The 69,484-nt window shown below is 34.2% G+C and overlaps 3 protein-coding genes across 4 annotated transcripts in view; 1 reads left to right on the top strand and 2 right to left on the bottom strand.

Annotated features, from left to right (window-relative positions):
• Window positions 1-23,409, bottom strand: part of LOC126892043 (lipase member N-like) — a 24,503-nt gene extending 1,094 nt beyond the window's left edge. Inside the window, exons 1-6 of one of the 2 annotated variants that reach the window (XM_050661470.1) lie at window positions 23,143-23,409; window positions 9,833-10,025; window positions 7,714-7,828; window positions 6,128-6,374; window positions 2,998-3,153; window positions 115-345 (exon numbers count right to left, since the gene is read on the bottom strand). In XM_050661470.1, the coding sequence (XP_050517427.1) occupies window positions 115-345; window positions 2,998-3,153; window positions 6,128-6,374; window positions 7,714-7,828; window positions 9,833-10,025; window positions 23,143-23,145 (945 nt within the window). In that variant the 5' untranslated portion in view covers window positions 23,146-23,409. Of the gene's footprint in view, window positions 1-114; window positions 346-2,997; window positions 3,154-6,127; window positions 6,375-7,713; window positions 7,829-9,832; window positions 10,026-17,057; window positions 17,336-23,142 lie in introns of those variants that run through there. The other variant, XM_050661469.1, reaches the window with a different exon arrangement.
• A 5,341-nt stretch (window positions 23,410-28,750) lies between these two features.
• On the bottom strand, window positions 28,751-40,413 carry LOC126892041 (presenilins-associated rhomboid-like protein, mitochondrial). Its single transcript, XM_050661465.1, has 8 exons — window positions 40,230-40,413; window positions 38,474-38,675; window positions 37,981-38,109; window positions 35,859-36,117; window positions 34,742-34,866; window positions 32,756-32,857; window positions 31,012-31,109; window positions 28,751-28,916 (listed from the first exon to the last, which is right to left on the bottom strand). The coding sequence occupies exons 1-8, from the start codon at window positions 40,265-40,267 to the stop codon at window positions 28,826-28,828; spliced, it is 1,044 nt and encodes a 347-aa protein (XP_050517422.1). The 5' UTR covers window positions 40,268-40,413; the 3' UTR covers window positions 28,751-28,825.
• Window positions 40,414-40,635: 222 nt separating this feature from the next.
• LOC126892040 (eukaryotic translation initiation factor 2A) lies at window positions 40,636-64,910 on the top strand. The gene is made up of 9 exons (XM_050661464.1): window positions 40,636-40,895; window positions 44,299-44,443; window positions 45,105-45,323; window positions 47,712-47,915; window positions 53,054-53,265; window positions 55,839-56,269; window positions 57,005-57,176; window positions 59,901-60,082; window positions 64,698-64,910. Exons 1-9 carry the CDS (start codon window positions 40,877-40,879, stop codon window positions 64,821-64,823), a joined length of 1,710 nt encoding a protein of 569 aa, XP_050517421.1. The 5' UTR covers window positions 40,636-40,876; the 3' UTR covers window positions 64,824-64,910.
• Window positions 64,911-69,484: the final 4,574 nt, after the last annotated feature.

Genomic DNA, 69,484 nt, shown 5'->3' with positions numbered 1-69,484 from the left:
AACTCAGTCAAAGTGAAAAAATGTTTGTTTTGTCTGATGAAAATCGGTCCGCGTTAGCCGGACTTCCGAGTTATCGGGGTTCCACTGTATTAAGAAAATAAAGAAAAGATTAACCTGAATTTCAGACAATATATCATGACTTCCTGCAAAAATTGTGATAGGAATCTTCATTTTGTCTATATCATATTTTGGAGGCATTGTTGAATTGTACTTTTTCATGTTAAGCTGATCACCATAGTCGAACTGTTGAAAAGTTCCATTGTTAAGAGCAATTTGTGCAAAATGCACTAAAGATTTGACGGATATTGCTACAGGGAAGAGTTTTACGATAAGTGGAACAACTTCCTGAAAAATATAAATTAAATAAACAAAAAATCTTAAAATAGCCAAACACTTATTTCTTTACTACATTCATTCATTAATTAAGCATTGCAATCCTTAGGGATTATATAGGGTGTCCCAAAAGTAGCGGAACGGTCGAATATTTCGCGAACTAAACATCAGATCGAAAAACTGAAAAATACGTGTTCAATCATTTTCAAAAATCTATCCAATGACACCAAACACCAATCCCCACTACACCCCCTGGAGGTGGGGTGGGGGGTAACTTTAAAATCTAAAATAGAAACCCCCAGTTTTTCTTGCAGATTTTAATTCGTTACGTAAAAGTAAGCAACTTTTATTCAAGATATTAGAAACGGTCTAATATCTCACGAAATACACTTCCAAATGAGAAACCAAAAAACAGATTTTTAATCTTTTTCGAAAACCTATCGAATAACACCAAACATGACCCTCCAACCCAACCCCTGGAGGTGGGGTGGGGGGTAACTTTAAAATCTTAAATCCCCCACTTTTTATCACAGATTCGGATTCGTCATAAAAAATTAAGCAACATTTATTCGAAACATTTTTTAAAATTCTGATGGCTGGCGCTAATAAATTGTATTTTTCCAATTAAAGCGCCTCTATTAACAATTCTAAAAAATATTTCAAATAAATGTTGCTTAATTTTTCACGACGGATCCGAATCTGTAATAAAAAGTGGGGGTTGCTATTTAAGATTTTAAAGTTACCCCCCACCCCACCTCCAGGAGGTGGGTTGGAGGGTCACGTTTGGTGTTATTCGAAAAGTTTTCGAAAGAGATTAAAAATTTGTTTTTTAGTTTCTCATTTGGAAGTGTATTTCGTGAGATATTAGACCGTTTCTATAATTTACCTATGGTATCAGGATAAATCGTTTTTCCCAGTTATAGCGCCATCTATCCACAGTTCGAAAAAATGTCTTGAATAAAAGTTGCATACTTTTACGTAACGAATTAAAATCTGCAAGAAAAACTAGGGGTTTCCATTTGAGATTTTAAAGTTACCCCCCACCCCACCTCCAGGGTGTGTAGTGGGGGTTGGTGTTTGGTGTCATTGGATTATTGATCACATATTTTTTAGTTTTTCGATCCGATGTTTAGTTCGCGAAATATTCAACCGTTCCACTACTTTTGGGACACCTTGTATATGTATATAACGCCATAGTGTTCAAAATCCTATTTTTGCGTGAGGTGGATACTCCTCTATGTCATTTTTATATCTTGCTGTGAGTCTTTGCTGCTATCGTGACTCTTTTCCATTTCTTCCTGTCCTTTCACTGAACTTTCCAGTCTTTAACACTCATTGCTCATATGTCTTCTTCCACATCAACAAGCCATATTCTTCTAGGTCTTCCTCTACATCAGTGGTGTCGTTAGTTATCCTTCTCAACATATCTGAGTATGGACATCTCTGTATATATGTCTTACTGTCTGTTGTTTACTACAGAGACAGCAAAGAATCGGCCAACGTGATATACACAAACAAGTAAGTAAATACAGTTATGGATTATCCATTTATTCTTGTTCAGAAAGTTCTTTCCCTTATTGCATGTTGGATAACATCCTAACACTGTAACTTTGCAAGCAACAAAACGACAAATAAACTTCATTTTAAAGAAAGTTATGACTTATTAAAAAAAAAAAGAATGTGTGTGTACTTTGTACGCACGTAAGAAGTTATACTTCTATTATATGATTATATGATTATAAACGAAATTAATATACTTTTTATTTATATTTTATTTAAATATTAAACTAATTCTCAAACATTTTTATTAAAACAGTGCCAAAAATTAAAATATTAAAAGAATAAAAGACACACAAGCACATTAAAAATGCCACAAATGATTTCTGAACATTAATTGTCGGAAATTTTTTTAACTAAATACGTATTTTCTGAAAATAAAATTATATAATAAATATACTTACAATCATAAAATGTATAAAAAAAATAAAAAAATAAAAGTTTCTATTGGGATTCTAACCAACTTATCAGCGCGGTTGGTATTGGCGTTGTATTGGGGTTCATTCGCATTAAACGCTTCGCCACGGAGACAATGTGTCATTATGTGCGAAGATCGACTAACTAAACGGATTAAACTTTTGACATTTTTGAATTATGTAAATCAAATTATTTTGATTTTGAATTGAAATGATTTAGAATTGAAAAAATACAACAAAACATAGAGTAAGAAAACAATATATTAGGTGAATATTGATAGAAATTTTGATGGTAATCAAATTATGTAAATAAAAGTATTACATACTATGTATTTTGGTAGGTTCAAATAGATGGTACCTATGATACATTTACAATTATTACGTACCTGTTGCTTTAAAAACTATTTAAAAGTCACTACAATTATAAACTTTTTTGTTTCTGTCCTCACAACAATAAAACTAATATATTATACATTTGTTTACCTTCATATTGAACAATTATTTATTATTGACAGATCATTTCAACACTCAATCAGAGCCCGTATAACGACTAATACCATACTGTCGGTGTGCGCATGCGCGCAGATCAATATAAATTCACCCTCAATCTCAATCGCGCCTAAAGAAGTATAACTTCAAAAAGTAAATTCCAATTATGTAAAAAATATAAGGTAAACTATAAGCTACTTACGGGCCTCACTTGTTCCATTACTATTCCACTAACCAAAGACATGGCAATTTGACAACCCACGATTAGGGGATAGTTCCTACAGAACGCTGTGGTGAATAGTCTTTGCACTTCTGACAGATTTCCTATAGCATATACTTTGAGTGAATCAAAGATTTCCTAAAATCATTTGTATGGTAATATATTTTTTATTGTTTTAATGGAATGGTCATCATATCGAAGAAACACCTAATGCAATAGCAGATCGAACTTATTGGAATCTATTCAATCCAAACTAAAAACCACCTACCATTGAACAAGCTGCATAAGCCATTAAAAAGCTTATGAATAATAAATCACCAGGAACTGATCAAAGGGCCTAGCCGGGTAAGATGGTGAAAAGTGCCCCCAACTCGATTTAAATTTCATATAGGCCACTTTTTAGCACATATAGAGGAACTCACTTTCAGAAATTTTTAGCCCCCTATGTGATCACGTGACCCCCCTAGAGCCTAATTAGGCTTTTTATGTTTTTATTTTTTATCTCAGCCGCATCAAGAGCTAGCTAAAAACTTTATTTAAAAAAGTTGTAGGTTTCAAAAAGATCTATAAAAATTTTTTTTATAATTTTTGGCGGGAAATTCGAATTTTTAGAACAATTTTAAACATTTAAAAACTCTGAAAAAAAAAACTAAGACATTCGTTTGTACGAAAATCAATTATAATGTGTATTCTTGCACAATCTTTCACCCTGAATTTTTTTAGATTTTTAAAATTGGTGAAACGTACTTTTAAAAATAAAAAAACGCATTTTTTCGGTTTTTTATTTTCGTTTTTTGATACAATTTTATACATATTTTTTAAAAAAGGCAACACCGTCACTAGAATAGGTAAAAAACTGAAAAATAATTGGGTTTGCTTAATAAAAATTTTTTGTAACGCCATCCATTTTCAAGATACAGGGCGTTGAAGAAAACAAAATTTTACACATTTTTTACGATTTTGCCGAAACTACTGGCACCATTGTGATAAAACTTGGCAGGTTTTAAGAGGTAGTTATTGTGCATGTTTTGACATACAATTAAGGATTTGATATTCATCATTGGCGCGCATAAGGGTAATGGTCTCAACTTTTTAAAGAATAAAGATAGTACGCCACTGACATATTTCAAATTAACAATCGTTTTTGAATTCCTCGTTCAATTTGTGACAAAGAATCTATCTTCTTATTTTTTCATACGACTCGCCATTTTTATTCAAAAAATAAAAAATCTTAACTCTTACAAAGTATTCGAACTTCTAGTAGTTTCTACATCTACATACATAAACTCGTACATCCATTATAAAAATTAATTCGAATACTTTGGAAGCGTTAAGATATTTTATTTTTTGCAGCAAAACGGCGCGTCCTATGAAAAAATGAGAAGATAGTTTTTTTATTGCAAATGGAACGAGGAATTCAAAAATGATTGTTAATTTGAAATATGTCAGTGGCGTACTATCTTTTTTTTTCTTTGAAAATTCGGACCATTACCCCTATGCGCGCCAATGATGAATATCAAATCCTTAATTGTATGTCAAAACATGCACAATAACTACCTCTTAAAACCCGCCAAGTTTTATTACAATGGTGCCAGCAGTTTCGGCAAAATCGTAAAAGATGTGTAAAATTTTGTTGTCTTCAACGCCCTGTATCTTGAAAATGGATGGCGTTACAAAAATTTTTTATTAAGCAAACCCCAATTATTTTTCAGTTTTTTACCTATTCTAGTGACGGTGTTGCCTTTTTTGAAAAACATGTATAAAATTGTATCAAAAAACGAAAAAAATGCGGTTTTTTATTTTTAAAGGTACGTTTCACCAATTTTAAAAATCTGAAAAATTCAGGGTGAAAGACTATGCAAAAATACACATTATAATTGATTTTCGTAAAAACGAGTGTCTTAGTTTTTTTTTCAGAGTTATTTAAAAGTTTAAAAATGTTCTAAAAATTCGAATTTTCCGCCAAAAATTATAAAAAAAAAATGTTTCATATAGATCTTTTTTAAACTTACAACTTTTTTAAATAAAGTTTTTGGCTAGCTCTTGATGCGGCTGAGATAAAAATAAAAACATAAAAAGACTAATTAGGCTCTAGGGGGGTCACGTGACCACCTATGGGGCTAAAAATTTCAGAAAGTGAGTTCCTCTATATGTGCTAAAAAGTGGCCTATATGGAATTTATATCGAGTTGGGGGCACTTTTCACCATCTTACCCGGCTAGGCCCTTTGCAGTGAGCACTAAAGGAATGGTGGTACGACCTGCTACAGGCACTGCATAAACTTTTACTTCTTGTCTGGCAAAATAAGACCATATCTTGTGAATGGTCGGAATCCGTGATATGCTCGTTACATAAAAAAGACGACCAGCTTTAGTGTGATAACTACAGAGGAGTCCTAAGTGGAGGTATAACCCTGTTAACAACAGTTTATAAAATACTTACTAGCAAATATTCTCTATATAAGGCTATAAGTTTACACAGTTGGCATCCAGGCCGGATTCACCCCAGAAAAATCAACAATTGACCACATTCATTCACTCAAACAGATCCTCGAGAAAACATTGAAACCCATAACCTACAGTGAGTCCGCGAATCTTTACCCGTGCGTCATCATTTAAAGCATAAGTCGAAAATTGAATATAAGTCGATAGTCTAAATAAGTCGATGATAAGTCGGAAATTGAAATTTACTAAACGCAAGGATGAAATATTTTGGGATCATTCGAGCGGGAAATATTCCGCAAAATACTTTAGGACATCGACGGCTAAGGGCAGTGGCGCAAAAGATATAGCTTCGAATTATAGGTACTAGCTCTTTAATGGATCAGACGTCGTAGGGTTCACTAAAACACAGCGACTTAGATGGGCTGGACACATATTACGAATACCTGACAACTCGATTGCTGAAAAGAGCTATATAAACACCTGTGGGAAGAAGAAGAAGAGGTTGCTCGCGAATTAGGTGATTAGATGGAGTTGAGACCGACTTAGGGATAAATTTCAGAAGATGGCAACAGGTCATCAGAAACCGAACAGAATGGCGACGAATCTAAGAGCAGGACAGCAGTACTACAAAGAACTGTCGAGCTAAAGAAGATGATGATGCTTACTTACTTTAATTACATAAGTATACGGTAACACTATTTTTAAAGCTACTGGAGGATGACTCAAGTTGATTACTGGTGCCAAAAATATTATTTGTTTTATATACTTCCTGGAATGTTCTGGCTTCTCTGTAGCATAAACTGTAAAAGCTGTGGTGCCCATAGAATGGCCAATGTAAGCGATGTCCTTTCTTTCAGTAAAGTTAGCGACGTATTCCACAATTGCTGTCACGTCATAGGTACCGATTTCGTGAACACTAAAAAATTATTAAATGAAAAATACATAAAAAACCGGTCAGTTTGCTGTTCAGTGGAAAACTGCACAAATAATTCTTATACTGGTAAAGGGGAATATACTGGCTGTATACCATAAATCACAAAAAATACTGGATCCTTTGTAAAAGGTATATTTAAAAGACCCTAATAAGGGTTACATCAAATTATCAAAACGTTTTCGGATTAACAAATAATCCATCATCAGTGTTAAAAGCCAATAGCATGCATGCGTGAGCCACCAAAACGTTATGGGTAAAAACCCTTTAAATGTTACAAAATCTTAAATGGTACTACATATTGTTAATAATAATAATGGATGTTGCAAATATTCCTGGATATTACCCAGGTCAACAAAGGACTCTAACCCACGTGGATGTAATGTGAAAGGGATGAACCTCACATATTGAGAGTTGAATGTAACTCTCAATATGAGAAGTCCACTAACATCGAAATGATGTTATGATGAAAGCTACAAACAATGAAGTACCAGCTAGTTCAAAAAACTATTGTAAGAAACTATGTGGACGGAACAAGAAATGGGAAAGCACAGAATAAGGACATAGTGAATAATAAAGATGATAACAGAAACAAAAATAAACTACAATTTAGGGGCAATATAAAGACAAACAAGGAAAAAGACACGGCGGAAGACCTACTCGAAGTGATGATAGATCAACAAAAAATAAAGCACACAAACATACAAATCCTAGGAAAGTAATAAATGACAGAGGCAGCATCAAGGACAATATCAAAAACAGACCAGAGAAAAACTGTTCCGGTTACTAAATAGAGGTTTCCTCAACAACAAAAAAATATCAACAAATACAAAAATGGCAACACACAAAATAATATGTAGGCCAACGTTAACATACGGAGCAGAAAAGTGGATTTGAAGCAGAAGACACCAGAGTAGAATACAAGCAGTCAGCAGAACGATAGGGGCAAGCACAGACAGACTCGGAAATAAAGAAATAAGAAACAGACTTAACATTAAACCCTTGGTTCACTTGGTTGACACAATAACAAGGAGCAAAATTAGCACGGTTCGGTCACTTAACACGGATGGACAGACAGGCAAGTGAAAAGAGTGTGAGAAGCTAAACCAATAGGGAAAAACAAAAGGAGCAAACCAATAAAAGAGTGGAACAGCAACATAGCAGATCCATTACAAAATAGGGGCTAATCTTGGCAAGAAGCAACGCTAAAGGCTAAGAACAGAACAGAATGGAGAACATTCATAAAAAGCTAGACGCATCTCCCTTTGAAACCTAATGTAGAAGAGGAACAATTATGTATGTACTTATATTTTCGTTTACTTACCTATAATTAAAGTATTCTTTTTGACTAATATTTTTATTTGAATGTTTTTTTGAGTAAGTAGTGCCTCTGAAATTTGGCATCCACAGATCATAACCATCGTTGACCAATTTGAAAGCTGTAAAATATTTCGAATATCTATCATTAGTGTTGAGAAAAAAAATAAATGGAAATGAGAAGCGGTCAACCATGATCTAATATTAAGGGGAGCCCAAGCGGGGATTTTGCAGCTACTCGAGTCCGTCAGATTATTACATGGGGAGAAACCTTGTTTCCTGAAAATGTACCTCTACCATATATTGGCTCCTAATGCAGGGAAGTTCGTTAAGGGGGGACCGGAAAAAAATCTATCCTTAGAAAAACTCGAAATCGTGAGATTAAGATAACGTAAGCTAAGTACATGTAAAACAGTGTATATTTAAAAAATCTGACGATTTGAGCGGGGCGTAAGGAAATGGGTGAGTCCCAAAGTTTCACAAAAAAAAAGCGAATATTTCGCTAAATGGATGTCAGATCGAAAAACTAAAAAATACTTACAAAAAATTTTTCAAAGATCTATCGAATGATACCAAACACGACTTCCACGGAGAGGAGTGGGGGGTAAATTTAATATTTTAAATACGAATCCCGCGATATTTCGCGAAATGAACATCGGATCGAAAAACTGAAAAATACACTTATTTAATATTTTTGAAAATTCTATCGAATGGCACCAAACACGATCCCCCGGAGGGGGTTGGGGGGTTACTTTAAAATCTTAAATGGGAGCCCCCATTTTTTATTGCAGATTTGGATTCATCATCATCATCATCATCAGCCTCTCTCAATCCACTGCTGGACATAGGCCTCACCTGTTTGTCTCCAAAGTGTTCTATCTTGTGCTTTTTGTATCCAGTTTTTTGTAGTCTTTCGTAAGTTGTCTTGCCATCGTATTGGTGGTCTTCCTCTGCTACGTTTATCGGCTCTTGGTCTCCATTCAACTAGTTTGCGAGTCCATCTTCCGTCCTTCATTCTGGCAACGTGTCCAGCCCATTTCCATTTTAAGTTACAGCTTCTTTCAATGACGTCTATGACTTTGGTCTTAGCTCGTAGATCTTCGTTTCTAATCCTGTCTCGCAGAGTGGCTCCTATCATTGATCGCTCCATTCTTCTCTGCGCTACTCTTAGTTTTTGTGCGTTTTTCTTTGTGAGCGATAATGTTTCTGCACCATAGGTCATCACCGGTAGCGCGCATTGGTCGAAAACTTTTTTCTTCATGTTAGGTGGAATGTCACTCTTAAAAATGTCCCTAAGAGCCCTAAGAGCTCCGTATGCTGCCCATCCTTGTATTATATATATCTTTGAGATTTGGATTTCTTACGTAAAAATAAGTCACTTTTATTCGAGATATTTTTCGAATTATGGATAGGGTGCTATAATCTAAAAAAAACGATATTGTTGGAAATGGAAAATTAAATTGGACAAGTCCCCACTAAAATGGAAAACTTTACTTAACTTATTTTGGCTTTAGAACCTACTCTTCACAACCCAATAGGCCCCCAAAGCGCTCGAGTGACTGCACATTTAGCATACTTCCCTCTCCTACCATTAACTGATTGATCAGTGGAAAAAACGTACTTAATTTAGAAATCAGAAAATCGTATTAGCTTGGAAGTTAAAACAAACAATAGAAATGACAAATAAGGAAATAACAACTGTACAAATAAAACAAATGAAATGGGGGAATGTTAAAAACTAAAATGAAGATATATAAAATAAGCAAACTGGAGCAAAGGAAACGAAAGCTTTAATTCGATTAGATCTATCAACAATTGAACGAACGGAGCCAATAAATACCAGTGGTTACCAAAATGACAAAAGAGAGTAAGTTGCTCAAGCACAAAATATTGGAGATTAAAACAGAAACTCAAAAACTAAAATTATAAGGAATGAAAAGTATAAATGAAGTAAACAAGAAGATCTAACAAAGAATAATATTTTATTAAAAATACAAATAAATGCACAAAGCATTTTATCAAAAGAAGATGCAGAAAAACTGGTAGAAACAAGAGTAGGTACCAATGAAACGCGAGAAAAAAGGGAAAAAGGTTAAAATCCAGACGTATATTATAGTATACCATACCTAATGAACTGTTCCCAGATATAAACCATGATCTACTGTCGACGAAAATTCCATGTTGCAATATGACTGGTTCCTGGGAAGATTTAATATCTTTGATCTTGGGTTTCATTCGAAAAATTGTCAAGATGTATCCATCCTGTGTAGTAACTCGATGTTCTTCTAAATGAAATCCATGTCGAATGGCAATTTCACTCTGAAAAAAAGTAATTATGATGTGAAACGAATGATGTTGAAATCACAGATAAGGTAGGGGAAATATGGAGAGAGCGATCTCGGGTCTAGTATAACTAACGATACCCGTGTTGAGCTGCCCCCCCCCCCCACTTGCAAAAATTAAAAAACAAATAGCCCTGATTTATGAGCTATTTATGAGCTCTCATATTCCGCAAACTAAAAATTTTGAGCTCGTTCCACTGAGCAGGAATTTAATACCCTAGTGGGGGGGGGGGGCTGAGTCAGCTACTTAAAAACTCACTACTTAAAAATAGGAATATTGAATCGGTTTTTGCGGCAGAATTACGAGCTATTTATGAGCTCTTGAAATTATATAGTTTCGATTTTTGAGCTCATCCCCTTCACCCCCAAACAACCCTTTAATTGATTTAACTTAAGAGAAAGATGCTGAGAAAACTTAAAATATATCGTATTGCGGATATAATTCATATAGCTTATATACTCTAAGAATAAACTATTAAATCAAGAGCATTTCGATTATTGAGCTACAACCCCTTCGCAAGAAAACCACCCTATCTTCCCGGCTTAAGAGAAAGTTGTACTTAAAATGCATTAAACTAATTATTTGGCGACTACATATCATTTAATAATTTATAAGCTTCCAAATTACGCGCATTTAGATCAGCAGATTGCAATTTATTTTGTATAGTGCAGTCACTGAAGGTAAAAATCAACGATTACCTTCAATTTCGGTGAACCTTCATCGATTTTCATGAAAATTGGTCAGTAGTTAGAGGATACGTCAAGAAACAAAGGTGACATGGTACCACCTTGCGCCTTTACCCTGAGGGTGGATACCGCCCCTTCTCGGGGGTGAAAATTATTTTATAAAAAATAAATGCACAAATCAATAAAAGAACAAATTAAAAGCAAAATTTATTATATAAAGTTAATAAAATAAGTCAATACTTTTTAAGTTATTAAAGATCAAAGATTTTAATTATTTGTGAAAAAAATGCATGTTTTGAAAAGGTTTTTTGTAAATCACTGAAAAACTTTGTTTTTACAAAAAAGTTAATAGTAGTTTAATTCGTATAGCTTATATTCTAAGAATAAACTCTTAAATCACGCGTCTTTCGATTATAGAGCTACAACCCCTTCGCAAGAAAACGACCCCATATTCCCGGCTTAAGAGAGAGTTGTTCTTAAAATAATTTAAATTAATTATTTGGCGACTACATATCGTTTAATAATTTATGAGCTTGCAAAATATACGCATCTCAATTATTGAATTGCCATTTTCTTTCTATAGTGCAGTCACTGAAGGTAAAAATCAACTAGTACCTTCGATTTCGGTAAATCTCCATTTATTTTCACGAATTGACAATAACAACTTGGGGTTTTAGCCTGGGGTATATGTCACCCCTTCTCGGGAGTGAAAATTACTTTATTAAAAATAACCCCGCAAATCGAGAGAGGGACAAATTGTAAGCAAAATTTGTTATATAATGTGATTAAAATAAATCAATACTTTTTGAGTTATTAAAGATCAAATATTTTAATTTTTGGAAAGAAAATGCATGCTTTAGAGCGATATTTCATAAATGACTCAAAAACTGTAAGTTTTTACAAAAAAGTTTTCATCACTAAAATTGAAGCTAATAAAAAATATAATAAATTGCTTACTTGAAAAACCCTTTAATGTTAATTTAAAGTAAGTTATTGGTAATTAAATGTATATTTTTTTCCGCGACTGTTAAAATCTAAGGGTTCAAGCTTAAATAACGGGAAAGAGATGCATTTTATAACACTTAGGTACTAAATACTTGTCAAAGTACTTAGAAATACCTATGAAAAATAAGATGCAGAAAAAGTTGATAGTATCAAAATCCGCTCACCAATTTTCGTGAAAATGAATGGAGATTTACCGAAATCGAAGGTACTAGTTGATTTTTACCTTTAGTGACTGCACTATAGAAAGAAAATGGCAATTCAATAATTGAGATGCGTATATTTTGCAAGCTCATAAATTATTAAACGATATGTAGTCGCCAAATAATTAATTTAAATTATTTTAAGAACAACTCTCTCTTAACCGGGAATATGGGGTCGTTTTCTTGCGAAGGGGTTGTAGCTCTATAATCGAAAGACGCGTGATTTAAGAGTTTATTCTTAGAATATAAGCTATACGAATTAAACTACTATTAACTTTTTTGTAAAAACTTAAAGTTTTTCAGTGATTTACAAAAAACCTTTTCAAAACATGCAAATTTTTCACAAATAATTAAAATCTTTGATCTTTAATAACTTAAAAAGTATTGACTCATTTTATTAACTTTATATAATAAATTTTGCTTTTAATTTGTTCTTTTATTGATTTGTGCATTTATTTTTTATAAAATAATTTTCACCCCCGAGAAGGGGCGGTATACACCCTCAGGGTAAAGGCGCAAGTTGGTACCATGTCACCTTTGTTTCTTGACGTATCCTCTAACCACTGACCAATTTTCGTGAAAATCGATGAAGGTTCACCGAAATTGAAGGTAATCGTTGATTTTTACCTTCAGTGACTGCACTATACAAAATAAATTGCAATTTACTGATCTAAATGCGCGTAATTTGGAAGCTTATAAATTATTAAATGATATGTAGTCGCCAAATAATTAGTTTAACGCATTTTAAATACAACTTTCTCTTAAGCCGGGAAGATAGGGTGGTTTTCTGGCGAAGGGGTTGTAGGTCAATAATCGAAATGCTCTTGATTTAATAGTTTATTCTTAGAGTATATAAGCTATAGGAATTATATTCGCAATACGATATATTTTAAGTTTTCTCAGCATCTTTCTCTTAAGTTAAATCAATTAAAGGGTTGTTTGGGGGTGAAGGGGATGAGCTCAAAAATCGAAGCTATATAATTTCAAGAGCTCATAAATAGCTCGTAATTCTGCCGCAAAAACCGATTCAATATTCCTATTTTTAAGTAGTGGGGGGGATGACTCAGCCCCCCTCCCCACTAGGGTATTAAATTCCTGCTCAGTGGAACGAGCTCAAAATTTTTAGTTTGCGGAATATGAGAGCTCATAAATAGCTCATAAATCAGGGCTATTTGTTTTTTAATTTTTGCAAGTGGGGGGGCCAGCTCAACACGGGTACTAACGATGGTAATTGTAAAGCAGAAGTTCGGAGACGTATTGGTATGGCAAAAAATGCGATGAGTCGCCTAACTAAAGTTTGAAAAGACAGATCTATCTCTCAAAATATCAAGATGAGACTGGTGAATGCCCTTGTATTCTCAATATTTCTATACGGAGCAGAGACTTGGACTCTTCGCGCATGCGAGCGCCAAAAAATTGATGCCTTTGAGATGTGGTGCTAGAGAAGAATGCTACGCATACCTTGGATAGCTCATAAGACAAACGTTTCCATTCTAAACCAACTCAATATTAAAAAAAGGCTATCCACAATATGTCTGCAACGAATTCTGCAATTCGTTGGTCACGTGGTTCGCAGAGGTGACGACAGTTTAGAGAGATTAATTGTTTCTGGAAACGTTCCAGGGAGAAGATCAAGAGGACGATCACCAACTAGATGGTCTGACCAAATAAAGCATTCAGCTGGAAACTCATTCTGCGAAGCTCTTAGAGCAGCTGAAGATAGAGACCAATGGAGAAACATTGTTAGGAATATTGGAAGAAATCACGATACTCAGTAATGGGGAAACGACAAGAGAGAGAAAGATTAAAATGAAAATGAACTTAAAGAAAACAAAATTCATTATCATTACTCATTACAAAACATCGAAAAGAAAATCAGGCACTCCATATTAATAATATCCAGATATTAAGAGTAGACAATAGGTACAAATATCTAGGAACATTGGTTAGTCATAACTCAGAACAAACACAAGAGATTAAAAGTCGTATAGAAATAGCAAGGACAAAATTTGTGAAAATGAAACAACTAATATGTAGTAGCGACCTACGAATGGATCTAAGGATAAGGTTGTTGCGCTGCTATGTGCTTACAAATTTGCTCTACGGATGTAAGGACGGACTGGACATTGAAGCAATTAGAGATTAAGGCCGTCCGCACATGGAGCGACGCTCGAAGTAATCGACTCGATTTCAATCGCGTAGACCTCTCCCCGTCACTTAATTTCCTTCGTTGTGGCATTGAGCTCCGTACACGGAGCGTTTAGGATTGCAAATCTCCTCGTCTTGTACGACTCTCGTTCCATGCGATCTGAAGCGCACGAGAAAGTTCGAGTGAGATGCACGTTTACAGTCATTATTTTATTTGTTTGCTTCGTTTTTGTTGATTTGTGTCCTAAATTAAATTTTAGTCTTTTTAAAGATTGGTGAATGTTATGTTCGTTGATTGTAGTACTATTAGCTTTGTGGAAATATATTGTTTGTAATTTAAAATTCTGAAACCATTGAACTTCTGTTTCTAGGTGTTTATTATAAAATTTGTTGAGGAAGTAGAAAAATACCCTCAACTGTATAATGCAACTGTATAAAAATATAATAATACCTTACTTTTCACAGATCGAAATAGTCGTTTTGGTTACTATATAAAAATGCATTAATTTATAAAAACAGAATCGACTAGTGTGCGGAGGGCAATCGCTTGTGTCGCAGGGTTCGTACAAGACGAGCAAGACGCGCGAACTTCGAGACGTGTCTTCAATCGACCCATGTGCGGACGGCCTAAGAAATTGGAAGCTTTTGAACGTTGGTGTTATCGAAGAATGCGACGAATTGAGATACGAATTAGCATTATAGAAGTTCTTGACAGGTTTAATAAGAGGGAAGAAATTGTACAGACAATTAAGATACGCAAGCTTGAATATTTCGGTCATATAGTAAGAGGACCTCGTTACAGTCTGCTGCGTTTGATTATGGAGAGCAAAATAAAAGGTAAAAGAGATGTAGTAAGAAGACGAACCTCCTGATTACGAAATCTAAGGAAATGATTTAGTATGACCTCTAACCAAGTATTTAGAGATACTGTAAGTAAAATAAGAAAAGTTTGAGGATAAAGAGACTTGGTGGTGGTCAAACGAAGTACAAGGAAAAATAAAAGAGAAGAGAAAATTATATAAAAAGTGGGAAGAAACCAGATCTGACACAGATCTTCAAAACTATATGGTGGCGAAAAAGGAAGCGAAAGTAGCAGTAGCAAAAGCCAAAGCAGAAGCGTATTCAAACCTATACGATCAACTTGATACCAGGGAAGGCGAAACGAAGATATATAAAATAGCCAAACAGAGAGCAAAGAAAGCAAAAGATTTTAATCAGATTAGATGTATCCGAGATGAAAATAATAAAATACTAGTTCACGAAAGGGATGTCAAAAAGAGATGGAGAAAGTACTTTGACAGCTTATTAAATGATGAATTTGACAGACAACCTGTATAGTCAACGGAGACAGTAGCAGCAATCGTCACCAAAATAACCAACGAGGAAGTGGCTCAAGCGCTTCAAAAAACAAAGAAAGGAAAAGCGGTAGGACCAGATGATATTCCTGGGGAAGTATGGAGAGCATTGGGAGAGACAGGAACAAGGTGGCTAGCAGGTCTATTTAATAGAATTATGGAAGTCAGACAAATGCCAGACGAATGGAGAAGCAGTATACTGGTACCTGTTTACAAAAACAAGGGAGATATACAACTATGTACAAACTACAGGGCTATAAAACTGCTTAGCCACACCATGAAAATATGGGAAAGAGTAATTGATAGACGGATACGTGAAGAGACCGAAATATCCGAGAATCAATTTGGCTTTATGCAGAGTAGATCAACAACAGATGCAATTTTCATTATAAGGCAGTTGATGGAAAAATACAGGAGTAAAGAAACAAACGCTCATATGGTATCCATTGATCTTGAGAAAGCATATGATAGAGTTCCTCGAGAGATTCTGTGGTGGGCACTCAATAAGAAAGGAGTCCCTGGTGAATATGTAAAGATTGTGAGGGATATGTATGAGGGAGTAACGACTAGTGTTAGGACAGGTGTGGGAGAGACTGATAAATTTCATGTGAAAGTAGGATTGCACCAAGGCTCTGTGCTTAGTAAGTATTTATTCTCATTAGTTTTGGACCAGATAACAGCGAAACTACAGGGTAACATTCCATGGTGCTTAATGTATGCTGATGATGTCGTGTTAGTAGGAAATAGTGAAAGAGATTTAGAACAAAAACTGGAACAGTGGAGACAAGCTCTGGAGGAAAAAGGTTTAAAACTTAGTAGGACAAAAACAGAGTATGTATTTGGAATGTTCATTTAAAGATGGAGCTACTACAAATAAAATGGCATCTTTGGATGGTGAAATGATTGTGAAAAGCAATAGTTTTAAGTACCTAGGATCGGTATTACAGAGTAATGGAGAAATAGATGGAGATGCATGCAGTAGAATTAGGGGTGGGTGGATGAAGTGGAAAGAAGCGAGTGGTGTGTTGTGTGACAGAAAAATTCCAATGAAGCTGAAGGGAAAATTCTATAAAACAGCCATAAGACCGGCTATGATGTACGGAACTGAATGTTGGGCAGTGAAAAAGAAAGAGGAACAACTAATGCATGTGGCGGAAATGAGAATGCTTAGATGGATGAGTGGAGTGACAAAGAAGGATAATATTAGAAATGAGTATATTAGGGGAAGTCTAGGTGTGGCACCAATTGATGCCAAAATGAGAGAGCATATGTTAAGATGGTTTGGTCATGTTTAACGTCGAGACGTTAATCACCTAATACGAAGAATGGCTGAAGTGCAGATTCCTGGAAGGAGTAGGAGAGGAAGACCAAAGAAGACCTGGGTGGAGACGATTAGGCAGGACATGTTGGTAAAAGGGATTAATATTGATATGACCCAAGATAGAATTGTGTGGAGAAATGCAATTAGGGAAGCCGACCCCGCATAGAGATAAGGTAAAGAGAATGATGATGTAAGTAAAATAAGAATTGTCATGTTGATATCCAACCTTCGATAGAGACGATAGAAGAGGGAACCTTAAGAAGACTTTAAAAGGAAAAAAACTAAATACTCACCGGAGCAGAATTTAGATCAGGATTGTAAAAACATTTCTTACTCTTATTCATGCTCTGAGCATCGTAAGCTCTAAAATCAGTGCACACATTTTTTACATTCTTAGTCCTAGAAATCAATGCTTCTGTGGTACTAACATAAAATAAACACAACAAAAAAACACTTAACAACATATTAAAAGTTAATTTTTCTATAAGCTGTCGTGTTAACATTCAATATGTACGTGTAGATAAGAATTTCTTGTATGTATCACGTATTGTCGAAAATATCAGTCACATTAAAATATTTTATTATTTATCCATTTAAATAAAAAGCAATTTTTTATAGCATACCTATTATCATAAATAATTTGATGATGTTCATTTCCCGAGTCGTTTGTTAAATAAATGATTTGTTTATAAACCAAAATTCTCATATTATTATTTTTTAACTTAATTAACTTTGTTAGGTTTATTCATTGTTAAATTGTTTTTAAACGTAAAATTCCTTTGTCGAAACGAATCGAAAAAATGACATTGCAGAAGAATTGTGAACCGGAAAACAATCTACCTTGAAGTGGCCCCGGACGGACAATATTATATATTGTCAAAATACAAAGTTGCTGTTTTTATTTGTCCTTTCCATTGTAATCTATTTACTTACTTATTTCCTGTTACTCCGTGAAGGATCATAGGGCATCCACGAAGCTTCTCCATTGGACTCTGTCTCTGGCCATAGCTGCTACCTCTCCCCAGCTCTTTCTCATACCTTTGTAGTCAGCTTCAATTGTTCTTCTCCAGGTCGTTGCGGGTCGTCCTTGCTTTCTTCGTCCTGCTACTGTCCATTTTAGAGCTTTCTTTGTTATATCTGAGTTGTCCTTCCTCAGGGTGTGTCCCAGCCAATTCCATTTTTTCCTTTTAATTGCAATTTCAATTGGCTCTTGTTTGGTTTTCTTCCAGAGTTCTTGATTTGTTATAATGTTGGGCCAATATACTTTCAAAATTTTTCGGAGGCACCTGTTTACAAATACTTGGAGTTTTTTGACAGTTCCGTCTGTTATTGCCCAGGTCTCGCATCCATACAGTAATACTGTTTTAACATTACTATTAAACAGTCTTATTTTGGTGTTTTGACTAATTTGTGTTGACCTCCATATGTTTGAGAGTGTTCCAAATACTTGTTGTGCTTTTCTAAGTCGATGTTTAATGTCCGCCTCGATTCCACCATGTACGCCAAGTATACTTCCTAGGTAGCAAAATTCTTGTACCTGTTTTACTTCTTCTTTACTGATATATAATTTTTCCTGTCGGAGTTGGCCTATTCTCATCTCAAATGTCTTATTGACATTTATTCGGAGACCAATTTCTGCCGCCTCTTTCTCCAGTTTACTTAGCATGTTCTGCATATCATCTATTGTACGGGATACCAGACATATATCATCTGCATATTCCATATCAGCCAGTTTCTTACCATCTAAGTAGTTCCAAGGCATTCCGTTTTTTCTGTCTATGGTTTTTTTGTAAAATGTAGTTGAGACATATATTGAAGAGTAGACGTGAGAGTATACAGCCTTGCTTTACCCCCTTCTCTATTTCTATTTTGTCCGTCATTTGACCCTTATGTAATACCTGGAATGTTGTTCGGTTATACATCATTTGTATTATTCTAATGATCTTAGGTGGAATTTTCGCGTGGCTTAAAATGTTCCAAAGAGCTTTGTGTTTTATACTATCAAACGCTTTGGCAAAGTCTACAAACGTCATTATCAGTGCTGCATTCTTTTCTTTAATTTCTTCTATGATGATACGTGATGTAGCAATCTGGTCAATACAGGATCTTCCCCTTCTAAAACCCGCTTGTTCATTGCGAAGATTTTTATCGATTTCGACGTTAATTCTTTGATGTACAATATAGGCTAGTATTTTATTTATAGAACACAATAGTGTTACTCCTCTCCAGTTTTCGCATAGCTGCGCGTCACCTTTTTTTGGGAGATTTATTATGATTCCATTATTCCACTCTGTAGGTACGTGTTCTTCATTCCATATCTCTATCAGCAATGGTGCCAGTAACTCCACTGTTCCCTCAATGTCAGCTTTCCACAATTCGGATGGGATACCGTCAATTCCTGCTGCTTTGTTATTCCTCAGGTGACGGATTGCTTCACCTAATTCTTTCTTTGTTGGGCTCTCTGCATTTATTTTTAAACAGTTTTCAATTGGTCCTGCTGCATGGTCTTCTTGCGCAAACGGTTCGTTTTCTTGCTCTGCTATGAGTTCTTGGTAATACTCTTGCCATCTATGGGTCTGTTCTTCTGTCGTTGTGAGAACTTGCCCTCTTTTGTCTTTTAGTGGTTTGTTATTGTTTGTGTTCCTGTTTGCCAAACGCTTGGTGTTTCTATATAATTCTCTTTGGTTATTTGTTGCTGCTGCTTCTTCTGCTGCTCGAGCCATTCCCTCAGCCCATTTTCTCTTGTCTCCTCTAGCACTCTTTTTTACCTGTTTATTTGCAGCTTCATATTCTTGGGCTATTTTAATTTTGTCGTCACTTCTTTGTGCTCTATTTAATGTGGCTTTGAGGTCCTTTCTTTTTCTAATAAGTTGCCAGGTATTCTCACTTATCTACTCTTTCCGTTCTTCTTCTTGATATCCTAAGATTTCCTGAGCATTTTGATGTACGGCAAGTTTAATCGATTCCCATTTCTCTTCTACACTTATCTGCATATGGTTTATAGTTTCTGCATTCAGTTTTATTCTATTACTCCATTCGTTATGAGTTTCGCTATCATTCAATTGTTGTATGTTGTATTTCTTGCGTCTGTTGAGTTGTTTATTGCTGTTTTCGCCCTTATTTTTACTTTTATTTCCCCCAATAGTAGGTGGTGGTCACTCCCTACATCTGCTGATCGCTTATTCCTTACATCCAGTAGACTGCTTCTCCATTTGTTACTAATCAGAAGGTGGTCTATTTGATTTTCTGTTTTCTTATCAGGTGATACCCAGGTTATCTTGTGACACTTGTAATCTATTACGTATTCTTTTTCTCTTTCTATTTGGTTTCCATTTCTAAGTTTTCAGCGGTATTCTTGTCTCGTCCATCCTTCGGATATGTCCATACCAGAGTAATTTCGTTTTTATTTCATTTCGTCATTTCTTTAATTCGTTTATTTCGCACTTTGTTCATTAGTGTTATTCTGCAGTTTCCTTTCCAAAACATTATTTTCATTGCATTCATTCTGTCCATTCTTTTATTTGTCACCTACATATCTGAGCCATTCAGGGAGCACCTTTCCACTATTATTTTAAAGCGTTAAAGTAAAAGTGTAATTGTCGTGTTATTGTCTTTTTTATATATACCTATGTAGGTGTACGACTTATGACTTTATTCAATGGAGGATCTGTAATGGTTTACAGAGGAGTATCTCTTAGAGCGCGAACAGACCTTGTTGCTTTACGGAGAAGTGTCTTAATTGTCTAATCATACAGTACCCTTTGTTCCTTACATAGGAAATAATTTTCTTTTAATGTAGACAAGTCGAAACCGGCGGGTCCGTTGGGAAAAATATTCCCATGAGATTTTTTTGCATAATCACATTCGTGAGACATCCCAGAATATGGTTCAAGAAGTCGCCCACGTGAATAGTGGTTCAATTTTTTTAACAATTTTTTTAATCAAATTGCAAAAATCAATATTTTTGGCTCGGACATTTTTTTTGTAGGTTTTTTGGACCATTCTGGATAAAAAAGTCTGTTATAATTTTTCTCTCAAGTTGATTGTTTTTGAGTTATAAGCAATGTAAAATTGAAAAAAACGAAAAATGGCGATTTTCAAGGCTTAATAACTCGGTTAAAAGTTATTATTATGAAAGTCAGAAAGTGACTAAATCAAATTTTAATGCCCCCCTACAAGATCCTGAAGAAATTTTTGTCAATATTTTATTACTAAGCTGTTATTTTTAAGTAATAATAATGAGCGCCATGCACGAGGTAGGCGGCCGTAATGTGAGTGAAAGTAAGATGCACAATTGGACTGCCGGAGTGGCATCTCTCTCGCACTCAGCATTTACGGACGGCTACCACGTGCATGGCGCTCAATATTATTACTTAAAAATAACAGCTTAGTAATAAAATAATATAACAGACCTTTTTTATCCAGAATGGTCCAAAAAACCTATAAAAAATTGTCCATATTGATTTTTGCAATTTTATTTAAAAAAATTGTTAAAAAAAATTTGGCCCACTTTTCCCGTGGGCGACTTCTTGAACCTTATTCTGGGATGTCTCACGAATGTAATTATGCAAAAAAATCTCATGGGAATATTTTTCCCAACGAACCCGCCGTTTTCGCCTTATCTAATGCATGATAATGCACGACCATATGTTGCCTGTGTGGTCCATGATTATTTGGACGACGTTTGTCGTTTGTATACACACCATGAACTGGCCACCATGCAGCTCTGATCTAAATCCCATAGAGAATTTCTTTTTCCGTTACATAAGCAATTTTGTATTTAAGTACGAATAATATTTGGACAAAGAATTACTAGATAGGTACGTTTGTGTTCGCTTAATATTGGAAAACATTAAATGCAAACTGTTGGCAGATGAATAATTAACATCTCAAAGTATTGCAAAGCTGCTCAGACAGCAGAATTGGCTAAAGAATCTGGAGCAAATAGTGCCAGAAACGCCAGTTAGGTATAATAAGACTAATAATAAGCCAAAAGTGATGGGTTACATTAATTAATTAATCATTCATTCAATTTTAAATGGGGTAAACTTGAAGAAGTTTGCGATAAATGTAATCGTCAGCAAGCCAAAGATAAATGTCCTGCCGAAAGTTGGAGATGTTTCTCGTGTCAGAGATTTGACCCTGTTAGATATGTGTGTCCAATGTTCAAATTATCCAACATTACTGAACAAAATCAAGATAAAAATATAGTTTCTAGTGTATATAGTACAGATCAGTTTGAAAAGATAAGTACATAAATAATGATCTATATGTATGAAACAGGAGTACAGGAAACATACGCAGAGTTAAAAACACAAACAAAAATGCTAAGTCAGGACATTAACACAGAAAAAATAAAAATAATGACTCAGACGAGAAGAAATATAGTCCCACAAAACATTATACATGAAGATGATATTGAAACGGTTGGAAAGTTACATACCTGGGAGTAGAAATATATGCCGACGGATCAGAAGACGGAGAAATACGGAAGAGAATAACGCAGGCAAACAGAGCTTATTTTGCCCTCTCCCATATATTTCGGTCTAAAAGTGTCCACCGAAATGCAAAGATGAGAATCTATAAAACTTTAATTCGACCAATAACATGTTATGGCAGTGAAGAGTGGTTCCTGAAAAAAACATCCAAAAACAAACTCAACACATTCGAAAGGAAAGTACTGAGAAGAATACTAGGACCTGTGAAGGAAAACGGAATCTTCAGAAGTCGATACAACAACGAACTTTATCAACTTTATAAGGAAGCAACCCTGTCAGACTTCATTAGAATACAAAGATTGCAATGGGCCGGACATGTGATAAGAATGGGAGAGGATAGGCTACCAAAAAGAGCACTGAATGCTAGAATGCAGGGAAAGAGACCGGTTGGAAAGCCAAAAAAGCGCTGGGAAGACACAGTAAACAGCGACGCACAAGCCCTTTTAGGAGTCCGTGTATGGAGGAGAGCAGCCACAGACAAACAAGGGTGGAGGCAAAAAATAAAGGAGGCCAAGGTTCAGTTTGGGCTATAGTGCCGTAGAAGAAGAAAATGATGTATGTAACCATCATACTGTATGTAAACATAAAAAAACTTTATTTTGAATTAAAAGCGTTTGTTTCTAACAAATATCAGTGTTGCAAAACAGAATGAAATTAACTGTAAAAAAAAATACACTAAAAATCTATAGGTGATTCAGTACATACGAGATATTATATTACGTATGAATGAGTTGAAAAAGTATCCTTCTTGATGTAATCGTATTATTATCAATAAAAGATGAACTTGAGTACACAAGGTTACAATTTTTTAGATCTATTGTATATATGACAAAGTTGTGGATAATGTGAAATATTAAATACATGTTTTGAAAATACATACCATTATTATTTCCAAACAATAAATTATACAAATCACTAAAACAACGTTTAATCCAATATGTTTTACTTTTTTTTAGACGGAGAAGATAAGAAAATATTTCGATAAAATCTAACAGGAAGTGATCTGATTTTTATATTATGTATTGATAGTACGGGATCCGAATCTACAAGATCGAAACTTATCTTGAACGTATGTTTTTTCACCCCCGAGAGGGATGGCTTTCACCCCCCAAGTAAAAGCAACCGTGGATTTAAGCAGGGGCGGCTCGTGATAGTACAAGATGGTGAGGCACACTACACTTGAGGAATATTATTATTATTATTATTAGCTTCTCTTTATTGATCCGAAGGTCGATTTTGTAACGTCATAACATGAGGCCGTCTACAGAACATTGCCGTATTTATTTTAACGCTTGCAAATGATATTAAATAACTATTTTATTGGCAAAAGAATAGCAACGAAAGCCGGATACCATTTTACGTGCCAGGCTGGTATTTAGAGAGAGACAAATTGTTTCCTGGTTAAGTCTGTGATAGGTTCATACTCATAGTTGCTGTTTTTTAGCTAAAAATAATTACTAATACCACATATCAAGACAGTATGCATCAGATGTTTCGTCCTTCCTGGGTCTCATCAGCGTTTTACAGCCATATTAAGCAAAATTTACATTAGAAAATACATGAGAACAACGGACAACAACTGATTTTGTTTAATCAGTTGCCAAAATGAAATTATTGTACGCAAACAATATACACCTACAAACACGTGATAATTTTATTTTAGAACCAATCTTATATTGTAAATGTATCTATTGAATGTAGGGCAATACAAACAAGCAAGAAACAAATTACTGTTATATTATAAGATTGATTTTTATGTTAAATAAACTAAGGGTTACATTTTGTTTTTTTTTTTTGGTGTTTATTGTAAGTTTTTTTATATAAAAAGCGTGCTTAAAAGAAAATTAATTATTATAAAATTATAATAATAAAATGAAAATAAATAAAATAAAGTTATTTTTTACGAAATAAAAGGCAGATATCGAGCACTGAGTTTTATTTAATCTTCGAAAGTATACTTTCGCTCCTAGAGCATCTTCAGGAGCATTTCGTCAAAAAGGAAGATAAATTAACATATATCTAACAAATACTTAACGTACACTACACGAAGGACAAACAGATAAATTAGAGTGCCGGTAATTTTGGTACTTCTACATTTTGAAGATGGAGGTACAAACAGATAAATTTATCTATTTGTACGTTACGGTGTATGTACGTTCAGTATTTGTTAGATATAATATGTTAATTTAAGTTGCCACTACTTCAGATAATTAATGACATTCGAGGATACCTTCCTGTTTTTGACGAAATGCCCCTGAAAATGCTCTAGGAGCGAAAGTATACTTGGGCAAGGCAAGATTAAATAAAACTCAATATGCTCGATACCTGCCTTTTATTTCGTAAATTTTTTTATAAATTAATGAAACTTTGCAAGACTTCTGTTCTGCAAAATGAGCTATTACCTCGTCTATAAAAGCGTTCTCATCCTGTGATTTTATAAATGATTTTTCAATTGATATTTTTGCCATATTACTCAATTATAAAGTTTTAAATCATTATCGTGAAAACAGTCTCTCTCCATCGTGAGAAAACGCTATAGAAGAGGATCCGATATAAGGTCGAACTGCACCGAAGGATCCGATATAAGGTCGAACTGCACCGATCTGCTTAATGGATAAAAATTATTGGATATGTAATTTAGTTATGTTAATATTTATAAAAAACAAGTGGTGCCCTGTCTAATTTTGTTCTGATATAAGTAATTAATAATTATTAAAAAATGACCTAAAATGAAATAAATAAAAAAAAATTGGCCCAGGCAGATATTATTTTAGATTTTTTGGATCATTCGAAACAAAAAAGGACTTTCGTAATTGAAGACCTATTTACAAAAACAACATAGTTAACTGTATTTTTAAAATTTCTGTAATTTGTTTGTGTAAAAACCTAATTTCTATAAAATAATTTGGATACATATCAATGATATTATTTATAAATATTATAGATATAATATCTATAAATAATATCATTAAAATTTCCAATTCTTTCATAGAAATTGTATCTTTACACTAAAAAAGTACAGAAATCCTAAGAATACACGTATGTTGTTTTTGTAAATAGCTCTTCAATTTTTCTCTAAGTTAATCGTTTTCAAGTTATAAATAATTTAAAACTGAATAAAGAACGAAAAATGGCGATTTTCAAGGCTTAAAATAAAGAGTAAAAAATATTATTTTTGTAATCATCAACTACCTAAATTCTTGTTAATGAGGAAGGTTCCTTATTAAAATTACTTAAAAGTAATTTTTAAATTATTAATTATAGTCAGAAGAAAATTAAATTGGGCGCCTCTTGCTTTTTATAATTATTAACATACTAAATTACATAATATATCCAATAATTTTTATCCATTAAACAGATCGGTGCAGTTCGACCCTATAAGAGGCGTGCCTCATAGGATTTTGAATCAGCGCGGTGATCGGACGCCCGAGCTCCGCATATTAGTCCCTTTTTTGCGAAACTGTAATATGCTAGGCAAGGGATCTATGAGATTCTTGAGAGGCTTGCTTCACCTAACAATTTGAGATACTCGCACGTGGACAACAAAGATCAGGGCCGTAGTTTTATTTTTTTCTCATAAAAGTTATTTAGCAAATTTCAAAAAGTTAAATTGTAAATTGTATTTAAAGAATTGATGATGGTATAGAGAAATAAGGTAAATAGTCGATTGATATACTGGTGAGGCACTGCCTCATAGGACAAGCCGCCACTGGATTTAAGTCTAATAATGAAGTAGAGAATAAGAGGAAGCTAAATCCAAGTTTTCAAGCAAATCTCGTTACTTTCCTCTCTCAAAATGATTCTGTTGCTGCGTTAACTATGATATTTTTGAGTTTTTCCTAACATGCCCCGATATTTCTAATTTCTTAAATGACATTATAGATTTTTCTTGCTTCGTATATTGTTCTAACGTGCCATACACCTATATCGTTTTTTTTTTTAACATGCTTAGTAGGCTATTGATTATGTTCAAAATAAGAGAGCTAAAAGGAACTACAACGTTAACGGGATTTTATTGTATCATGTGGTCAACGGACCTCTAAATTTGAAAAAAAAAACCGTGAAGTGCTACCATTTAAATGGGTGCGTTTTTGAGAAAGGGGTGAATTAGTCCCTAGGCAGAGGGTAAATTAGGGTGATTTCTATGCACTTTTGGTACAAACACATCTACAGGAAAATTGTTCCAGGTTAAATTTACTATCGAAATATCACATTTTAAAGTCAAAAATATTTTTTTTTACAAAAATTCAAAACAAAAGCAAGAAAAAAACACGAAAGAAAGCAATTTTGTTTTTTTTGCCCCATAACTTTTTTCTACAGGGATATAAGTATGTATAGGCATTGCTTCAGCGAAAAGTAACTTCCATCCTTCCTCTTTAAAACGACGTGTGGTAGAAATCTCTAGGATCTACAGTTTCCGAAATAGGATTTTTGAAAGTTCGCTGCTCACAGCATTTTTGAGCCATTTTCCCCATTATTTCGCAAACATTGTTCTGTAACTTTTTTCAACGCATTTCTAGGTATATGCAATGGTACAGTTGTGGGACTATTTTTAAGTAAGTTATGCTTTTACAAGTTTTTATACTTTTAATGATTTTTTATTTTTTATGATTATTTCTTTAATTTCTCTTTATGGCTTTTTTCTTCTACATTTAGGTATATACATTGTGGAATAAAAACAATATTATTTTCTTTACTTTAAAATCGTGTATTGCAAAAATTCTAGGACTATTTTTAAACAAGATATACGTAGAATATCCAAAGAAATCCGTAATTTGAGAAAAATTTTAATTTTTTATATTTTTTTCAATTAGAAGAATATAATTGCATATTATAACATAATTTTTAATTCCAAATAATTTTTCTTAATAACAATTTTCGATATTGTGAAATAAAAAGGTATTTTATTCTTGAGCAAAATTCATATTTTTAACATACCTCATACCTCGTACACTATTGATAATATTTTATATCTGATGATTGCATCTTAGGTTATAGACTATGCAGAGCATTTTATAAAAAATTTTTTTTTTTATAAAATTAATAATAAAAAAATTTTTCATATGGTTTCAACTTAGTGGGACCTATTAATTGTATGTGTATATCGATATGTTACACTTTGAAAAAGCATACCTTGTTTAAAAATAGTCGTAGTGTTTTCTACAATACACCATTTTAAAGTAAAGAAAATAAGCTTTCTTTTTTATTGCACAACATACATACCTAAATATACAATAAAAAAGTTATAATGAAAAATTTAAAAATAATCTTAAAATATCAAAAATCATTAAAAGTATAAAACTTTGAAAAACCACATCTTGCTTAAAAATAGTCATACAGCCTTCTACAATAGAACATTTTAAAGGTAATTTACTTTTCTTCCTATTAAATGTAACATTATATATATATATATATATATATATATATATATATATATATATATATATATATATATATATATATATATATATATATATATATATATATATATACCTAGAAATGGGTAGAAAAAAGTTACAGAACAATGTTTGCGAAGTAACAAGGAAAATGGCCCAAAATCGCTGTGAGTGGCGAACTTTGAAAAATCATATTTTGTAAACTATAAATTATAATAAAGACTTCTACCAAACGTTATTTTAAAGAAGTTAACGTTTATTTAATGGAAGTTTTTCTTTTTCGTGAAACAATGCCTATATCTATATCCCCGTGGAAAAAAGTTATGGGGCAAGAAATAAAATTGCCATCTTTATTGTTTTTTTTTCTTGCTTTTCTTTTGAATATATTTTGGTAAAAAGAAAATATTTTTGACGTTAAAATGTGATATTTCGATAGTAAATTTAACCTGAAACAATTTTTCTGTAGACGTGTTTGTACCAAACGTGCATAGAACTCACCCTAATGCACCCTGTGCCTAGGGACTAATTCACCCCTTTCTCAAAAACGCACCCCTGTAAATGGTAGAAGTCCGCGGTTTTTTCATATTTAGAGGTCCATTGCCTATATGAAACAATAAAACCCCGTTAACGTTGTAGTTTCTTTCTAATACATAATCAATAGTCTATAGGTGTATTAACGTTTAATACCTAAAGATACTTGATTTTAATGTAGTGGTTTTCTTGTCTTCTGCATTCTTATGCCATTCCTTCGCCTTCGGGGTTAATTTCTTAACCCCCTAAAGGCCCCGTCTCACCATCAAATAATTGACAGTTATTTGATCAAACTTGACAGTCAAACTTGACTAGTGACACAAACTATACATACTAACTGTCACTTTGTGTCACTAACTGTCAAGTTTGATCAAATAACTGTCAATTATTTGATGGTGAGACGGGGCCTTAATACAAAATAGAGATTCTCCCACTCGCAGATACATTTTTTTCTTTTCGTTGTTATATGTACCGACCGATCTTTGAAATAGTTCTGTCCCATTCTGAAGAAATGGAAGGAAACGAATAGGCTGTTGTGTGAAATCAATAATAAAATCAAACTATTAATACGTATATTTATTTTATATTTAAATATTTCTTTTTACACATTTCAAAATAACTAAACTAAAATTTATATCATTTTATCGACCCCCTTAACTGATGCCAATATTGGAGAACTGGCTCACGTTTCTGCCAGATGTTTGGGTTGCCCCACATCGCCCACATTCTGAAACAAATAATTTTAAACTTTATATAGATAATAATAATAAAACAATACGATTTGCACATCGCACAATCAATTATGTCATAAATTACCATTTTAGTTTATGTATTTTATCAAAAAATATATTTCTTATTTTTCCAAATTTTTCCGTAAGGTGCGCCACCTTCAGAAACCTCAAAAAAACAGTTTTTCGGAGATTTTACCCATTTTATAGACTTCAAAATAGATTTAATCAAGGTTTTCTTATAGTATATATTATATAATGTGAAGTTTTATTTTTTATTTAGCGTATGGCTTTAGTACATCACAGAACATATTTAGATTTATGCATTATACAATGCATCACAAACAGATGTCCAGTTTTTTTATATATTCGATTGACCCTTCGGTTACCATTACAAAGTCTATAGGGTCGCCTGTGTATGCTCTGCGTGGGCAGTCCTGAACAATGTGACTGATCATCTGTCTTGCAGCGCCGCAGTCACAAGAAGGCGAGGGAAGTTTACCCCATCTGTAGAGGGAGTCGGCGCATCTTCCACAGTTTGTTCGAATTTGATTAAGGGCTGCCCAAATCTTACGGGGACGTTCAAATTCGCTAGGTTTTCCTATGATGTCCGGTAGACTATGGTAATGCGGATCTGTCTTACTTTCCCAATCTTCTCTCCATCGGGTATTTAAGTAAAAGTTGGATAGCTGTAGCGCTTGAGCAGATTGTAGAGGGAGTAACCTGGATCGGAGACGGTTTCCAAGAATATCGGGGATGTCGTTGTGGACTAGAAGCTGGCGACTGTCCATTATTTTGTTATATTCTTTAACCAATGCACGTTCGCGGCGTAGGTTGGGTGGTGCTATATTACTAAGGGTAGGTAGCTACATTGTAGGGGTGGGCTTAATTGTGCCTGTTATCATACGCATAGCACGGTTTAGTTGGGTGTCGACCAGGTGGGTGGATGTGCCTGCTATTTAGCCACACTGGTGCACAGTATTCTGCCACCGGATATATCAGGCCAAGAGCAGAGGATCTTAAAGTTGATGCTGTGGACCCCCATGTAGTGCCGCAGAGTTTCTGTATTATATTGTTGCGTGTTTTCAATTTTGCTGCTGTTTTTGTCAGGTGTTCTCTGAATGTGAGCGTTCTATCTAGAGTAACCCCAAGGTCTTTCGGGTATTTATTGTGTTTCAACAGCTTGTTATTAAAATACACTCGCAATTCTCTGTTTGTCCGAATATTCAAAAATTGAGCCAAACACCTTGAAACTACCCAAAACCATGTTGTTTCAAGATTCTTAAGGCTCTTTGCCAGTTTTTACGGTGTAATTATATTTTGAGATCGATACAACCTGAATCAAAATTCATATTCAAAAAATATATGATACAAGAATATTTTCACCCCCCAAAGAAGCAAATAAAACTATCGTTTATAAGCAAGACCGGGTTTTTAAGGGTTATTCGGGGGGTTTTTAATGGATTTCCCCAACTTTGGTCGCTAGGGAGTATTTCCTAGGTCTATTTCCTAAAGTCATTCTTGGATTTTTGGTAATTACTATCTACTAACTTGGTGTTATCTTTGTTGAGGCCAATTCCTCTGACGCCGCTTTCAAAAAGGGTAAAAACTTCCTTTGTATCTCTGGTGGATTGTGCAATTGTGTGGACATCGTCAGTAAAAGCTAACAGTACCTTCGCTCCGTGGGCAGAGAAGACATTAGTTAATACTGGTTGTGCTTTCCTAACTATGCGCTCTAAAGTGAAGTTGAATAATAAAGGGTAAAGTAGATCGCCTTGTCTTAGACCTGTTTCGATTTGAAACTCATCTGATGCACTGCTGCCAATTCTAATAAGTCACATGAATTCTACACACACATTTGGGCCAATCCTTCCAGTTTTCTGGGTACTCCCATTTCCACCATTACCTTCCACAGTGTATCACTGTTAGAGTCATACGCTTACTTAAAATCTACAAAAATTTGATGTACATCTTGATAGATTTTGTCTATTGTTGACCTTCCCAGTCGGAAGCTATACTGCTAATCACCTATTATTTCTTCTGCGTACGCCCACTAACAAAAAAAGTAAATCAAATATATAAAAAATGACTTACATTCCGCAGGCAGCACCACCTAAATGTGCAGCATGGTCAAAAAATTTCCATCCTAGTAGAACACCAGCTGTATCGAGGCCCACGATGAATTTAATAGCCTGGAATTATACTTGTAAATATATTGAATCAAGGTTGATTCAGACCAACAGTCACGGTACGATCAGATCGCAGTCAAATCACCGTCAAGTCAAGGGAAAACCCATTCACACAAACACACACAGCCTGGGCGGATCACCTTCAAACTACTTCACTTTTCAGGTCGATTAAGATGCAAGGTTGTGAAGTTGGGGGTTGCTATTAGAGGAAGACACTACCCCGAACAAACAAACTTAAACTTTTTACAGAAACTTTATTCTTATATAATTAAATGTACATTACGCTGACCTTGAGATAGGTCGGGGATAACCCATTTCTCGGTAACTATATCTCCTGACTACGCGCTAGAGAGTGCAACGACAACAACGATATCTCAGGTACTCGACCTTCCTATTTATATCTGTTATAGTTAAAAACAGTGCCAATATGTATGACCATATATGGTGAGGTACTATACGTATATTAAGAATGACGTGTGCTTTCTTTGCAGTCTTTCAAATGAGCTCAATACTTTGGACTTTGCTACTATCGTAATAAATTATACAAATTGCAATTATAATATTATGACCTTATTTTTATAACAAATAAATTAGGAAAATTCCGTGAGGGTTGTCGTGTACCATCAAAAGGTTAGAGAGTCTAATTAGAGTTCTTAGATTGCAGCGAATGATCTCCATTCTTGAATTCTTCTAAGATAATTAGAACGTATCATAAAACGACAATATGTGAATTGCAATTATGTCTTTAATAGGATTAAAATCCACAAGTTTCATATTGTCTGATCGAAATGCTTAGGTATTTATAATGCACAATATGACAATTGTGGATTTTAATCCTATTAAAGACATAATTGCAATTCACATATTGTCGTTCTATGGTTGGTTCTAATTATCTCGAAGAATGCAAGAATGGAGACCATTCGCAGCAATAGTAAGAACTCTGTGGCGACACGCTTTAATTACTATTTTTGCTAATTTTATTTTTTAATAACTTTTCTCAAAACGGTCATATAAAATTCAAATTTAATATACAAACCAGATGCTAAGAAGTTTTACGAAACGAAATGTATCCCTAACCACATGTTTTTGGTGTGTTAAGTTTAACAAACTGAATTCCCCATAAATTAATTACCTTATCAGACCTTATGTCAACGCACTTTGGAAATGCATTCGAAGACGTTTCTTAAAACTACAGAAAGGGTCTGAGCTTTTAAAACGCCAGATGTAGTAATTTATTGCCTTTTCTGGCCATATTGTAAAACCGCAAACATGATGACAGTGTTGTGGTCTCTTCAGTATCGTCACGGCAAGCACGCAGTTCAGACGCACCCCGCTGCCCTCAAACAATAAACAATCCTCTTACGAGATGAATAAGTACGACTTTTAACCAAAAATAAAATAACTATTACTGTTCGCTGTTTACACTTATTTTTAATTGAATCCGTTAACACCCACCATCGGAACAACTCTATTTAGATTATATAACCTTGCATCTTGATCGACCTGAATGGTGAAATAGACTGACAGTGATCTGCCTGGGCAGTGTGTGTGAATGGGTTGTCTTTTGACTTGACCGTGATTTGACTATGATCTGATCGCACCGTGACTGTTGGTGTGAATCAACCTTAAAACAGAAAAAAATCACTTACAGCTCCAGCCGAAAAGGTGAACACAGGTAATAAAATAATTCCTAGTCTTGTATCTGGATACTGAGTACAAACGTAGCCTAAGATTCCCATTATGGCTCCAGACTAAAACAAAAACATCAATTACTGCAATGAAAATGAAAAATAAACTGAGTTCAGGGCTGTAACAAATTAAACTAAAGTGAAATGTTACTAACTGTACCTACTCAAAAATTTTGTCTCTGAATTAATAAAGTAATTAGGGTTAATGAGGGTCTGATTCTTTAACGAGATTTTAATGAGTAAGGAAATATTTAATAATAAAATATTATTTTAGATTTAGTTTATTTTGAGCTGTCTTGAAAGGGAGTCAAAATTAGTGAAATTAAAATGATCTTAAGTGAAAAGGTAAACTTGTTACTTGTGTTGGATGATTATAAGTATGTATTGTGAAAAAAAGTGGTGAAAAGTTTTGGACCTGTACGGTAAATAAATGTAACGCAAAATTGTTTACGATAGGTGTAGATAATACAATTTCCCGGAAAGAAACAGTGCACAATCATGAAAATTATATAAAGAAATTAAATAGACAAATTTTGAGTACGGCAAGCAAACGGAAAGCCATAGAAGATATCACAGAGCGGCCATCAAAAATTATCCATTCTGTAATAAAGGAAAACAGTGATGCTATGAATTCTTTGACAAGAAAAGACATTACCTAGGTAAGAAATAATATGTATTACAAGAGACGTCAAATCCAACCGCGTTTATCATCTGCATAAAGCTGCGGTAGATTTTGCGGACTATTTAATACACAATTATGTTGGTGAAAATTCTTTATTTCCACCAACACTTTGGGCTGAAGCAGCTGTAACTACAGAAAATTCTACAAATGCATGTGAGTCCTTTCACTCTCGATTTAATTCAAATTTCTATTCGATGCACCCTTCGTTGTATTTATTTGTAAACGTTTTGAACAATTTTCAAACAGATACTTATATTCGTAGTCAAAGCGTTAAGGAGCCTGTTAAATGTAAGAACAAAATTGTTAGGCGAAGATTAAACATGTTAACTTCTAAAATGTCGAAATATAATAACGGTTTGTTGAGATGAATAGATTTTCTAAAATTTGCATCATGTTTTCATAAAGTATAAATATTAAATGTAAATATGTGTAACTCTTTTATGTTTATAAATATTAAATGTAAATATGTGTAACGCTTTTATGTTTAAAATATTGTTTCTTAAATAGGCAATAAATATCTACGATTACGATTATTGTGATTCGTATTTTTAATAATATTTTATACCTGAGTATAATGATTTCATTATCAGAAGTCTTGGTCCTCAATTCGTGCGATTTTTTCAGGTATAAAAGTAAACCCTTACTTAAAATGTCATTTTGGTCCTCAATTCGTGTCTGCCCGAAAAGACAATCAAACTTGTGAGATTCGGTGTCGTATAGGCTTGGGATGGGCAGCATTTGGCAAGATGCGACATCTTCTAAAAGGAACGCTACCAATTTGCTTGAAGAAAAAAGTTTACAACCATTGCATACTGCCGGTAATAAGATAAATATGGTTCCGAAACCATAATTTTGACTAAACATTCTGCAAATAAATTGAGGATAAAAAAAAGAAAAATGGAAAGACCAATGTTAGAAATAACAAAAAAAGATATGGTACCAAATAGGGTAGTGAGATGGAGGACTAAAGAAATAGGATGTCATAGAAAAAAAATGCACAAGCCAAATGGAGATGAGGTGGACTTACACGTTTAAATGATAACAGGTGGACCAAAAGACTCATAGAATGGAGTCCTAGAAATGATAAAAGACACCAAGGTAGACTTAAGAAAACCAGTGAGAAATTGGATACAGAAAGCACCAGATAGAGAACAATGGAAGAATATGGAGGAGACCTATATCCAACAGTGGATGCAAAAGGTTTAAGAATGATGATGAATGATCCATGGTCCTTAGAGTATTACGTATTACTAGTCTCTACTTACCGCGCCTAATGAAAGCCCAGGTTGCCTTGTCAGCACTTTATATGTATAACTGGCAAAACTTGATACTACTCCGGCTGTTAAGTAAAAACCCAGAAATTGTTCTTTTCCTAAACTGTGAACGGCTCCTGAAAAATTAGTCTATGTTAGAAAATGTTCATTATTGTTAAGATGTCAGACTGGTAAAGTTAGATGACATTCAATAAGCACTGTACTGTACATTTCTTTTGTTACAATTTCAAAAATACACATTTTAGTAGGCCCATGGTTTGCTTAATCAGACTCCTCGATCCCTTCTTGTCCATTACTTTCATCCTACAATTTGTGATTTTGAGATCACCTTATCCTAGGTCTACCTCCTTACTGACATCTTCCTATTGTACGAGATAGCATTTTCGTAGATCTTCCGATCTAAACACTCCAGTTCTCCAGTTTTCCTCCAAATATTTTCCTCTATAGTTTTTGTTCCAAGATTGACACCTTTTTTTGTTCTTTTATTTAATGGCCAAAATGGCCATGTCTCTGATGCATAAGTTTCTATAGGCCTAACAATCGTTCTGTGTAATCTTAATTTGGCACCTCTTGATATGCAGTATGAACTACATAATATGTGATGATATACAGTAACCCCACCCTACTATTAAATACATAGGAACATTGAGCTATTACAGTCCTGGACCTTTCACTTGTTGCAATGTTTATTTTTATGTCTATTGACGTTTAGAACGTCAGAAAATGTATAGAAACTGAATATTATTAACATAGAAAGTTGATAACATAGATCAGCTTTATTTGACGTTTATAGTTGTCATTTTCTTAAAGTTGTAAAAGTTTTAAAGTATTGTAATATTCAGGGTGTTTGAATAAAGTTATTTTAAAGCAGAGTAACAATATTAATAATTAATGTATTTTTTATATGAAAAAACAATTATTTTGAATAGTTTCTTGACAGTAACATGACAGGGATGAAAGACACATCTGAGAACGAACCGGTTTAGCCCATAAGCATAGCAATTAGGTATCTACCCATGTATCTAGTAGCGTGGCGCCTACTATATACTTCCCATTTTAAGACGAGAATGAACAAGAATTTAAGAAGAGATGAGAAAAATCCTCTTACCTGTACAAAAACTATGGAGGACATACATATTGGCTAAAAGATGCAACCCCGAATAATGGCTAAACGTTGATAACACCATAGGCACGTAGATATTCGGACTAGCTGGATTGGAACAAAAATATCTAAGCATCATCGGTTGAAATCTAGGAATTCTCCAAGCTAAGAATACTAGTACGTTCAGGACACATATTGGAGCAAAAATACGCTCGCCCTCGGTCAGCCGATTCCACCAACTTTTGAAATCCCTGATGAGGGTGTTCTAAAAGGAAAAACTATAGTTGCTGGAAGTTTTACATTGTATGCTTCTTTTCATGAGCATTTTTCAGTGCGTCACAAATGATAGAAAAAAAGGTAAGTCCGTGACAATATACATTTTAGTGACATGACATTTTAGTTAAATCTGACAGTTGTCACATTTTATTTGCAATTTGGCATAAAAACAAATTAATTGTGTTTACTGCATTTATAAAATGGTATTTTATTTGATTTGTATAGTCTTTTAAATTGTTCAGAAAAATAGGAAAAAAAAGAAATAGAAAAAAAAATGTTCAGATTATATTCGTAGATATATTATATATTTCGCAAATTATTTTATTTTCGATTATAGCGCCATCTATTGACAACTAGAATAAATGTTATAAATGTCACCGACGAAATGTAATCACCGACGTGCGTTTTTTTCTGTCACATACTTAATGCGTTATAAAGAAATCGAAAAACTGACGCACTGAAAGATCCTCATGAGAAAAAGCATATCTAGTGATTATTTCACAGAATAAAATTGCAAATTTGTCATTATATGATTGTTCGGGATGTTTTTTAAATATCTTTCAACACGTTAACTGACAGCTGTAATTTTAGTATTCAGTATAGCTCAAAATTGTGTTTTTTTATTTTTAAAAATTACAATATGAGGAGTATTTCGGTAAATATCTGCCCTAATGACCCTATTATGGTCTCATGGTCACTCCTCCACCCAGTTTTTATGATGAAATTGGTCATTATATTCTTGTTAAGAGGATGGGTACGTATTTTCGGCTGCACTGCTATTCAAATGGGGATTCATTTTTTTCGAATCCTGAGAAAACTAATAAGTATTTTTGAAAAATTTAAACGCAGAATGAAAGATTACGTTAATAGTGAGGGCCGAAAGTCCCTGAGAACTTCTATAATGTTTATTTTAATAAGTTACAGAAGTGAAAAACTAGGATAAAATTTAGTGTGATTTTTAATTTCAAATATCTCATTCAAAATAAACTTTTTATTTATTCTAAGGGACTTTCGGCCCTCGGTAATAATTTAGTCTTTCATTTTTCGTTTAAATTTTTTAAAAGTATTTATTAGTTTTTTCAAGATTCGAAAAAAATGGACACCATGTCCGTGGTAATATTTTCCAAATCTATCTTTGTCTTGCAACGCACTCAGTCGAATTGAATAGAATATTGTCAGCATTGTCAGTCAGACCGTGACAATCAGTGACAATTTTAAATATTTGACGTGGCATCGGGAATATTTTGAGTTGTTGATTAAATAATATTGATATATAGTGTATTTGATAAATAATTGATTTAAGACGTGAACTTAATAAAAAGTTATTTATTGTGTATTATTTGTGGAAGATCCAAGCAAAGAATACATCAGGATAATATATTCTGTGATCCAAGTATTTTGTTGTTAAAGATGTTCAAAATTGTAAGCGTTCCATAGTAACAATATATTTTTTCAACACTTTTTGTCTTTTCTCGATTGAGTATTAGTTTTTGTTGTACATATAAATTATTACAATCACTGAATAGATAGTTAGTGAAAAAATTATCACATTTATTAGCTGAATTAATAGTTTGCAATTATACAATAAATAACAGTTATCCAAGAAAATTCAAAAGCCATCTTTAAGTTAATGATGACATTTTCAAGTAGAATGACATTCTAGTAATGTTTATATCCATACCAGTGTGAATTTTACTACACGTAATTTGCAGTGTAAAGACAGAAAAAGTAGGGATAGCCGTAAAATATTTGCGAATTATGTACCCATGGCCTTAAACAAGCTCTTCAAATGCAGACTTTTGCAACTTTCTTCTGTAAAGTTTCTAGACACTTCTTATTTAAAATCTCTTACTGTTGAATGAACTCCTTGGTCTATGCTCTTCCTAAAAAACTTCATGGGCTTTCGTAACTGCATTTTGGCATGACTTCGCATGTTTTCATATTCCCAAATAGCAGCCCCAACAAAACATGATCCTGAAAACTAAAACTTCATTAAAAAATTATAAAGTGCCACAAACGCAAAATAAAAGTCGTTGTAATCATATTTCACTACTGCTGTATTTCAAAAATGATTTTCAGGCTTCACCTTTGATTTTCAAGATCTGGTACTAATACTATTTATTCATTTTGCTGTGCCTGCTGTGATCTTCTACTCAAAAATTAGAAATTGTTACCAAAAATTATATCAAAATGAAAAATATCTATATATATATATTTTGACTGGCAACATATTTGAATTTAGATAAAGAGTTATTGGATTTTAGACATTATGTTGAATATTATCGAACCTATGATATACGAAGGAAATTACTTTGCACTTAATTGTATTATATTAAACCACATACTGCTACTGTAAATAGAAACGGCCTAAACAGACTTCCTGCACGTAAGTTACTACAGTCAATATGCGCATTAGTAAATGGAGTAGCTAAACTTTCGGGGTTGATTTTTGGTTCATCATTGACTTTTCTACCATTTCTAAAGGTTCTTATGTTTCCATTCCCCGATTTTAGACCTCCACGCTGCAAGAAGATACTTTCTTTTGAACTAAAACATAGTTTAAAAGGAGATATGTTATTATAAGTATATAAAACTGAGATAAAAATAATAAAATACTAATTCACGAAAAGGATGCTCAAAAGAGATGGAAAAAGTACTTTGACAGTTAAATGAAGTATTTGACAGAAAACCAGTTAAGTTAACAGAGACAGTAACAGTAATGTTCACAAAAATAACAAACCAGGAAGTGGTTCAAGCACTTCAAAAAATAAAGAAAAGAAAAGCAGGTGGACCAGGTGATATTCCTGGGTAAGTGTGGAGAGCATTAGGAGAGTCAGGAACAAGTTGGCGAACAGGTTTATTTAACAGAATTATGGAAGTTGAACAAATGCCAGATGAATAGAGGAGCAGTATACTACCGTCGTAAGCAAAAACGCAGTATATACACTGTAAATTTACATTGTAGATACTGTGTTTTTGCTTACGACAGCATTAGTACCTGTTTACAAAAACAAGAGAGATGTACAACAATGCACAAACTACAGGGCCATAAAACTACTTAATCACACTATGAAAATATGGGAGAGAGTAATAATTGATATACAGATACTTATGTGAAGAAACCAAAATATCATTATAATCAACTTGCTTTATTCAGAGCAGAACAACATCAGATGCAATTTTCATTATAAAGCAGTTGATGGAAAAATACAGGAATAAAGAAACAAATGCTCATATGGTATTCATTGATATTGAGAAAGCATATGATAGAGTTCCTGGAAAGATTCTGTGGTGGCACTCAATAAGAAAGGAGTCCTCAGTGAATATGTAAGATTGTGAGAGATGTGTATGAGGGAGTAACGACTAGTGTTAGGAGAGGTGTGGGAGAGACTGATAAATTTCATGTGAAAGTAGGATAGTATCAAAACCGGGTGCTTAGTCTTTATTTATTTACAGAGAAACTACAGCGTAACATTCCGTAGTGCTTAATGTGTGGCGATGATGTGGTGTTGGTGGGAAATAGTGAAGGCTACTTAGAACAAAAAGTAGTTCAAATACTATTTGTCCTTAGTAGGACTGTCTTTGTCCTTAGTAGGACCAAGACAGAGTATTTGAATGTAACTGAATGTTGGGCAGTTAAAAAAAAGAGGAACATTGAAAGCATATGGCAGAAATGAGAATGCTTAGATGGATAGGGGAAGTATCAAAAAGGGATAAAATTAGGAATGGATATATTATGGGAAGTCTAGGAGTGGCACCAATTGATGCCAAAATGAGGTAGCATAGATTAAGATCGTTTGGTAATTAATGTTCAACATCGAGATATAAATCACCCCAATACAAAGAATTGCTGAACTGTGGGGGTTCTTGGAAGAGGTAGGAGAGGAAGACCAAAGAAGACATGGGGGAAATGCTTAGGCAGGACATGTCGGTAAATAGCATTGATGTTAATATGATGCAATATAAAAGCTTATAAAGAAATGAAATTAGGGAAGCCAACCCCGCATAGGGATAATGGGAAAGAGTATTATGGTATTATATATAACATTCATTCAGAATTTCATAAAAAATACTGGAAAAATTACATATTTTTTAACTTACCCTAAGTGTACTAATCTTACCATTCGACTTAAAGCCATTGTGGTCTAATTTAGAAACACTAGTCGCAATGTAATTCTATAGTTAAAAAAATAATATAAAACTGTTCAAAATAATATTCATTTTTAAGATTTCCTAGGTTATGCTGAGCTGATTTGACGTTTAATTCAACTGACAACTAAAAAATAAAACTCCTCTTTTTCTACTCTAAACCTCCCAGTAGGGTATTCATCTCGTTTAAAATTAACGAGTCTGCATATCTTGCCGACGAATTTTAAAGTAAAACTTAAATTTTATTACTATTTTATTTTATTATTAATTTTATTATTTTATTTCAGAGTATTCCAAACAAATCCAAGAAAATATTCAAATTTGAAAAACTGTCAAATTCTTAGACGTCAAATTAGTTGACGTTGACATTGACAAACGTCAAACCCTAACCTACAATTGCTAGAAACACATTGGACATCCAAAAAGTGTCCAAAAACAGAACTCTATCCTCATACTCCATTGAACTACAATATTCCCACAAAAATGTATAAGAAGACGTGATTTTAATTTGTCTCTGACAAATTATTTTTATTTAGATTATACATTTCTATAAAAGTAACGTTTTTCAAGTACATTTGAGACATTAATTTTGTTCAATCATGGCTATCCCCATTGCAGGTAAGAACATATAATTCCCATTTACATATTGTTAGACCAAGTGTCTTTTATTATACTTCGTCTTCTAAATGTGCCGATCTTCTAGTGATGTTGGCGACCACATTGATCTAAGTATCTTATTCTATACACAGCAGCTCGAAATAGAACACTTTTTCGTTAGACTGGTCCATTTCCTAAGATTGGCCAGTCATTATATACATCTATGTCCAGGGCCTCTCTTGCTCTCAATGTTGCCTTGTAGAATCAACTGTAGAAGTCGGTATTTACCATTACGCATAATGTGGCTGAAGTAAGCCAATTTTCTGTTTTGTACAGTGTTAATAATTTCTTAGTCTTAACCTCTAGAGTCTAGTTATGTTAGTTGTGTGGTGTACATATGAGACCTTTAACATAAGTCAATAGCATCACATTTCAAATGCTTCTAATGTTTTTATGGCATCTTCTGTAAGACTCCAACTTTCTACTCCGGAGAGGAGGACAATAAAGATGTAGCATCTAAGAATTCCTATGTGTATATTGATATTTAAAGATAAATTTTAGAGAATCTTTCTCATTATATTATCATTCTCTTTGCCTTATCCCTATGCGGGGTCGGCTTCCCTAATTGCATTTCTCCATACAATTCTATCTTGGGTCATATCACTGTTAATCCCCTTTACCAACATGTCCTGCCGTATCGTCTCCCCCAGGTCTTCTTTGGTCTTCCTCTCCTACTCCTTCCAGGAATCTGCACTTCAGCAATTCTTCATATTGGCTGATTAGCGTCTCGACGTTCAACATGACCAAACCATCTCAACCTATGCTCTCTCATTTTGACATCAATTGGTGCCACACCTAGACTTCCCCTAATATACTCATTTTTAATTTTATCCTTTTTTGTCACTCCACTCATTCATCTATGCATTCTCATTTCGACTACATGCATTCATCGTTACTTTTTCTTTTTTACTGCCCAACATTCAGTTCCGTACATCATAGCCGGTCTTATGGCTGTTTTATAGAATTTTCCCTTCAGCTTCATTGGAATTTTTCTGTCACACCACTCGCTTCCTTCCACTTCATCCATCCAGCCCTAATTCTACTGCATGCATCTCCATCTATTTCTCCATTACTCTGTAATACCCATCCCAGGTACTTAAAACTATTGATTTTTACAATCAGTTCACCATCCAAAGATACCTTTTTGTTTGTAGTAACTCCATCTTTAAATGAACATTGCAAATACTCTGTCTTTGTCCTACTAAGTTTTAAACCTTATTCCTCCAGAGCTTGTCTCCACTGTTCCAGTTTTTGTTCTAAGCCTCTTTCACTATGTCCTATGTCCTACTAACACGACATCATCAGGATACATTAAGCACCATGGAATGTCACCCTGTAGTTTCGCTGTTATCTGGTAAAAAACTAATGAGAACAAATACGGACTAAGCACCGAGCCTTGGTGCAATCCTACTTTCACATGAAATTTATCAGTCTCTCCCACACCTGTCCTAACACTAGTCGTTACTCCCTCATACATATCCCTCACAATCTTTACATATTCACCAGGGACTCCTTTCTTATTGAGTGCCCAACATAGAATCTCTCGAGAAACTCTATCGTATGCTTTCTCAAGATCAATGAATACCATGAGTGTTTGTTTCTTTACTCCTGTATTTTTCCATCAACTGCCTTATAATGAAAATTGCATCTGTTGTTGATTTGCCCTGCATAAAGCCAAATTGATTCTCGGATATTTTGGTCTCTTCACGTATCCGTCTATCAATTACTCTTTCGCATATTTTCATGGTGTGGCTAAGCAGTTTTATAGCCCTGTAGTTTATACATTGTTGTATATCTCCCTTGTTTTTGTAGACAGGTACTAGTATACTGCTTCTCCATTTGTCTGGCATTTGTCCAACTTCCATAATTCTATTAAATAAACCTGCTAGCCACCTTGTTCCTGTCTCTCCTAATGTTCTCCATACTTCCCCAGGAATATCATCTGCTCCTACCACTTTTCCTTTCTTTATTTTTTGAAGCACTTTAGCCACTTCCTCGTTTGTTATTTTGGTGACCATTGCTGCTACTGTCTCCGTTGACTCTACAGGCTGTCTATTAAATTCTTCATTTAATAAGCTGTCAAAGTACTTTCTCCATCTCTTTTTGACATCCTTTTCGTGAACTAGTATTTTATTATTTTCATCTCGGATACATCTAATCTGATTAAAATCTTTTGCTTTCTTTGCTTTCTGTTTGGCTATTTTATATATCTTCATTTCGCCTTCCCCGGTATCAAGTTGATTGTATAGGTTTGAATACGCTTCTGCTTTGGCTTTGCTACTGCTACTTTCGCTTCCTTTTTCGCCACCATATAGTTTTGAAAATCTGTGTCGGATCTGGTTTCTTGCCACTTTTTATATAATTTTCCCTTCTCTTTTATTTTTCCTTGTACTTCGTTTGACCACCACCAAGACTCTTTATCCTCAAACTTTTTTCCTGACATTTTCCCAAGTATTTCAATAGCAGTCTCTCTAATACTACTGACCATTTTTCTTCAAATTGTATTAGGGCTCCAAATTGTATTAGAGAATCTTTCTAAGACTATTAAAAGAACTACTGGCTTTTTCAATACAAGTTTTTATTTCTTAGCTATTATCCCAGCTAGCCTTAATATTGCAGCCCAAATAGCATATTTTCTACACTCTTTCTAACTGTCTATTGTTTATTGTAATTTGGGTGTTTATGTCGGTGTTCTTTCTAATGATCATTATTTTTGTCTTCTTACAATTTAGTTTTAGGCTGTACTTATTTGTTACATGTTTTGACAACATTATCCATCATCCTTTGGAGCCCCTGTGCACTATCTGTCAGCAATACTGTATCATCTGCATGTCTAATAGTTTTTATAAGTTGGCCATTTACTGCAGTACTCTGTTCTGATTTGTCCAAGGCTTTTCTAAAGATATTTTCAGAGTGTATGTTAAGTACTACTGGTGACAGTATGCAACGCCGTCTAACTAATTTTCTGACTGTAAAGATCTCAGTTCATTTTTGAATCGCACTGTTGCTTTTTTGTTGGAGATATAAGTTTAAGATCAGTCTTCCTTACCATCGAGTCCTGATGATTTTAGGATTTTGATTAGTTTACCATGTGGTACTTTGTCAGCTGCCTTCACGAAATTAATGAAACATGCATACACATCATAGTTAACATCCATGGCTCTCTGTATTACAACTTGCAAACTGAAAAATGCCTCCCTTGTTCTGAGTCCTGCTCTGGATCCAAATTGAATTTCTTTTAGGTGTTCTTCTAATTTGGTGTATATTTATTATACTTTACACTGTGTTAAGACAGTTTTAGTAGTCCCAAAGACAATTTTTTAAGATTAAGCAAGGGTAAATACATTCATAATATTTGTTATAGCTCGTAGTTCATCAGGAATTACTCTCTATGAAGGATTACCTACTCCTGGTAACAAGCCAACATGTCCACCAATTCAGAGTAAGGCCTGTCGTACCATGTTGTTTGATCAAGACGGAAAATACTTGGCATATGTGAATGGACAAACGTAAGAACAACTATATTTATAATTTTGTAAAACCAAATAACTGCATGTCTATAGGCCAGCGTTTCCCAACTGGTGGGTCGCGACCCACTAGTGGGTCACGGGTGAATTTTAGGTGGGTCGCAGTGTGGCTCTTAAAGTAGCTAAATAACATACATATTTTATATATCATCATGGGTGAGGAATGGGTCGCGAATATGAAAAAACATCAGAAGGTGGGTCACCAGACATAAAAGGTTGGGAAACACTGCTATAGGCAAAAGCTTAATCCATTGTAAAATCTGTCTATACCTTAATATATCGATTGCTTAGTATGAAAACCTTGTTTCATTTTGCAGACAATTGTACAGGAAAGATCTTAAACTGAATTTCTTCATTTCCAAATGTAAAAACAAAAAACTATCTTTACATATTTTTGATTCTGATCACATTTAGATCATGACACATACATTTTTCACATATATTTTATGTTAGATTAATCAGAAATTCAGCTTCAAGTCTCTTCTGTCAAATGAGCTACAAGGTTTTCATACTAAGGCATCTATATGTTCAAAGACTGTAGTTGTTAACCTTTTTCTACTCTCTTTCTCTTATATTTATGCAATAATTAATTTATTTCAACAAAAATCCATTCTGCATTATATTGTAAATTAATTTTTTTCAGGTTATGTGTGCTACAAACTGAAAATTGGCAAACATTGGCCACCATAGAGAACGTTAAAGCCTATCAGTTGGCATTTTCACCAAAAGGAACTTTTTTAATGAGCTGGGAGCCTTTCACAGTCAGTAACGCCAACCCTCAGGGTACTCCAAACTTAAAGATATATAAAACTGCCAATGGGGAACTTGTCAAGACCTTCGTACACAAAAAACAAGCTAATTGGTAATGATTTAAGTATTATTAGGTGAAAATATTTTATATATAGAGAGTGTTTTATATATAGAACGCCTCAATTATCTCAGAAACGACTTGCACAATTTTTACATTGTTGTCAGATCTTTAATTTTTCTGAAAATCTAATGAATTTTCGTATTTAAAATTTAGCCCTCTGTATGTTTTTTGTGTTTTGAAGCCCTTAAGAAATACTGATTATTTTTCATGTAGTGTTGTCTATACCTAAATGCCATAATTTCGGAGTTGCTGCTACATTTATTTACACATTTTTCTTAACAAATTATAAAAATGGCCCGGGCAGATATTATTTTAGGGTTTTTGGATCATTCGGAACAAAAAAGGTCTTTTTTACTTTTTAAGGCTCAATATCATTTTTGGCTCATTACCAATAAGGCAAATATCATTTTTGAAATTATGAAACATTTAAATTCAAGTTCAAACCTGAATTGTTTTTGAAGATATTCTTCTTTAGCGGCGAATCGATTGAGGGTAAAATTTGATTGATAAAATTTGATTTGGTGTGCGCATGCGCACACCGACAGTATGGTATTAGTCGTTATATGGGCTCTGATTGGGTGTTGAAATTTTGAAATGATCTGTCAATAATTGTTCAATATGGAGGTTATCGGTAAACAAAAATATTGTATAATATTAGTTTTTATTGATGTGTGGACAGAAATAAAATCAAATTTATAATTATAGTGACTTTTTAAATAGTTTTGAAAAGCCGCAGGTACGTAATTCTAAATGTTTCAGTTGGAAATACCTAATAGTTTCAATACCTATCTATTTGGAAAATGTAAACAAAATAATGTAGTTACCTATTAGTAGGCAATGCTTTAATTTACATAATCTGATTACGAACAAACTTTCTACAAATCTTCATCTCATATATCGTTTTCTTACTCTATATTTTGTTGTATTTTACTCTAAATTTATGGTGTAAACGTTTAGTTTGTGTATATTCCCACATGACGTATACGCGAATGTGGTGCAGTTTGAAATGCCGTCAACTTTCGTACGGCGCGGTAGACGTGAAGTGGGTTCAAGCCCCAAGCAAGTTATTATTTTTTTATTTTTTTTTATAGATTTTATGATTGTAAGTATATTATATAATTTTTGAAGATATTCTTCTTTTTTGAAAGTGGTAGATAAGAAAGTTAGTTTGATTTTTAAATAAAATAAGTACAAATAACCTTTTAAGTATATTTACTTCGTTTATATTACCTATTATATAATAGAAGAATATTTTCTTACGTGCGTAGAAAGTACACACACATTCTTTTTTAGTTGTTAATGCAGCTTGATAGCCCGTCCTCTTATAGGCGCTTCATTAACAATTAAAAACAATGTTTTAGAATAAAACATGGCAAAAATTCTTATCAGAAGCTGATAGAAGAAGATTTTAACTTGAATTTAGGAACTTCGTAATTTCAAAAATAATCATTTTTACTTATGTTTTTGAGCCTGGAAAATCATTTTGATTTTTTTCAGTTTTAATTTGTTTATGACTCGAAAACAATCAGCTTTAGAGAAAAATCAATAAGAGACCTTTTTTGTTCAAAATAATCCATAAAACCGAAAATAATATCTGCCTGGGCCGAAAAAAATCGATTTTTATAATTTTTTTAAAAGGAATTGTTTAAATAAATGTAGCAATACTTCCCAAATTATGGCATTTAGGTGTATAGGGAACATTAAATGTAAAATGATCAGTATTTCTTAAGGACTTCAAAAATCACAAAATATACAGGGTGTTTCATTTGAAATAAGAAAATTCATTGGATTTAAAACATATTAGAAGACTTCAAAATGTGGCTATATTGCTATATCAAAAAGATACCAGGGACAGCGAAAGTCACAAATGTAGATGTCCTTAAAAGAATCAACCAAGAATGTCAACTGTTCGAAACCATCAAGAAAAGGAAAACGGCATATCTGGGTCACATCATGCGAAATTAAAAATACCAGTTCCTTCAATTTATAATCGTGGGTAAAATTGAAGGCAAGAGAGGAATAGGACCCAAGAAAATGTACTTGCTCCGAAATATAAGGCAATGGAAAGGGATTAACGACATGCAATCTCTGATATACATTGCAAGAGACAGAGAGTTAATGGAAAATGTGATTGTTAACATCCATTAGTGGATTTGCATCTGAAGAAGATTAGATTTCCAGAAAAACGGAAGATCTGACAACAATGTAAATACCACCAAAATATTGGCCGCATCACACGACTTACTCACTAATATCTATAAAAATCGTGCAAGCTGTATCTGAGATAATTGAGGCGTTTCATATATAAAATTCACTCTGTATATTGATATTTTTTACGTTGAATGAGTTTTTTAAAAGATATTTATTTATTTTGTATAGGGAACCTCAATGGAGTCATGACGAAAAACTTTTTTCGAGGATAGTAAACACTGACGTTGTGTTTTACGAAGATCTAAATTTTGAGAGAATAGTCGCTAGAATTAACAGTTCAAAGGTCTCGTCTTATAAGATTTCACCTAACGTTGGTGTCTATTTTGTTCTTTGTCATACACTGGGCAGTCCGGGACAACCTTCTCTTGCTAGGTAAGCATTTTATAATACAAGACGTCTTATGAGTGTTGAAATGATTTTGGCAAGTCGATTTCTGCCTTTTTCTGATATTTTGTGTTCAAAGTAACTCAATAAAACTGTTATAATCTTTTTCTCATAGGCATCTTTCAGTGCGTCACCGTTTTTCGATTTCTTTCTAACGTATTAAATTGTGTGTGACAGAAAAAAGGCACGTCAGTGATGACAGACATTTATAACATTTATTCTAGTTGTCGATAGATGGCGCTATAATAGAAAAAAAAATTATTTACGAATTATATAATATATCTACGAATACAATCTGTACAATTTATAAGACTATACAAATCAAAGAAAATACCATTTTATAATTGCAATAAACACAATTGATTTGTTTTTATGCCAAATTGCAAATACAGTCGAACCCGCTTATTGGAATAGCCTTCGTGCCAGTCAAAAATATTATTATAACCGAGACATTCTAATAACCGATCATTGGTGGCTAGTCGAAATAAGTACCGAATATACGTAATAATAGTATTTGCATACTATGCCAATATGTAGTTTTACGTACTATGCCAATATGTATAATATGTACCTATATGATTTTAGGTCTTTTTATGTAAATTATACAGAAAGGTAACTACTACTTATCTATGTATTAAATACCAAATTACATTATGTATGTGAATGAATACAGTAATTAATATGTAGAATTTATAATTATAATGTCTGCAATATGTAGATATGTAAATATTTTCTTATTAAAATGCATATATTATAACAAAATTACTTATTTTTTTCTTGAGAAATCATCGGCAATTATAGCTTTTTTGTTGTTAATCCTTGTGGTCATCATTAATCTATTGGTTGAATCGAAGTTGTATTGGCGGCAAGAAATGGATTGTTACATTATTCAACCTCACGTCGAGTTAAAGTAAGATCTTTTATTTCGAATTTAACAAAGCCGTGATTCACTTCTTGCAAACAAGTAGGTACTCTTTGGGTGAATTATAAATAAACTGCTTCTAACAATTATGACAGGCAACTAAGTGGGTGGTAATATGTATAGAATTTTGTAGACAAATAAAAATTACTTTATGACCCATGACTTTGTCGGCTAAAAATCGAATTGGTATTCGTACCAAATAAATATTTATTACCTAAAAATCCACAAGGAAGAATTTCCTGTAGTTGGCTGTATACCATTAATTACAAGTAAAATTTAATAAAAAATTTTGGCTTGGTAAAAGGTATATTAGTTTTTTTATTGGCATCAATATAAGACTTTTAGTCGGTTTTTGAAAGGCTTTGACCTTTGTATTTTTGATTGGCTCACCATGTCGTACCATCAATGCAAGACTATCACAACCCAAAAATTGCCATTTTTTGTTTTTTATGAATCTGTAATGGTAATGGTAAGTCTAACATAATGCAAGATAATTATAACTTAACATTAATATTGTTTAATAATGTCTTACATTAAATTTTGAGTTATAATACTCTTTCATTATGTTAGACTACCCATTACCATTACAGATTCATAAAAAACAAAAAATGACAATTTTGGAGTTGTGATAGTCTTGCATTGATGGTGCGATGTTCTTGTAACACTGATGATGCTCTTGTTACAGAGCGAAAACGTTTTGTTTGTATGTTTCTAGCCGTATAGGGGCTTTTTAAACTAATATTCCTTTTACCAAGCCAAAATTTTTTTATTAAATTTTACTATTTATTACCTACTTATTGTGAAACACTAATAATATAAACCAGCACTACAGGTGTTATACAGGCCCTTGACGACAAACCATAATACTGAACATAATTTCAATTTTTAGTAAATTGTACAAAAAAAAAGAATGTGTGTGTACTTTGTACGCACGTAAGAAGTTATACTTCTATTATAATATAATTTCAACGAAATAAATATACCTACTTAACAGTTACAATACAAAAAATTAACAATAATTACCAAAAATGAACCAAAACCTAACAATGCCAAATATTAAAAAAAAAAAAGAAAAAAATATGAATCGTCCGGGATTTGAACCCGCAATCTCGCGATTTTTTGATCTCTGGTCCAATGCTCTACCAACAAGGCCATCAAGCCGCATGCTACTTACCTTTCAGATATACATACATAATTATACATCACGGTGACAAGTGAAATATAAAAATAGATGTTTTATTATTTTACGCCCAAGGAAGACAAATCCAAAGACACAAAATTATAATAAAAAACCTTTTAAACCACCTTTTTCAAATTGCGCAAGTTGTATTATTAATATTAATGTTAATAAATGAAATATAAAAATTTTGACGTTTCACAATTTGACAATTCACTTTTAACTGCAGTGCCTTAAAATTTTTAAAGCACTAGTGCCTTAAAGTAGCATTTTTAACGCTCCTATGGAGTCCTAAAAATTGCATTTTTAACACGTTTGTAGAAAAATATATTTAAAAACACTAATATATTCTTTCCACACCTTTTCTGGACTGATACATACATAAATTAAAACATTTTGAAGTATAACTTCAAAAATATAATATGAAAACTATTTAAAAAGGCAGTATAACTATTAACTAACCTTTGTTGTTTCTCTTCCCACAAATTTTAAAACGCAACAACCATACATAACCAAACCGTCAACCGTCCAAACCACAGCTGCGCTACAGCTGCCATATTGGATAATTTTTGACATGTCATTTGAACATCCAATCAGAACAAAGTTATAATGCGCATGCGCCGGGATCGTAGGTTTTAACATATAAAAATTCACCCTCATATCGCGCGTAAAGAAGTATAACTTCAAAAATTTATTGGATGACCTGAGAAATATTACATTAAGCGGTATTATTTAATTAGAACATATTCCAATAAACGGATAAATTTATTAAGGAGTAAATGGAAAGGTTTCGGGACCTCGAATTTATATTCCATAAACCGGGATATTCCCATAACAGGGATTCTAATAACCGAGTTCGACTGTAAAATGTGACAACTGTGATAATAAACTTAAATGTCATGTTAGAATAAATGTTATAAATGTGTATCATCACGGACTTACCTTTTTTTCTCGCCATCATTTGTGACGCATTGAAAAATGCTCATGAAAAGGACTCTACCTTATTTTAAGTTAAGAATAGAATGTTACGCTTATGAAGATCAGTGTTGACAAACCTCTCGAGTACGGCGTGGCATCGGCGCACTTCTATCGTTCATAACAAATGCATGGTGCTATCTTCGCAATGTTCTATTGTTAACGTGAAATAAAGTATAGTTAAATGATAGTATAGTATGTTTTAATGATCTTTATAGATGTGTCTGGGGCTTTTGACAATCTTTGGTGGCCGTCATTCTTTGAAAGACTTCGAAGAATGAGATGTCCAAAGAATCTGTACGGAAGTCTCAGAAACTACTGTCAAGACCGATATGCAAGCCTAAGCTGTCCAACAGGAAAAAAGACAAAACATATCACAAAAGGATGTCCACAAGGATCAGTTTGTGGACCTATGTTCTGGGATGTAATGCTAGAGGAACTGTTGGAACAATTGACTATAGATCCTGAAGTGCTTGGAAGCATAGCATATGCAGATGATTTGTTGTTGATCATAGATGCAAACTCAAGAAGAGAATTAGAAAATAAATCAAATGAAGTATTAATAAGAGTAAATGATTGGATGAATAAAGTAAAATTAACAATATCAGATTCAAAAACAACATATAGTTTAATAAAAGGAAATTTAGAAAGAGATCCAATTATAAAAATTAGAGGGAAAACAATAAAAAGAAAAATGGAAACAAGATATTTAGGTATTATAATAGACGAACAAAAATTATTTACAAAACACATGAATTGTGTCTGTGAAAAGGCAACAAAGATCATGCATAGCATTGCTAGTCTAGCACAGAAGGAATATAGAATTTCGTTCCGACAGGTGAGAATATACCTAAGTACAATACTTGCATCAATTGTAGGGTACGGTTCAAGTGTATGGGCACATAGATTAATAAATAAAAAAAACGCAGAAAAATTAAATAGAGCTCAGAGAGGATTTCTTGTAAGAATGACGGGAGCATTTGGAACAACTGCAACACAGGCACTCACAGTTTTAACTGGAGTAATGCCAATGCATTTAGAAACACAAAAAAGAGCATGTAATTATTGGCTAAAAAAAGAAAAATATGAAAAAATAATGCAAATAATAGGATTAGATATAAGAAATAAAAGAGAATTAAAAGAAATAATAAATAGAAAAAGACAAAATGAATGGGAAAATTCAACAAAATCCAGACGTTTATACAATTTTATACCAATATTAGAAAACATTCCAAATTATTTTAATCCAAAACAAGGTTTAATACACTTTTTAACAGGACATGGACCGTACCCAACATATTTGGAAAGATTTAACTTAAAAGATGATGCATATTGTGAATGTGGAGAACTAGGTACACCAGAACATATAGTGTTACATTGTGAAAATACTATAGAAAATGAAGAACACAGAGAAATGAGAAGAAGATTAGAAAGAATTGAAATAAGAGATATATTACAAAATGAAGAATATTTTGAAATATTAAACAATCTCACACAAATAATATCTAAAAAACAACAAGAAATCTATAATAATAGAAGAAGACAACCAATAATCCAACCCTGATGAAGTTGAGTAAGATAAAGTTAAAATAAATAAAATAAAATATAAATTCAAAAATAGATATTTACAATTATAATAATAATAATTCAATATAAAATAAATAAATAAAAATAATAATTCAATACATAATTCATAAAAATAAAAAAAAAATAAAAAAAAAACTACCAACTCTCTTCTGAAAATAGAGGGACTGTCTTTATAACTTAGAAGGGAGTTGATAGTACCAAAAATATTTTAAATTGTTTATTTAAATTTGTTTGTTATACGTAATTAAGAGATTATGGCAAATTGTTATTGTAAAATAGATTTAATAGTTGAGTAAAAAATGTAAAAATATATAAAAAAAAAAAATATCTGTAATCCCATCAGGAAAAAACGACCTGGATTAGTCACTAGAGGCCAGGTCATATGTATAAATAATAAATAAATAAAAATAAAAAAATAGTTAAATGATAGTTTTGGTCTATCTCATCTACATTTTGTATTTTTAGATTATTTAAATACCCTTCTTTTGATACCACGCAAGCGATTGCCAATAGAAGTTTTTTCCAAGCTGATAAAGTTGATATTATGTGGAATGCCAAAGGTAACAGTGCATTGTTGTTAACATCTACAGAAGTCGACAAGACAGGAGGATCGTATTATGGAAAACAAGGGTTATATTTCGTGGGTTTAAATGGAGAGACTTCGATAATAACCTTAAGTAAGTATAACATTTTATATGGATATAGACGAATTTCGAAAATAGTAGTTAAAAATTGTTTTATAAATAAGAAATTCTTCTTCTTCTGGTTCCTATCCGTTTCGGTTGTTGAGAATCATATTGGCAATCATAACCTTGCTCGCTGCGGCTAGAAACAGTTCCGTTGAGGTTTTCTTAAACCATGTTCTCAAATTCCGCAGCCATGATATTCTTTACCTTGCAATATGGGCTGCAGCAGGGAGTAAAGGTGCTGATTTCTCATAACGTGTCCCAGATACTACAATTTTATGCGTTTGATGGTAAACACAATCTCCGGTTTCTTCTTTATTCTTCCTAGAACTTTCTTGTTCGTGATCCTCGCTGTCCGTGATATTCTCAGCATTCTTCTCTAAAACCACTTAGTGGTGTCTATAATAGTGATGTCTGTAAACGTTCATGCTCCACTCCGTACAATAATACAGAGAAAACATAACATCTCAAATGTCTCATTTTTGTATCTAGGGATATGTTGTGGAAGATATGTAGAAAGAAAAAGAGAGCCTATGAAAATAGACAAATAGAAAAAATGGAAGAAAATTTCAAAAACAACGAAATTAAAAAGGGGCATACGAATACCTAAAAAAGATAAGAAGTGGGTATAAACCTCAAACAAGTCTATGTAAAGATGAAAGTGGGCAAATAATCAGTGACCAACAGAAAGTCACAGAAACCTGGAAGCATTATTTTCAGACCCTACTTGGAACACAAGTAGACATGGAAGATGAATTGGGTATGAACTACGTAGAAGAGAATGAAGTAGATAATGGAGTAGAAGCTCCAACTATAGAGGAAGTTCTCGAAGCTATTAAGGCCCAGAAAAACAATAAAGCTCCGGGAGTTGACGAAATACCAGCATAACTGTATAATGTAGGTGACGACCACCTAGCAAGTCAATCCATGCGCTCATCAAAGACATATGGCAAGAAGAGAACATACCCGACGACAGGAAGAAAAGTATAGTATGCCCGATCTATAAAAAAGGAGACAAACTCCAGTGCAAAAACTACCGTGGAATCTCTCTACTATGTACAGCATGTAAAGTCCTCACGTATATTATAAACCAGCTGCTCCAACCATTAGCAGAAAATATTATTGGAGAGTATCAGACGGGCTTCCGACGGGGAAGATCGACACTGGATCAAATATTTACAGTCAAACAGATCTTGAGCAAACCATGGGAACACGATATTGATGTTCACAACGTGTTTGTAGATTTCAAACAGGCATATGACTCAGTTAAAAGGAACAAACCATACTATATATTGGCTGAATTGGCAATACCACACAAGCTAATAAGACTCATTAAAGCCACAATGGATGAAACTCAGGCATGTGTACGAATGCAAAACCACCGGACAGACTCTTTGAAAATTTCGCAGGGACTAAAGCAGGGGATAAGCTGGCCCCAACATTGTTTAACCTGGCACTGAAGTATGCGGTTAGGCAAATGCAAACTGGACGAGGAAACCTACTGACCAACCGAACGGTTCAACTGGCCGCTTATGCCGATGATATTAATATTATGAGTAGAACATCAACAGGAGCACAGGAAACATACGCAGAGTTAAAAACACAAACAAAAATGCTAGGTCTGGAAATTAACAGAGAAAAACAAAAATAATGACTCAGACGAGAAGAAATATAGTCCCACAAAACATTATACATGAAGATGACATTGAAATGGTTGGAAAGTTTACATACCTGGGAGTAGAAATATATGCCGACGGATCAGAAGATGGAGAAATACGGAAGATAATAACGCAGGCAAACAGAGCTTATTTTGCCCTCTCCTATATATTTCGGTCTAAAAGTGTCCACCGAAATACAAAGATGAGAATCTATAAAACTTTAATTCGACCAATAACATGCTATGGCAGTGAAGCCTGGGTCCTGAACGAAACATCCAAAAACATACTCGACACATTCGAAAGGAAAGTATTGAGGAGAATACTAGGACCTGTGAGGGAAAACCGAATCTTCAGAAGTCGATACAACAACGAACTTTATCAACTTTATAAGGAAACACCCCTGTCAGACTTTATTAGAATACAAAGATTGCAATGGGCCGGACATGTGATAAGAATGGGAGAGGATAGGCTACCAAAAAGAGCACTGAATGCTAGAATGCAGGGAAAGAGACCGGTTGGAAAGCCAAGAAAGCGCTGGGAAGACACAGTAAACAGCGACGCACAAGCCCTTTTAGGAGTCCGTGTATGGAAAAGAGCAGCCACAGACAAGCAAGGGTGGAGGCAAAAAATAAAGGAGGCCAAGGCTCAATTTGAGCTGTAGTGCCGTAGAAGAAGAAGAAAATATGTTGTGGCTTTTGAAGGTGGCGCTCATTTTGTTAAAGACCGTTCTTGCCTTTTCTATGCGGCACTAAGAAATTAGGTAGAAAATTTCAGAATCCTAGAACCATCTTATATATCTTTGTTTATGTTTCTTTTACAATTATTTCTTAAGATCAGGTCTAATCTCCGTTATTTTGACTTTCAGTGAGTAATTTTTTCTATTCACGTTTATTTATACAATTTTAGGTAAAGAAGGTCCCATTTACAGCGTTGAATGGTCTCCAAAAAACAACGAGTTCTGCGTCATATACGGTTTCATGCCAGCTAAAGCTACCATCTTCAACATAAAATGTGAGCCTGTCTTCGAGCTGGGATCTGGTCCCAAAAACGCTATCCATTACAACCCTCAAGGAAACATTCTTCTCTTAGGAGGTTTTGGCAATCTAAGGGGTCAAGTCGAGCTATGGGATACTGCAAATTGGAAGAAAATAAGTAGTTGTGAAGCACCAGATACCACGCTGCTTCATTGGGCCGCTGATGGGGAGCACTTTTTGACTGCCACCACGGCTCCGAGGCTGCGGATCAGCAATGGGTATAAAATCTGGCATTATACGGGAGTTTTGATCTTTGAACACCCTCATAAGGAACCTGAAGAATTGTATGATGTAGCTTGGAAGGTAGGCTTTTTTAAATGCACTTTTTACAGGATTCCTAATTTTTTTTGTTACATTTTATTTATTGCTTTGCCCATGAACAAAGAAGAGTACAAAATTAAAATTGTCTCTCAAAAACATGCTCAGCTCCATTACTTGTCAAGGTTATATATCGAAACGCTTCATTTATTATTTTTTTAATTGCTAATTTTAAATATTAACTTTCTTTTCTAAACGAAAATAATATGGGTCATTTAAAATTCACATGTGTTTCACTCCTAAAATTCAAAACCAGGTTGTATAAAATTAATGGTTTTTTCTGGGAAACAAATTCCCCATTAAATTGTTACCTTATCAGACCTTATGTCAATAAATCACTTTTTAAATGCATTCGAAGACGCTTCTTAAAGGGTCAGCCTCTTTATGTCAATAAATTAGTCTTTAACTTAAAACCACAGGCATGTGTTTTCAGTTCAGTCGATCCACACAAACGAGTCGATACACAACCCCAGCAAGCATCGGTCGATCATACAACCCTCGCTGGGCTCAAACAATAATATTCCCTCTTACGAGATATAAGCACGCCTTTTTTAACCAAAAATAAATAAATATTACTGTTCGTTGTTTTTACACTTATTTTAATTCCATTTAATTGTTTCCGTTAACCACTCACGGAACAGTTATAATGACTTAAACAGTGATTTTTTTCTTTTCGTGTTTGTAAAAAGTATTATAGTGGTGATTTCTTTTGTTTTTAAGAACGTCCCCAAAGGAGTGTTCCGTGATCCAGTTATTTCAGCCAAAAAAGTTGAAGGAATAGCTCCAAGTCAGCCGCAAGCTTCAGCGCAAGTTTATAGACCTCCTTCTGCTAGAAATCGTCCTACGGTTAACTTTAACCTGCACGAAGATGAAGAAACTGCACATAAACCGGGTAAGTAGAAACTAATAACAATGAACCTTCCTCCCTTGCAGTTCTGCATAAGGAGGGAGGCAGTATCCACCGCCTTAAAACTGCAACAGACACAAATAATGAAATCTGGAGATCTAGTTGGCTACCTAAAAATCGTAGAAGAAACCCCATTGGGTTCTAAGAACAAGTTGACAGATGCCATGCCAGTCAACTTCGACTTTGAAACACCCTTTGAAGTAATCATAAAAAACCACCAAATGGGTGAAGAAGTTGACCCAAAACTGCAAGAAGGTTCACTCGTATAGTATACGGATGGATTTAAGATAGATGAAAGGGCAGGAGCGGGAGTTACTGGACCCAATTACAGGCTATCCAAATCTCTTGGAAACGCCCCAACTATATACATGCTACAGACATTAGTGCCCAAGAATGTCTCAACCGAGACACTCGTAGTGCAAAAGACTTTATTTTATCAGACATCCAAGCTGCCTTAAAGGCTCTAAAGTCATTTACTTGTTAGACAAAGTTGATTTGGGACAGTAAACAATCTCTCAAGAAGCTGCGGAATGCAACAAAGAAACTTTGATGTGGATGCCAGATCATAAGAGTGAAACGAAAACGACGCGATAGACTACCCCAGCTAATTGAAATACTATTCGAAAATTAATATCTCAACCAACTAAGATAGCTATCGTTCACCCCAGCCTAGCTCAGTCACTTAGGTGTGTGTTCGTCTTGTCCTAATCTTAGATATGAACTCTGAAAATTTAGAATGAAAGCAAACAAAACAGTATTTTTAACCAATCATGTTTATTGTTCAATAAAGATATAATAAAAATGTGACTTATCAAATGCATTAACAAATATATTCAAATTCTTGCCAAAAACTAACAATTCTGGATTCTACTTATGTATGGCTTGTGGTACTGGTTCGAGGGTAACGTCTTGATGTCGAATGGTACTGCTGTAGACTTCTTGTAGACCTGGGCAGATGTTGTGGCCCTAGGCTCCTGCAGCTGGAAATGGTAGTTGTTGCAGTCTAGATGACATGGTCTTCATTGTGTCAGCCTTATTAGTTCCATCACCGGTGATGTTGACGGCTTGAGGCTCCCGAAGGGAGAAAGGTTTATTTATTCCCAGAAACTATAAGATAAAAACACATATCAAACATCAAGCAGTGAAAACCAAAATGCACATTTGCCAAAACTATTTGATTACTAAAAGCGTATCAATAGATGAAATGAAATATAGTAGGAAAAGTGAAAGAATACCCATGAACGAACATATAAAATACGCTGTATTTTCCTCTCACCGTGTCACACAAAAAATTGGCCAGCGCAAGTATATGTAATAATTATTGTTACATGTATTTGCACTGGACAATTTTCTTGGTGACACGGTGACAGGAAAATACATCGTGTTTTATATGTTCGTTCATGGTTATTCTTTCATTTTTCCGACTGTATATAAACCAAACACATGGTTGAACATTTGGAGGTTAGGTATAAGAAAAATGATTATAAAAATTAAAAGTAGACTATAAAAAGCTTACAATAAAAACTCACCCCAAGAGAATATGTAGGGTTGATGGAAAATGTTTTAATTTTGAAGCTTCTTCGGCATTTTTACCGAAATTAATTTTCCAACCATCATACTGAGAATTGAGAGACGAAGTGTCACTGCCATGACAGTGGGACGTAGGAGGTGGCAGGCATGTTCCGTACTAAAAGACAGATATCTACAGAGTAAGGATATACGGGGTACGTTCAGTATGTTCAGTTGATGATTTAAATAAAAAGAGATATAGTAAATAGAAAATAATAAAAGAGGCGCCAACGACTTTTTAACGAAGAAAACAGGTAAAACAAATAGAAAAAAATTATTACCTAATGAAATATTAAAGAAAATAGAATAAAATAATTATTTAATAATAAAATATGAAAGATGTAACGTTTGAACGTTACACACTACTCTCACCCATCAGAAAAAATTTGAACACAAGTGAGAAATTTTTCTCAAGGAAAACAGGAACGTTACAAGAGAATTACAGAAAATGAGAAAGCTGGCAGCCTTGCAAAAGAAGGGGCCAGCCCCCTTTCAAGGTCCAGAACTCTTCTGTAGACTATCGAAAAGCCACATCAGAGAGAAACCCCGGACCTGGGAACTCAATCAACTACGATTACATTGGTCTAAAACACCAGGACAAAGGCAAGCAAAAAGGCTCATAGAAATGTCGCCTACTGCAACAAACAGCCTTCTGGAAATGAGTAAAAAATATATTAAAATGGTCATGGTCACTGGCCTTCTCATTGATGACTGCCGTCTGAGATATCTCAAAAAATGGGCAAATCAGATAGTGAGAACTGTCGTTTCTGTGACAACGAAAAAGAAAACAGTAAGACATAAACTACTATGCAACTGTTTAGCACTGTTCTGCAAACGACAAAAATTACTAGACGGTCAGTCTATCGCCCTTTGACATAAGAAACACGCCACCTAAGAAGCAAATCAGTTTCATTAGAATCCTAGAGTTTATCTTGATTAAGGTATGCACAAAAGATCTCTAGGTCCAAGTACGGCGAGGCTGTATGGCCTTGACCTCACATAATCTATCTATAAAAAATTGTTAGAAAATAAAGATACCCATTAAATGTCAACCTTGTTAATGAGTATTGTCGAAACCATAGAATATAGATTATTTTGTTTTTTTTTTTTGTAAATGCTGTCTTGACTAATTTATTTTAGGCAAAGATTCTGCTCCATCTAAGGCTTCCCTGAAGCAGAAGAAGAAAAGGGAAGCAAAGAAGGCTAAAAAGTTGGAGGAAGTGAACGAAGATGAACCCAAAACGCCAGCGGCTGTCAGTAGTGTTAAAATAAATTTAACTGGTGATCCAGAATTGGATAAAAAGCTCAAAAATATCAAAAAGGTAAGAAAGTTAGATTTTGTATGTAAATCAGTTCGATTTCCTTAATTTTTTTTTATGTCTGCTGTTTCTAGCATTCTTTTTGTCCTTTGTCCTGTCTATGTCAGGTTGTATTCCTGCCACGTATGTCTGATGACTGTTTTGTAAACTCTGCTTTTTATTTCTTTCTGATATTTTTATTTTTCCATATTGTTTCATTCAGGCATATTGCGGCTCTGTTTGCTCTATTCACTTGATCTTCCACTTCTGTTTCGAGCTTTCCGTAGCTAGATAGTGCGATGGTTAAAATATTTACACTCTTTTTGGCAAATTAACATGTTAAATTTTCTTCACTTTAAGAGATTAGTATTGCGTCGTCTGCATAGCAGATTACTTTAAGTTGTTTTTCTCTAATTTAGTATTCTGTTTCAGTTCTTACTGTTTTTATTACTTCATCCGTGATCATGTTGAATGATAGAGAACTCAAATTTTCTCACTGTCTTATCCTATTGCCAGCTTCAGGGTCAAGTTCAGGGTCAGTTTGTTCTTCTACTTTTACTGTTACTGTGATTTTCTGGTAGATATTTTCGATCGATTTAGATTATTCCAAGAGGTATTACATACAGTAGATAACGTTTGGAGAGATTGGAAAGCAGTCTCGGAGATTGAAAATCATCAAGGCTACCCTGACCTTGTTTACAGCTGACCTAAAAAGTTCATTAGTGGTGCAGCCAAACCACTCTATCAAATTCCGCAACCATGACATTCTTCTACGGCCTGGATTCCGTTTTTCTTCTATTTTTCCTTGCATTATATTTTGAAGTAATGCGTATTTATGACCTCTCATCAGGTGACCCAAATATTCGATAGTATTATAATTTCATTCAATTTATTTTTTATCACTTTGATTGTTAATTTTAGTATTGTGTAATAACTGGCTAATAACACCCATGGCTTTAAATCTTTCACATGCGCCGTTATCTGCTTACGGCTGTTGCTGTCGGCAAATTTCAGTTTTACGATTACTGGCGATATCGCGGATGTTACTGTGTATGGTCCTGAGTACTTTGGCGCTAACTTGCTGGTGAACGCTGCGCTAGCCGATGATAGATAGTGTTCCTTTTTTCAACATTTTATCCACCTCTTGGTTGATGATCTGCAACATTGCGGGATTTTGCCGCCTATACGGCTGTTTGACGGGATCGCACCTTTTCTTCAATTTTATTTCGTGCTTTATTAAGTTGGTGGGACCTGTTAACTTCTCGAATTCCCTAAGCTCTCTTCTTAGGAACCTTTCTATCTCTGTATTTTGGGTGGAGTCTTTTAAAATGTTACATGTTTCCTCTTGATGTTGTTCGTACTGTTTGGATGTATCCCTATCGAACTTAAGTTCGATCGAATGTTCCCTGAGGAATTCCACTCCTAGTATTGCATCTTCCGTTAACCCTGGCATTATTATAAATGTTTGTCTTGTTTGTAAATTATCGATCTCGCAGTCAATTGTTAATTTCTGGTTGAGCTCCATTGAAGATCCGTTTGCTAGTCTAGTTCTTCCGTTATAGCTATGTAGGGAGTGTTTGAATATCTGCGCTATTCTATCTCCGGCGTAATTTTGGGTGGTCCCTGTGTCAATTAATGCTTTGTAGGAACTTTGTCCGATTTTCAGTGATGCGAATAGTCGCATGTCGTTTCCTGCTTGTTGTGTAACGGCTAGAACGAGCGGAGTCGAATCTTGCTCCTCAGACTGGGACGACTCCTTGTTTCTCCAGTCTGTTATTCGTTTCCCTGACGTCTGGAACAGCAGTCACTGCTGTAGACCCCTTCTTTGCCGCATCGCGAACAAAACTTTTTCCATGGGTTTTTACAATTCCTACGGAAGTGACCTGTCATCTTGCACCGGAAGCATGTCCTTTTGGCATCGTATTCTGTAGGGTCTGTACGTCTCCAATTTCCGTGAAAATTTTTATTTTCTCGGGTCCTTTCGTCTTCCAAAGTTTCGTACTCTTGGGCCAATTCTTGCAATCCCGATAAGTCTTCGAAATCCCGGCGGCGAGCGTAGAGCTTATATTCTGGCAGCATATTTTTATATATCCTGTCGAGTTCTTGGTTTCTTGACAAAGATCCCTCTCGTCTGATCAATGTTTGAATATCCGTGATGTATCTATCCACTGGTTCGTTTTTCCTTTGCTTCCTGTTTCTGATTTGCTCCTCTAGCTGTAGCAAATATTCTCTGGGATAAAAAGCTTTCTTAAAATCTTTGATGAAGTCCGTCCATGAATCCCAATTTCTGTTGTTGTTTCGGTACCATGACAATGCGTGGTCTCCTAACAATTCTGGTAATGCTTTTAGCAGATCTTGCTTATCGATCTCGTAGGCTAGGCTTAATTCATCTATCCTTTCTATGAAGTCTACTGCATCCGAATGTTTCTTGTCGAAGTGTGTGTTCCACCTCCGCACTTGATTTAGCAAATCTGATTGCCTCATTTGTTTTGTCATTGTTAAGTCTTGTAATTGGTTTCTGATTAATGAAATTTCTTGGGTCAGTGTTTCTGGTTCGGCTTCCTTGGAAGTATTGCTTTTTGGGATTGTTCCTGTCGCTTCCCCGCGATCCTTATAAAAGGTTCTGAGTCTTAATCTTAACTCGTCGACGGTTCCTTTGGAATCCAACCCGCATCTTTCGGCGTCGCGCTGTAATTCCTCTTTGGAAAGACGATTTATCCATGACGTACCCGTCGTGGCACCTGATACTGAGTCTGTGTCTTTATCTGTCGGCATTTTTGGTATTATCTGGGCGTCGAATAACGACGTTTACTTGCGTATATTTCGACTTTTGCTCGGGCGCCAAATTTGTAACGGGTAGTTCTTTCAGGACGACAGACTCAGTAAAACACAGGTTGAAAACAAAGCAAATTTATTAACTCTAAATTATAACAATATAACGCAAAATAATAATTTGATATTTTATCCCGTTCCAGCGAAGTCTTCCTCCGGATGGGCGTCTGTAACAGAAGAACCAAAATTAACAGAGGTATTCAAATATATTATATCTATCGGGGCTCGCTCAATACGCTTGCCTCCGTTGAATTACGAGTCGCACATTACCTCACTTCGGTACACCGTGCGTCTCGTCTCGAGTTGGCCTGCCTGAGTTTACGAATCACCTCACGAACGGTGCACGTCGCGATTCAGGTTGGCCGGCCTCGCTCACTTCGCTTGGCTGGTTATGGAGCCCAGAACGGTCGTTCCGGACTGCCGGATCGTCGCTTACGATGCTCTTAAATATCCCTCTGGCGGCGTTGGTTCGGAGAGGTGGAACTTAGTGGGGGCACCTGCGCGATTTGAGAGAATCGCACGGTTCCGAGTGTCGATGTTTGGACGGAGCGTCAGCCTATCATTACAAATTAATTCTTCTGTAATTATCCGGATCTCCTTTTTTGAAGAGAGGTATTAGGATGCTTAATCCTGTGAGGTGTTTATCTCCTTTTTTGAAGAAAGTTGTGATCTCTAGGATGCTTGATCTCTATTCTTGTGGTATTCTGTTTTGTTCAATTATTTTTTGGATTAGTGCTTTAATGGATTCAAAATTCGGCCTGAAAATCGCTCAAATCTTTGAGTTATTTTTCTGATGACAAAAAGCCGCAATTTTGACACTATCCTCAGAAGCTAAGGTATTTCTTAAAAAAAAAACTAGACTATAATTTGTGCCCAAAAATCGCTCCATATGTAAAATGAAGAATAGGGCAATTAGCAGGCTCTCTAATAGTCAGGGGGTTGAGTTGATTTTCTGATGATATAGGGGCAACATCTTCTTATTGAGAAGCTGGCATATTTTTTAATCAAAAATCTCATTTTTGCTTTGCCAGACCCATTACAAGGTACTAGTACACTTTAGAAGACCAAAATAATCATTTTTTTTCAAGAATTTTTTTCTCAGAACCTTTATTAAAAATGAACATAAAACTTTTTACATGTTAATATCTAACTCTTAGATATTACAAAAATATATCTTTTTTCATTTATGCACGTACACTAATATTGTAGAGGGCGCAAAAGTCGAGGCCTCGAAAAATGATGGCGGACAGTAGTTAATCTCAGGATTGAGATATCTGAAACAAAAAAATCGTACTGCATTTGAAAAGGAAGGATTCTTACGTGACAATTTACCACAATTTGACCAAAAAAATAGATAATAAATATTTTTTAACCATGAAATACTGAAGACAAACGGGCAATTTTTTCACAAAATTTTTTCAAATTTCCGTAAAATTTTTTTTTGCGGAATTTTTCACTAACGGTGGTAAATTGGCACGTAAGAAACCTTCCTTTTTCAAATGCCGTACGATTTTTTGTTTCAGAGGTCCCAATCCTGTGATTAACTGTCCGCCATCGGAACTACTTTTTTTCGAGGCCTCGACTTTGGCACCCTCTACAATATTAGTGTACGTGCATAAACGAAAAAAGATATATTTTTTGTATTCTCCGAGAGTTAGATATTAATATGTAAAAAAATTTATGTTAATTTTTAATAAAGGTTCTGAAAAAAAAAATCTTAAAAAAATGCTTATTTTTGGTCTTCTAAAATGTACTAGCACCTTAACTGTTCAAGTCACATAATAAAAAAATTACTCTTCATTTTCAGAAACTGGACGCCATAGAAAAGCTCAAAACACAGCAAGCTGAGGGCAAAACTCTAGAAATCAATCAACTCGAAAAAATAAAAGCAGAAAACGATCTGCTGGCAGAACTCAAGAATCTAACCGTGTGATTCTACTTTTACATTTGTTTTATTTTCTTACAAAGTTGAAAGTTATAATTTTTTTATAACTTAAATAAAAAAAACGTTGTTGGAATATTTAATTTGTTTTATTTTACCCGTTTTAGTTGTTTTTAGATACGAAAAGTGTAAACATAGGTGCAAGCACATAAGATTTACAGGAAATAGGAAAGCGCGCAGTAAACTTATGTTAGTTATCATCAACAGCTATTACATCCATCGTCAGTTCTATTCATTGCCAAATGTTGCCGGTTTGCTGCGCCTATTATTCTACCACCCTCATCCACACTATCCTTCCATCTGAGTTTTGGCCTACCCCTATTTCTACTTCCCACAGGTTGTGACATAAGGATTCTTCTAGGAGGGTTGTTCTGCTGTGATCTTGCTAGATATCCTCCACATCTTAGTCTTTCTATTTTTATAAGAGATACTACGTCTTTACCACCAAATATATGTTTATATATGTGGTATATCTCGAAGTTGTATCTCCTCCTCTAAACACCATTTTCACAGATGCCACCGAATATTCCTCTCGGGCTCCTTCGTTCATATATAAGCAGAAGGTTTTCATCTGCCTTTAGTCACAAAAAACTAATTGTCAACAACAGACACAAAACATCTGCTCCTAAAAATTCTTTGAATTTCATAGTTTAAAGTGAGTCTTTTATTTTGAAAATAATATCATTTTGTGGACAAAGTTGTGAGTTATACAGTGGCTGTATCCGTTTTTGTCCTACTTTTGAGGTATTTGTGTAATTTGCAATATACTGCTAAAAATAAAATACTAAAAATTTTAATTCTACAAAAAACTAGTTCTGATAAGGTAATTTGAAGATAGGCCAGTTAATGAGTTTGGCTTGTATATGGATTTAATTTAAGCAAGCAGAACCTTTACTCATTATAGGCCAGGTGTTAATTTGATTTTGCTTCATTAGTGAACTTAATATCTCCAATTCAACTTTAAAATGGTTAGCAAATGTTCCAGTTGTAATGATGATCTTCTTGACAAGTTTGTCGCATGTGACAGCTGCCATGTTACTGTGCACCAGTCTGAACACTGTACTGGTTTATGCGCCTCTGAACTACGCGCTGTTGTTATCCAAAAAAGAACCTTAATGTATTTTTGTGCTGATTGTCGTTTATCTTTTAAAAGTGTACCCAAACTTATTAGGGAAATTGACAATTTTAAAAATGAACTTAGTGCTTTGAAACAGGACATGTTAAAACTTAAGGCTGAAAAAGGTGCTAATTCATTTTCTGTTGATGATGTGGTAAACGAGCTTCATGAACGGGAAAAAAGATCTAAAAACATCCTCATTTTTAATCTTCCTGAATTAAGTAACACTTCTGAAGATGCTTCTCAAGTAAAATCTATTTTATCAAAGGCCCATGCCTCCATCAACACAAATGAAGTCAAAATCTTACGCTTTGGAAATGTGAACAAGAATGGACATCGTCCCATTAAAGTAATTTTTTCTTCAGCAAGTGATGCTCTTCATGTTATTAAAAACAAACAAACAGTTAGTCGTGAAAAAAAGATATATTTTATTTTAGATCAAACCCCTAACAAAAGAAAGCTTTTAGATAGTCTTAGGTCCGAGCTTTCAGAGAGACAAAATGCTGGAGAGGTTAATCTCACGATTAAGTATTTCAATAACATACCTAAAATCATTCAAAAAAACCTTTAAACTCTACTGACTTGGGCAAGTTTACAGTCTATTACCAAAATGTCCGGGGTCTCAGAACAAAACTTACTGAATTAAGCCTCAATGTTTTTAATTGTACCTATGATATTATCATTCTTACAGAAACTTGGCTCAATAGTGACATTGCTGATGCTGAAATTGGTCTTGTCAATTACAATATCTATAGACAGGATCGTACACCTGCCTCTAGTTCATCTCTTAGAGGGGGTGGAGTATTAATAGCTATTTTAAAGAAATATTCATCATTACGAATCCAATCTGATCCTTCTATTGAACAGCTGTTTGTACGGTTCCACGGCAAACTTATTCTGGGAGCTCTATACATTCCACCTCAATCTCCAGCCTACACCTATCAAGTTCATGCTGACCAACTGATGCTTCTAAGTGAACAGTTTTCATCTCTGAAATTTCACTTATTTGGTGACTATAATCTCCCCTCAGCTAGGTGGAGAGTTGAAGATTATTGCTCTTCTGCAACCTCACAAACTTCATCACCTCTAGCGGTAGTTGATGCCATTGAGGTTGTTTCAAATATGTGTGCTTATCATAATCTTTTTCAATGTAACTTTATATTTAATAGCAGGGGTGTTATTCTGGATCTTATCCTGGCCCCAGAAGAGCTTGTCATTTCTGAAGCTGACGATGCTCTGGTTTCACCTGACTCTCATCATCCTCCTCTGTTAACATCATTGCAGCTTAATGTTTTTGATAGGTCAATTTCTGGTAACGAATATTATTATGATTTACGTAATGCAAACTTTCCAGCAATTCACCAATGTCTAGAATATATATAGAATGGGATAACCTGTTTCGTGGTAGAGATCTTTCCGACATGATCGCTATGTTTTATGACATTATTTACTCTCTCATTGAACATTTCACTCCAGTTAAATATTTTAGTACTAAGAAATTTCCTTGTTGGTATTCTTCTGAGCTTAAGCAATTGTTAAAGGAAAAAATAAAAGCTCATAAAATTTATAAAACCTTAAAGACTCCTGAAAGCTATGCTGATTTTTGTCATCTGAGAACAAATTGTAAAAATCTATCTAAATGCTGTTATGACAATTACATACGTTTCACCGAATTTTCTATACAAAATAACGCAAGGCATTTTTGGAAATTTGTAGGTAGCAAGCGTGAAAACAATTGTATACCTGACTCAATGACCCTGAATGACTCTGTAGCTTCATGTGGCAATGATATTGCCAACTTATTTGCAGATCACTTTTCATCAGTTTATAGTGATATTACTTTAAATTGCAATGTTGACCATATTCAGTCTCAACTCAATATCTCATCATATCGTATCCAGATTTCCAAAATTTACGAAAAGCTTTCATCATTAAGTGTCAACAAGGGTCCTGGGCCTGATGGTATACCACCTAATTTTCTTAAGGAATTCAGTTTTGTACTATCGCGACCTTTGTTTCATATATTTAATAAATCTTTGGATGTAGGTCAGTTTCCGGACTTTTGGAAACTTTCTTATGTCACACCAATATATAAATCTGGTAATAAATCTAATATTAGTAATTACCGCCCTATATCTATTCTTAGTGTTATACCAAAGGTGTTTGAGAGTATTATAACTGATTTCCTCACCTTCGATAGCTCCGGGATCCTAAACTCTCAGCAATTTGGTTTTACTACAGGTAAGTCTGCTGAACTGAGTTTGTTGACCTATGTTGATTTTCTGTCTGAAGCCTTGGAGGAGGGACTTCAAGTTGATTCAATTTATACTGACTTTTCCAAGGCCTTTGACAGAGTAAATCATGAACTCCTGATTCAAAAGCTTAGCTCCTATGGCATAAGTGGACCTTTGTTGCAGTGGTTACGGAGTTATTTAACCGAAAGATTTCAACAAGTTCGAGTAAACCACTTTTACTCACAAACCTTTCCAGTTAAGTCAGGTGTACCACAGGGGTCCCATTTGGGTCCATTACTCTTTAATATATTTATTAATGATATTACCAACTGTTTTCACGATTGTAACGCCTTGCTATTTGCTGATGACTTGAAGTGCTTTAAAGTTATAAAAAATCATTATGATGCTGCCATATTGCAATCAGAACTGAATAACCTCTCTGCATGGTGTTCACTTAACGGTATGAACCTTAATTCAATCAAATGTCATGTAATTAACTTTAACCGTACTCACCACCCAATATTATCAAACTATTACATTGATGGCCAATTGCTCAACACTGTTAATAGAATCAAGGACTTGGGGATTACACTGGAAAACTCTCTTTGTTTCAATACTCACATCATCAATGTCATTCAAACATCTATGAAAATGCTGGGTTTTGTAAAAAGAACAACTCGTGATTTTACAAACATATCCAGTATTAGAGTTCTTTACTTCTCTTTGGTCAGGTCTCACCTTGAGTATTGTTCTTCAGTGTGGTCCCCACACTACTTGGTCTACATTAGGAAACTTGAACAAGTCCAAAATAGTTTCTTCCGTTACATTGAAGCTTCATACCTATCAAGATTACGCTGTATGGCAGCATCAACTGCAGGTCCCTTCTCTTGCAAGCAGGAGAAAACAAAGGGACCTTTTGCTATTATTCAAGATCTTAAATGGTAAATGCAGTTGTTCTCAACTACTTAATAAGATCGCACTGTTTGTACCACCTCGCACCACTAGACAAGTGAGAACATTTTATGTACCATTCCACAGGTTTAATTATTCACTTTTTTCATTCGTACCCAGAGTCTTGAATTTAGCAAACTCCCTTTGCAATTTACAACTGTTCGACAACTCCATCAGTCGTTTTAAAAGAAATTTAGATGGGATCAATATTTGAGTGAAGCGTCTGTAATTTGTTAACTTGGTTTTGTAATTTGTTAACTTGGTTTTATGATATTATTTCATAGTACATATTTACTTCTAATATTATATTTATATTTCTGTATGTCTGTTTTTTATATTATATTATGTTA

This window comes from Diabrotica virgifera, chromosome 9 (assembly GCF_917563875.1).
Source record: "Diabrotica virgifera virgifera chromosome 9, PGI_DIABVI_V3a".
NCBI classification, from domain to species: Eukaryota; Metazoa; Arthropoda; class Insecta; order Coleoptera; family Chrysomelidae; genus Diabrotica; species Diabrotica virgifera.
The sequence above is the reverse complement of the archived record's forward strand: the minus strand, read 5'-3'. Positions and strand labels throughout refer to the sequence as shown.

What these genes read in the sequence shown, in the direction of transcription:
- LOC126892041 (XM_050661465.1), bottom strand. Translation starts at nt 40,267, where the DNA reads ATGGCTTTAAGTCGAATGGTAAGATTAGTACACTTAGG. An exon ending in CGTTTCTATTTACAGTAGCA is followed by an intron (nt 38,110 to 38,473) that starts GTATGTGGTTTA and finishes ATGAAGTTTTAG; the next exon opens with TTTTCAGGATCATGTTTTGT. An exon ending in ACCAAGGAGTTCATTCAACA is followed by an intron (nt 36,118 to 37,980) that starts GTAAGAGATTTT and finishes TTTTCCTTTTAG; the next exon opens with AACACCCTCATCAGGGATTT.
- LOC126892040 (XM_050661464.1), top strand. An exon ending in GACTTCGATAATAACCTTAA is followed by an intron (nt 53,266 to 55,838) that starts GTAAGTATAACA and finishes ATACAATTTTAG; the next exon opens with GTAAAGAAGGTCCCATTTAC. An exon ending in AGAAACTGCACATAAACCGG is followed by an intron (nt 57,177 to 59,900) that starts GTAAGTAGAAAC and finishes AATTTATTTTAG; the next exon opens with GCAAAGATTCTGCTCCATCT.